General features: G+C 36.9%; 2 pseudogenes; one reads left to right on the top strand and one right to left on the bottom strand.

Moving 5' to 3' along the window:
- Window positions 21,902-22,800, top strand: Gm7561 (predicted gene 7561; annotated as a pseudogene).
- Window positions 29,098-30,189, bottom strand: Gm2975 (predicted gene 2975; annotated as a pseudogene).

Genomic DNA, 72,089 nt, shown 5'->3' with positions numbered 1-72,089 from the left:
AGAAGAATAACTTGAGCAATGCAGTGATTTATTGGAAAGTCTTTTTATCTACAGGGAATTCAAAATTAATTGAGCAACATGACAAATATTTAAATTTCAAGAACAATTAAATTGCATATAGGTCAGAAAGAAGAAGAAGCTATGTCATGAGGCAGTCGATGATTAATAGTTCTAATTGTTACATTAATGATATAACAGCACATAAGTGGTATAATAGTTTGAACAGAGGAAACAGTACTTCAATTTATAGTGCTAAAAAATTGTTCCAGAGAATTTATAGTGGGAAGAAAATTGGAAAATAGATACTTACATGAAACAAATTCTATATATCTTTTGCTGGATTACTCGACAAAAAAAAAAAAAAAAAAAAAAAAAAAACCTTAAAATCAATGCAACTCTAAGATAAACCAGGTTACAATTCAAGATAAAAAATAAAATTAATGTTTTCATTTACTTCTTTTGATTCTTATCTTTTCATCTAAATACATTCAGTAAATTCATATTTATATCATATGTAGAAATATACCCAATATATTTTTCTTCATAAAAGCATTATTTTCTAAGCTATATGTTTCCACAAACAGCATTGATTAAAAATCTAACAATTATCATTTCAGACCTAACCTGCATGCTTATGTAATCAAAAGGATACTTGAAAGGGAGTATCTTCTTCCTCTTATAAAAAGTGAGGCTACCTGACATAATTTACAATTTTTATTTTTCTCTTCAAATGTACCATAAAACCTTCCTCTGGCTATTTGACTGTAGTATAACATTATTTAAGAGCAATATTTTTTCTATCAACAAATAACTGAAATATTGTTGTAAAACTGCAGGTAGTTACTACCTTTCACTGTGCTTCATATCTTGCATTATAAAAATGGATTAATTTAACTGAGTCTAAGTTGTCATGTATACAGCTCACTAATTAGGAAGGACATGTGTACAAGAACACTATAGATAGATACAAGAACTTCCACACAACTCATAGAATACAAAACAATATTAAAGCTTCAAGGATAAATCACGTATCTCATTTTAAAAAATTAAGATGAAAAAATTACTGCTGGGCAGTGGTGGAATACGCCTTTAATCCCAGCGTTTGGGAGGCAGAGGCAGGTAGATTTCTGAGTTCGAGGCCAGACTTGTCTTCAGAGTGAGTTCCAGGACAGCCAGGGCTACACAGAGAAACCCTGTATAGAAAAAAAAATACAAATTAATTAATAGACTGATATTTTCAGGGTTCTAAAGACTCTCGCCCTTATTTCTCCATTATACACTGAAGAATTTTATTAAGTCCTTTTCTTGTACAGTATTTGACTGATAGGAATGTATTGTAATAAATACAATTCACATGATTCCCTGGGTCTTATAAACTCAAGGCTATATTCCCATTTTTCACTCTGTGGTCCTTACATTCCATTTGCTGATCTTTTAATAAGATTTCTACTAAATTTTAAAAGTTGTTCTATTTTTTAATAATGTGTCCAAACGTCTCTGGAAGCCATTCACAAATCAGCCTCCTATATTTGGATAGGTACATCTCTTCTTCTCCAACCTTAGCATAGAGAGATTTTTGTCTTTTTTTGTTGTTGTTGTTGTTTTTATAAACATAGGGTACATTACATAAGTGATAGTATTTCTTCATCAGAAAAATATGTGCAGAAATATAAATTCACTCCCACTGAGGATGAAGTAAGGAAGGACTTACAATCTAGAACAAAATAAAGCAAAGCATTTCCAAGAACTTCTTTTTACTAATCATGTCTGTTAATATTGTGTGACAGCCTTAAATTATGTATGTATGTATGTATGTATGTATAGGCATAGATGTAGATGTAAACATAGACATCATAATCACACACACACACACACACACACACACACACACACACACACACACCAAGGAATCACGAAGACATGGCACCATCAGTACCTCAATGTTTGTTTTATACATTATCATATCAAAGGGTTACTTAGATCGGTTTACTTCTCAGATCTTGGTCTTCTGGTTGGTTGTTCAACATTAGTATGACGTAATGTGGTCATTATAACCTTCTTCTTTTCTCCTCATGTTCATTTTCTGTTAGCAGACTCTTCCGATAATCTTTCAAGGGTTCACATTCCTATTTCTTCCTTACAGTCTTGCATATGGTTTCATAGTTATTTCATTGTTATTTCCTCTTCAGTTTTCTCATACTGAGATACATTACACTGTAAAAATTGTTAGGATGCTTTAGGCACACACGTGAAAGCCGTAATTGGGAAGCATCCCCACTCCTGATGGGAGAAATATGTGGAGATTCTCAGCCTTTGTTATGTCTCCATGATTTCTATGACATATGGGGCAACTCCCTTGTAGTCTCATGGGCTTAAACAATTTGATAATTCCTTTAAATTAGTGTGAATAGCCTAAGATCATCAATAAACCCAATGATCATTTTTTCCCTAAATACATTTTCTAGTATTTCAATACTAGTTTCTCATACTTAGATACTGCTTAGAGTCACGAAAAACATTTGGACTGCCTTCTGAGAGTAATGCAGAGGTCAAAGCTTTGAGTTATGTTCTAGTATGAAAAAGAGTTCTTCTGGTGTTTGAAGAGGGCTTAGGTGGGGACTCGGGAGCACCAGTTTTAATGGTCATATACTAAGAATCTATGTGTGAGGACAAACTCTGAACTAGAGGTCAAGATACAAAATAAATGTGGCAGGTCTAAGGAAAACATGACCAAACTTTGAGTTTGAACAAACATTGGTAGGTAATATTGAGTTATAAGTAAAATTAAGAAAATATCCTGAATGCATAGTGAAAATATATGGTTGAATTATTAAGAAGTAAAGGGAAGAGACATGTATAATACTGAAATGTGCTCAGTAATTTGGGTTAGTGCTTCTGGTAGAGGTGAGATGTCTACTTGACAAGACTGTGCGAAGTGGTGTTCTCCAAAAGACTAGAGCATAAAAGAGGAGAAACACATAATGTTAATATTTAGAAACCTGAGTGTCATGCTAGGAAATCAAGACTGTCACAACTTGTGGTTAAAAAGAATTGAGTTCCCAAATGGATCTGACAGATATCTACAGAACATTTTATCCTAAAACAAAAGGATATACCTTCTTCTCAGCACCTCACGGGACCTTCTCCAAAATTGACCATATAATTGGTCACAAAACAGGCCTCAATAGATACAAAAATATTGAAATTGTCCCATGTATCCTATCAGACCACCATGGCCTAAGACTGATCTTCAATAACAACATAAATAATGGAAAGCCAACATTCACGTGGAAACTGAATAACACTCTTCTCAATGATACCTTGGTCAAGGAAGGAATAAAGAAAGAAATTAAAGACTTTTTAGAGTTTAATGAAAATGAAGCCACAACGTACCCAAACCTATGGGACACAATGAAAGCATTTCTAAGAGGGAAACTCATAGCTCTGAGTGCCTCCAAGAAGAAACGGGAGACAGCACATACTAGCAGCTTGACAACACATCTAAAAGCCCTAGAAAAAAAGGAAGCAAATTCACCCAAGAGGAGTAGACGGCAGGAAATAATCAAACTCAGGGGTGAAATCAACCAAGTGGAAACAAGAAGAACTATTCAAAGAATTAACCAAACGAGGAGTTGGTTCTTTGAGAAAATCAACAAGATAGATAAACCCTTAGCTAGACTCACTAAAGGGCACAGGGACAAAATCCTAATTAACAAAATCAGAAATGAAAAGGGAGACATAACAACAGATCCTGAAGAAATCCAAAACACCATCAGATCCTTCTACAAAAGGCTATACTCAACAAAACTGGAAAACCTGGATGAAATGGACAAATTTCTGGACAGATACCAGGTACCAAAGTTGAATCAGGATCAAGTTGACCATCTAAACAGTCCCATATCACCTAAAGAAATAGAAGCAGTTATTAATAGTCTCCCAACCAAAAAAAGCCCAGGACCAGATGGGTTTAGTGCAGAGTTCTATCAGACCTTCAAAGAAGATCTAATTCCAATTCTGCACAAACTATTTCACAAAATAGAAGTAGAAGGTACTCTACCCAACTCATTTTATGAAGCCACTATTACTCTGATACCTAAACCACAGAAAGATCCAACAAAGATAGAGAACTTCAGACCAATTTCTCTTATGAATATCGATGCATAAATCCTCAATAAAATTCTCGCTAACCGAATCCAAGAACACATTAAAGCAATCATCCATCCTGACCAAGTAGGTTTTATTCCAGGGATGCAAGGATGGTTTAATATACGAAAATCCATCAATGTAATCCATTATATAAACAAACTCAAAGACAAAAACCACATGATCATCTCGTTAGATGCAGAAAAAGCATTTGACAAGATCCAACACCCATTCATGATAAAAGTTTTGGAAAGATCAGGAATTCAAGGCCTATACCTAAACATGATAAAAGCAATCTACAGCAAACCAGTAGCCAACATCAAAGTAAATGGAGAGAAGCTGGAAGCAATCCCACTAAAATCAGGGACTAGACAAGGCTGCCCACTTTCTCCCTACCTTTTCAACATAGTACTTAAAGTATTAGCCAGAGCAATTCGACAACAAAAGGAGATCAAGGGGATACAAATTGGAAAAGAGGAAGTCAAAATATCACTTTTTGCAGATGATATGATAGTATATATAAGTGACCCTAAAAATTCTACCAGAGAACTCCTAAACCTGATAAACAGCTTCGGTGAAGTAGCTGGATATAAAATAAACTCAAACAAGTCAATGGCCTTTCTCTATACAAAGAATAAACAGGCTGAGAAAGAAATTAGGGAAACAACAGCCTTCTCAAAAGTCACAAATAATATAAAATATCTTGGCGTGACTCTAACTAAGGAAGTGAAAGATCTGTATGATAAAAACTTCAAATCTCTGAAGAAAGAAATTAAGGAAGATCTCAGAAGATGGAAAGATCTCCCATGCTCATGGATTGGCAGGATCAACATTGTAAAAATGGCTATCTTGCCAAAAGCAATCTACAGATTCAATGCAATCCCCATTAAAATTCCAACTCAATTCTTCAACGAATTGGAAGGAGCAATTTGCAAATTTGTCTGGAATAACAAAAAACCTAGGATAGCAAAAAGTCTTCTCAAGGATAAAAGAACTTCTGGCGGAATCACCATGCCAGACCTAAAGCTTTACTACAGAGCAATTGTGATAAAAGCTGCATGGTACTGGTATAGAGACAGACAAGTAGACCAATGGAATAGAATTGAAGACCCAGAAATGAACCCACACACCTATAGTTACTTGATCTTCGACAAGGGAGCTAAAACCATCCAGTGGAAGAAAGACAGCATTTTCAACAATTGGTGCTGGCACAACTGGTTGTTATCCTGTAGAAGAATGGGAATCGATCCATACTTATCTCCTTGTACTAAGGTCAAATCTAAGTGGATCAAGGAACTTCACATAAAACCAGAGACACTGAAACTTATAGAGTTGAAAGTGGGGAAAAGCCTTGAAGATATGGGCACAGGGGAAAAATTCCTGAACAGAACAGCAATAGCTTGTGCTGTAAGATCGAGAATTGACAAATGGGACCTAATGAAACTCCAAAGTTTCTGCAAGGCAAAAGACACCGTCAATAAGACAAAAAGACCACCAACAGATTGGGAAAGGATCTTTACCTATCCTAAATCAGATAGGGGACTAATATCCAACATATATAAAGAACTCAAGAAGGTGGACTTCAGAAAATCAAATAACCCCATTAAAAAACGGGGCTCAGAACTGAACAAAGAATTCTCACCTGAGGAATACCGAATGGCAGAGAAGCACTTGAAAAAATGTTCAACATCCTTAATCATCAGGGAAATGCAAATCAAAACAACCCTGAGATTCCACCTCACACCAGTCAGAATGGCTAAGATCAAAAATTCAGGTGACAGCAGATGCTGGCGTGGATGTGGAGAAAGAGGAACACTCCTCCATTGTTGGTGGGAGTGCAGGCTTGTACAACCACTCTGGAAATCAGTCTGGCGGTTCCTCAGAAAACTGGACATAGTACTACCGGAGGATCCAGCAATACCTCTCCTGGGCATATATCCAGAAGATGCCCCAACAGGTAAGAAGGACACATGCTCCACTATGTTCATAGCAGCCTTATTTATAATAGCCAGAAGCTGGAAAGAACCTAGATGCCCCTGAACAGAGGAATAGATACAGAAAATGTGGTACATCTACACAATGGAGTACTACTCAGCTATTAAAAAGAATGAATTTATGAAGTTCCTAGCCAAATGGATGGACCTGGAGGGCATCATCCTGAGTGAGGTAACTCATTCACAAAGAAACTCACACAATATGTATTCACTGATAAGTGGATATTAGCACCAAACCTAGGATACCCAAGATATAAGATATAATTTGTTAAACACATGAAACTCAAGAAGAATGAAGACTGAAGTGTGGACACTATGCCCCTCCTTAGATTTGGGAACAAAACACCCATGGAAGGAGTTACAGAGCCAAAGTTTGGAGCTGAGATGAAAGGATGGACCATGTAGAGACTGCCATATCCAGGGATCCACCCCATAATCAGCATCCAAACGCTGACACCATTGCATACACTAGCAAGATTTTATTGAAAGAACCCAGATGTAGCTGTCTCTTGTGAGACTAGGCCGGGGCCTAGCAAACACAGAAGTGGATGCTCACAGTCAGCTAATGGATGGATCATAGGGCTCCCAATGGAGGAGCTAGAGAAAGTAGCCAAGGAGCTAAAGGGATCTGCAACCCTATAGGTGGAACAACATTATGAACTAACCAGTACCCCGGAGCTCTTGACTCTAGCTACATATATATCAAAAGATGGCCTAGTCGGCCATCACTGGAAAGAGAGGCCCATTGGACTTGCAAACTTTATATGCCCTAGTACAGGGGAACACCAGGGCCAAAAAGGGGGAGTGGGTGGGCAGGGGAGTGGGGGTGGGTGGATATGGGGGACTTTTGGTATAGCATTGGAAATGTAAATGAGTTAAATACCTAATAAAAAATGGAAAAAAAAAGAAATAAGATGGAGTATGAATATTCCACTACATCTGTCCATGTGCTAGTGAGTAGTTTTACTACCTTGTATAGATTATGACTTTCCTGGAGAGCAATGATGCAGTAGAAAGCAATGTTTAGGCACATACATATTAACTTAGATGAAGTGATACCTACCTTCACTGCTCTTTAAATGTGGTTATTCCTAGACTATATATTTTTATTTAATAACAATAGATTGTTTTTCATTCAAATTCTGACTATGTTTTTCCCTCCCCCACTTCTTCAGTTTGTTTCCAGGCTCTTCCCATCAGAATTCACACAATTTCTGTTTCTCCTTAGAAAACACACAGGAATCTAAATAAGAAGAATAAAATAAACCTGATTTAAAAAAAAAAGCAAACCAGAATAGACAAAATAAGCAAACAAACAAACAAAAAAAAAGAATTGAGTTCCCTTTCCCGGGTTCTTCTCCAACAGCAGTGAACATGACAACCATGAGAAAAATATTGAACAAGGTTAAATGGAGGAACATTCTCTCAAATAAAAAAAAAAAAATTTTAGAACTATAACCCCTCACTTATGTGTCTGTAATGACTCCAGTTAAACTTGTCAGTTGACCAAGCTATACTTGGATGCAATCATTTCTTTAATTGTGTCTTTAGTACCTAATCTGGGATAAGTAGAAATAATTGATGTCTTTTTAGAAGTTAACACACATAAGGGAATATGACATCCTTGATGAAATTCTGGAACCGAAAATGGACGTCTATTAGAAGTAATAAAATACCAAAAAAAGTACTGAGAATAGTGAACAATGAGATACTATTTATGGCCTTCTAGTTGTGCTATGTGTGTCTGCAATATAACGTGTTAACCATAGGGAAGCTGTCAGAATTATACTGTTTTACTGTCTTTGTAAGGTTTCTATTGATATAAAAAAAACTTTAATAAATAAATTATCGTGTTTATTTTAAAGAAAATTTCACTATTGATAAGGAAGAAACAGAAACAAATTAGTAATAAAATGTAGAATAGAATAGGCTTTCTGAAGCTAAAAAAATAATGTGTGCCTAAAGCATATTAAAGCATAGCCCCAAAGCTCTCTAAGTCATAATTTTAAAATAAAATCAGTCACTATGCTTTAAGGTATTTTATTTTTAATTTAAAAATAATTGCATGTTCTATCAACTTTTTAATATAATAATGCTTCTCTTGGAAAGAATAAGTGAAATGACATTTTCTTTGTAATAATAAAAGAACAATAACACTAATAATACTGTTAATATAAATAAAAATAAGAACACTGAGAAACATTTTTTTCATTAATGTAAAATGGGGCTTCAGGTAATTTCTTTTTGCTGAATCTTACACTAGACAATGAGACATGGGCTGTTAATGAAACAGACAAAAGCCACTGTCTCTGTGGATGGTGCATTTACATGAAATAATTTTATAATGCTTACTGTATGCTATATTGAGTAATTTAGTTATCATTCAGTTCCTTAAAGGTACCCTTTTTTTTTTCTTAGTTTCACAATTGAAAAAAATAACAAGTTATAGTGAATGTAAGTAATTTAAATCGGGTCAGAAATGATCAGTTATGAGAGCCTAGTACTAAATTTCACTGCAAACAAATTTATGTGTTTAGTTTTTGAGCTAAAATGTTCTCCATCTATTGTTACCTAATGTTGGTGTGTGAGTTGTTATTTAATGGTGAGGACTCTTTAATGATAAGGCCATTCATTTGCACCTCATTGACTCCAGAAGCATATGTAGATACAAGGAATGATGATCAAAATTCAAAAGCTCCTTCTTCATAAGGCTACATCTCACTTGGAAAACCATCATCCTGAGCATACATCAAGCAATAACATAGTAAAAAGACTACTGATTTTTGTTAGATAACTGCCACATATTTTGCTTATCTTCATATTCATTAATATGAATTAAATTACATTCAATGACTAAATATCAGCTTCTATTGGGCTATAAAAATATTGACTAAAATTCAAACATAAGGTGACACAGATGATGGATCATGGGAAAAGAATGCAAGGGAAAGAATGCAACATAACTCTGAAAAGCATGAATTGGGAGTAAAATATAAGATTATTTGAATGAAGATGAGTTAGAACGGCAGTGAGAAAGGTAAATATTTTTACAAATTCAAAATTGTTCTCAAAAGAAAAATATGTGACACAAAAATAATAATGTAACAGTAATATCTGTAAGATTTTCATAGTTCAAAAGTATGAGAAGCTATTTAGAGATATGTTTGGCTTAGATTTTTCTTTTTTTCTTTTTCTTTATTTATTTTTATAATCCAGATTTAATCCTCCCCACAACCCCTCCTGTCCACATCCCTTACCTCCTCCCCTTTCCCCTGTATTCACAAGGATGTCTCTGCACCCATCCCTCCACCCCACCTGATCTCTAAACTCCCTGGGACCTCCAATCTCTTCAGGGTTAGGTGCATCATCCCAGATTGAACCCAGATCTGGCAATCCTCTGCTGTATATGTGCTGGGGACCTCATATCAGCTGCTGTATGCTGTCTGTTTGGTGGTCCAGTGTTTGAGAGATCTTGGGGGTCCAGATTAATTGAGACTGCTGGTCCTCCTTCAGGATTGCTCTTCTCCTCAGCTTCTTTAAGCCTTTCCCTAATTCTACCACAGGGGTCAGCTGCTTCTGTCCTTTGGTTGGGTGCAAATATCTGCATCTGGCTCTTTCAGCTGCTTGTTGGAGTACAATCATGCTATGTCCATTTTTTTGTGAGTGCTCCATAGCCTCAGTAATAGTGTCAGGCCTTGGGACCTCCCCTTTATCTGGAACCCACTTTGGGCTTGTCTTTGGACCTTCTTTTCCTCAGGCTCCTCTCCATTTCCATCCTTGTAGTTCTTTCAGACAGGAACAATTATGAGTGAGACTTTGGACTGTGGGATAGCAACACCCTCCCATTTGATGCCCAATTGTCCTGTTGGAGGTGGGCTCTACAAGTTCCCTTTCCCTACTGTAGTGCATATATAAGGTCCCTCCCTCTGGGTCCTGAGAATCCCTCACCTTCCAGGTCTCTGGTGCATTTGGAGGGTTACCCCAACCTCCTAAGTCCCAAAGTGCATGTTTCAATTCTTTCTGCTTGCCCTCGGGGCTTCAGTCCTTTTTCCTTCACGTGATACCAGATCAGATTTTCCTTCTGCCTCCAACCCCCATCCACTTTTCCTCCTAGGTTTCTTCCTCTGCATTCATGATTGCTTTCTTCTCCCTCCTAAGTGGGATACTTCAACTGTACTTCTAGCCCACCAACCAGAGGTAGTTGAATTAGATGGTTCATAGGACAGAGGGGATGTGGACTTGTTTAGAAATATTTCTTTGGGGTGAGTACAATCTTTGTTGTCCAAATATCAGCAGTCTAGTCCAAAACATCATATACAAAAGAAACGGTAAGGCTCTGACAAATCACAAGTTCTCAGGATCAGCAAGCAGCAGCCAGAACATCACTAGAAGTTCTTTGGTGAATTTGTCTCTAAAGAGTCATGACAGGTGAAAGTCAGAGGATATCAGTAAATCTTTTCAAGGCAAATCAATGCAATTGCAACAGCACCAAAGTGCAGCAAAGCATTCCAAGGAGAACCAAGACAAGAGTGCCGTTCACTGTCTATTGGCTTATATGTATACTCTTTCCAAACATCACATGTCCTCTCAAGTGTCAGCCTCAACAAAACAGCTTCTCACATGTCTGCTTCAGCAAAATATGCCCTCATAAGACAGCTTCCAGAAAAACATGACATAATTGAGTCTCTTAAGAAACCAGAAATTTCTACTCCATATCACTCTGCTTAAAAAATATAAATCTTTCTCTAACATTAACAATCTACACACACAAGACATAAATATTAGAACCATAGAACTAGAAATTTATACCATGTTTTAAATAACCAACTTATGTACAATATAGTAAAAAAAAGAGCCTAACAAAACAATCTTAAATTTCTATCAATAATTCAAATCAAACAGCTTTTTTTAGAGTTCATTTTTTTCTAAATTTTTTGTTAGATATTTTCTTCGTTTACATTTCAAATGCTATCCCCTTTCCTAGTTAACTCTCTGAAAGTCCCGTATATCCTTCCCCCGCCCTGCTCCCCAACCTACCCACTCCCACTTCCTGTCCCTGGCATTCCCTGTACTGGGGCATATAGTCTTTGCAAGACTAAGGGCCTCTCCTCTCATTGATGGCTGACGAGGCCATCAACTTTAACATTTCTATCAATATACATTAATGAACTTCCTTTTATGTCCTCCCTGATCTTAACCAATAACAACCTAGCACCCTATGTGATAACAATCATAGTATATTAATGACCAAAGCCATCCACTCCAACTTAAGGGACCAGGAAAACAGTGTTATTATAATTGCTTCCTGCTGATTTAGTGCAGAGAATTTCTGTTTGGGGCCCAAGAAGAATTAAAAAAATGGTTAGTGTGAAAAAAGCTAGCTGTAGCATTTGTTGTGCAGTCTTTGTGTTTTCCACTGTCTGTGTTATCCAGTCTCAGTGTTGTCTTCCTGGTTTATTTATTGTCCATTCTTTGTGTGATCACACAGTTAGACCAGCCTTTTTAAAGTTGATTTACATGCATATTTTAGAGAAATCAGTAACTGAGATAGTCTATGAGAGTGAATCAACTGGACCATTTGCTTTGTGAAGACATTCATATCTCAGTTGATAAAAGGATTTTCCTGGTCAGATCTAATCTTTATAAGTTTTTATAATTTGTCCTTTAAGTAATGGTAACTGGTGGCACATGCCTTCAATCCCAGCACTCAGGAGGCAGAGGCAGGCAGATTTCTGAGTTCGAGGCCAGACTGGTCTACAAAGTGAGTTCCAGAACAGCCAGGGCTATACAGAGAAACCCTGTCTCGAAAAACCAAAAACACGAAAAACAAAAAACAAACAAACAAAAGACTATATTATCTATGAAACTCTTTCCTCTATGTTGACTAAATGGCCATCATCATAAAATCAAAATTTTTTGTATAATACTGTGCTGATTAGTTTTAACTGACAGCTTGACAAAACCTAGGAATGCCTGAGACTTAGTGGAGAATTATCTAGATCAGCATGACCTATGGTCATGTATGGCCATGTATTCAATTTTCTTGATTATTAAGTGATATATTAATAAATATGTTAATGATTGATTAAATAAAATTAATAAATTGATTAATTTATCAATTAATTATCATGGAAGATCAGCTGAGTTAAGGAAACTGGACCCTTTGGGGCTCCCAGAATCTAAGGCACCAGCCAAAGAATGAGTATGGCCTGTACCTACACACCTCACATCTGTAGCAGAATTGTACCTTGGTTTTCATGTGGGTCCCCCAACCAAATTTGCCTAGGGATCCAGTTCCCCTAAATTGGCTGCTTCGTCTGCCTCAGTGGGAGAGGATCATACTAGTCCTGCAGTAACTGGATGAGGAGAAAGGGGAAGGTGATACTGAGGCTGGGAGCTTCCCCTTACCAAAAGAAGAGGGAAGTAGGGAATTAGTGAAGAATCTCTTTAAGGAGTAAATGGGAGGACAGGGGTTTGATATTGGGCTGTAAAGCAAATAAATACATTAGTTAATTAAAAAGAAGACAATTTAGCCCATTGTAGTTGATACCATTCCCTAGGTTAAAAAAAAAAATCCTGAAATTTAAGAAAGAGAAAAGGTACATTAAACAAGCAAGCAAGCAAGGAAAGCCTCATTTAAGGATTTGTCTTGGCTATGGATGTGACGTGAGTAGCTGCTTGAGACCCTGTCTTGAGTTCTTTGAAAGGATAAGCTAAAACTTGGATTTCTAAGACAAACAAATCCTTTATTCTATGCAACAGAAACACAAGAACAGATAGTAAGTACTGATATATGCACACTTTTTTCATAATTTGAGCATAGTAGTTGAATGTGATGGCTAATAACTTATCAGAAGAAATAATTACACTATGACTATAATAGTTTTAAGCACTACCTATACATACAGATATTCGTTTATTTGGATTAAAAAGTACTAGAAACTTTGTTTTGTTTTAGTTCCTTGAAAAGTTTGACAGCATTCAAACTCATCTAAGACAATCTAAAAGAACACCTAGAGATTATACAGTGCACTGCTGGACATTGTCTCCTCGTCTGTACATAGTGGAACCAGCATGATGGAGTTTAATGATTTATGTTATTAGTTTGGGTGGAGGAGGACGGTAAAATACATTTAAAACAATGGCAATAACCATTCCTTTGTTTGAAAATAAAACAGGATGAAACTTAGGAACTATACAGAGATATCAAGAACCTTACAAGAGGTGTTTACTGCTTCATTTTTCAGAATAAAGGAGAATTTGAAAATGCAGCTATTTATTAACTCATTACAATTGCATAATTGATCACATTTTATTCTAAGAATAGTGTCATGAATGATGCCATGATTAAAAGGAACTTTAAATATAAACGTCTTCGTATTTTCCTAGAAAAAAATTATTTTCAATAGATACTAAATATTTATAAACATTAAGCTAAATATAATTTTAAACTGTGATAGTTTGCTATAGCACATTTTTACCCCTTGGGATTTTAAAACAGTAAGAGAGCTTGCATTTTCTACAAAGATATTTTTGAAATCTCTAAAGGACCATATGTAGCATGATGCAGAGGTTGCCATGGAAACAAGAAATTAAAAACAACAAAACAATAAAGTTATTTCTTATGCATGCATAAGGCTTGCATAATTGCAAGCATATTTTATTTCTATACTGTTAGTAAATGCTACATCCTTTCTTCTCAAAGTTAGCTCAATTGTTTGAATCTTGTGTTATTTTTAACACTAACTGGTTAAAACTAGATCCTTTGCTAATTTTACCCTTTCTAATTATTTGTTCTGTTTCCTTACAATTGATCGAAAAAAAATTACCTATAAAAAGAAATATCTCAGGGCCCAGAAAAATGCAATTACCTCTTTTAAAATTGAATATAAACAAAACATATATCATTTATAACTTTATTACAATATTTACTTGTATATTGCTTCTTTCAACAAAACAAAAATCTTCCATAATTGTTTTCTAGTATCAGAATTTCCCAAGTCATAAAATGGTTTGCAAGTCATTGTATCATCTCAGAGCAGTAGATAACTGTTTGCACGTGGAAGCATTAGAATAATTAACCACATCTCCTTTACTAAGAAAACTATACAGGCTTCTAATTCGACCCACAAATAAGTGTGTGTGAGTATGTGTGTGTGTGTGTGTGTGTGTGTGTGTGAGTAAACATACATGTTACATTTGTGTGTGTGTGTTACCCTGAAAGATACTAATTACATAAAAGCTTTGCTAGGAGGAGAAACAAAGAGAAGTAATGGTGGGGATCCTGTAGAGGAATCTTTGACACTTATAGAACTCCTTGTTGCAAAGGATCCCATAGCATTACATAAATTTCTACTTAAAGCTAGCTTCTTCTGTCAGTTTTCACAATGTATGAAGTATATTCCAAGTGGAGAGTTTAAGTAACTCTATCAATCCTGCAACAGTAATCCCTAAAAGAAATTTGATATATCATCAAATTTAATAATATGTTGTTCCAGCTATTTATATTTTAAAATCCACAAACACTAGTACAGATTACAAGTTATCTCAAAATTTCAGTTGCATTAATAAGCATTCATTTTTCTCAATTAGTCATAATCAAGCATTTCAAAAATTTTACCAAAAAAGTAAGACTTCTTGCTCATATATAGGATATAAAAGCTAGGATAGTTCTTTCCCATCAGAATAAGAAGGATAATATCCAAATTATTCTTAACATGCTAACTCTTTGTGAACTAATAGATTGGGTAGGACAGACAAGTCATCTGAAATTAATGAGTGGGAACTCCCTCTAATGTGTTCAGGGACAACACAGTGCACCCTATATCAGAAAGCAAAAGACCGGGGCTACCCTAAAGAAAGGCAGGAAGAATTCAGAAATATATGTAATGAATTTCTGTATGTGTGAAATGGAGGCAAGAGTCTGAGTAAGAACCCAGAGACCTGCCTATAAACACAAAGGAACTGAGCCCAGAGACCTATAAACACAAAGGGACCAAATTCAGATTCTCTGACCAGCCAGAGAATGTGAACTTTGAGAAAGATAGCAAAGACTTAAGCATTCTTTTTTTTTAATTTTAATATGCTTTTTATTACGTATTTTCCTCAATTACATTTCCAATGCTATCCCAAAAGTCCCCCATTATCCCCCCAATTCCCTACCCACCCATTCCCATTTTTTTGGCCTGACATTCCCCTGTACTGGGGCATATAAAGTTTGCGTGTCCAATGGGTCACTCTTTCCAGTGATGGCCGACTAGGCCATCTTTTGATACATATGCAGCTAGAGTCAGGAGCTCCAGGGTACTGGTTAGTTCATAATGTTGTTCCACCTATAGGGTTGCAGATCCCTTTAGCTCCTTGGGTACTTTCTCTAGCTCCTCCATAGGGAGCCCTGTGATCCATCCAATGGCTGACTGTGAGCATCCACTTCTGTGTTTGCTAGGCCCCAAAATAGTCTTACAAGAGACAGCTATATCTGGGTACTTTCAGCAAAATCTTGCTAGTGTATGCAATGGTGTCAGCGTTTGGAAACTGATTATGGGGTGGATCCCTGCATATGGCAGTCTCTAGATGGTCCATCCTTTCGTCACAGCTGGAAACTTTGTCTCTGTAACTCCTTCCATGGGTGTTTTGTTCCCAATTCTAAAAAGGGGCACAGTGTCCACACTTTGGTCTTCATTTTTCTTGAGTTTCATGCATTTAGCAAATTGTATCTTATATCTTGGGTATCTTTAGTTTTGGGCTAATATCCACTTATCAGTGAGTACATATTGTGTGAGTTCCATTGTGATTGTGTTACCTCACTCAGGATGATGCCCTCCAGGTCCATCCATTTGCCTAAGAATTTCATAAATTCATTCTTTTTAATAGCTGAGTAGTACTCCATTGTGTAAATGTACCACAGTTTCTGTATCCATTCCTCTGAGGAGGGGCACCTTGGTTCTTGCCAGCTTCTGGTTATTATAAATAAGGCTGCTATGAACATAGTGGAGCATGTGTCCTTCTTACCAGTTGGGACACCTTCTGGATATATGCCCAGGACAGGTATTGCTGGATCCTCTGGTAGTACTATGTCCAATTTGCTGAGGAACCGCCAGACTGATTTCCAGAGTGGTTGTACAAGCTTGCAATCCCACCAACAATGGAGGAGTGTTCCTCTTTCTCTACATCCTCGCCAGCATCCGCTGTCACCTGAGTTTTTGATCCTAGCCAATCTGACTGGTGTGAGGTGGACTCTCAGGGTTGTTTTGATTTGCATTTCCCTGATGATTAAGGATGTTGAACATTTTTTCAGGTGCTTCTCTGCCATTCCGTATTCCAAATGGTGAGCATTCTTTGTTCAGTTCTGAGCCCCATGCAACAGAGGCCAAGACACATGTGCAAAAGGACAGACCCAGGAATGTTGCTGTCACATCTTGGGCTGCTAGAGATGACGTCTCCTTGTTGGGTCCCTCAAGAGCAGGGAAAGATGCCTGCTTGTTGTAAAGTCACTTCTAGCTGTCCATGGATGTGCCTGAGTACCAATAGTAAGTATACAGACACTAAAGTACCTAACTGAAAAGATTAAACTATTCTAGATTGGAAATTTGGCTATGAAATGTATCATGACTCAATTGAGGCACTATGCACATTGATATAACATAAATATGATTTTACATAAAATTATATTACTCCTATATTTTTAAAATTGTTGAGAAAGCTATATACATGGTAAGTGGCCATAAAAATTGTTAGAAATGTTAGATTAATGCATTATAATACAAGAACATATATGAAGATATAAAGACAGACATAGAAAATAAGAGTAAATACGTAAGTCCCCTACCATTCAAAGTTAGAATGTTAATAGGTATCTTAAGAGATCCTAGTTATAGACTACCAGTACATGCACACACTCAGACAGTAGGAAGTAAGTACAAAAGTAAACAGGTGTTAGAAGTGAGAGTCATTTCTCTAGAGAGGAATGTGGAATCTGTTCTGAAGGGAAATGTCAAAGACAAACACAGCCATACTTCAAAGTGGAGAGGACAGATTTTAATCTGAAATAGAAGATGACAAGAGAAAGGAATGAATGCATCATGAAATGCTTTTCAACTGACATGTTCAGATGTCACTGGGTATTTTAAAGAGGGAAGAAAGAGTTGGAAGGGAAAAGATAAACAAAAGCAAAACAAATGAATACTAGACAGAGCCCTTCTGTGTTTGCTTCATGCACTTGAGAAGGATGGGCTTCTTCCTACTCTACCAAAAAACCCCAAGAGTGGCCCTCGCTCCTGCACTGACAATCAAAAAGCAGACCCTCTTTTGCAAACCGATATTTTTGTTTGCTTTATTTTTGTTCTAGTTTTCTTTTTCTTTCCATACAAACACCTTGAGAAAAGCTAGCATGAATGTGTGTGTAAAGATTCAATGCTATGCTAGAGTGTGTTCAGTTTTCCTGGGGAAACAAAAAGCTTCCTCAAAAGCCAAGCTCAGGGTGTCTCCTAAATCAGACAAACAGCAACTCTGTTAGAGATATGAAATACATACACTTTATTCATTTGTGCTCATATTTCAACACCATTTGGATTTATAACTGCAAGTGTGCAGTTTTAACAAAGATCAAAATTTAAGAAAGGAGCAAAAGCAATGGGGTTTTATAACTAGCTGATGGAAAACTCTTGTATTAAAATAAAGAGGACAGGTGTTCTTCTCAACTCCCAGTATTGCACATTTGACCTAGCACTTTCTTTAGGCCCAAACAGAGATAACAGGTCATAATTTTAAAAGATCAGAATCTAGTTACTGTTTGGATACTGTTTTACATACCCATAGGCACTGATTGTAAAACTCAGAGTCTGTCCATTGGTTTTATTAGCCTCCACATTTGAGTGTCACAAACATTCAGAAATATCAGACAGAGCTTTTCCCTTAAATCTGACAGACAGCCTTTTTATGTCTTCCCATGTCAATGCCTTAACTTACATTCTCTTTGTAAGTCCAGGTCCTACACAACTGCTAAAGTTTTTGACATATAGTTGAATTTTTTGTTTGCTTGCTTGATTCCTCTTATAAATAATCAAATAAGCCATAATAAGCAACTACTTCTTATGGGCATTGCTGTCTTCTAACAACAATAAAACAAAATTATAAAGAATAAAAGCAGGTTAAGCATGTTCTTGGATACAGCAATATTCTGTCCTAAATATCATAGTGTGTCTACTGTCCTGTAGTGGTACTAGCCTACACAATGGGCCTTTGCCCAGTTTTATTTAGTTATGCTGAGCTGAAAAGATCATTATCAGATAAATAAGTACTCTTTATCCCTGTCGTCTCTTTCTGCAACTCCTCTGCTTTCCTTCCTATCTCCTTCCTTCCTACTTCTCTTTATACTTGAATCTAATAAATATGAAAAATTTTTAGAAATAGTATTTTCCTTCTTAAAATTCAAATGCAGCATTCCTGGCTTAGCAACATAGTCCTGTAATTGTAATCATTCTGGAAGCTAAAGCCAAGGGAATACAAATTCAAGACCAGCCTGGGCTGCAGACTAAGTTCAAAGCTGTCCTATCTAGTTAACTCAGTGAGATGTTGCATTACTTACTATTCTAATGTGGTAAAACACCATGTTCAAGCTCACTTACAGAAAGAAGAGTTTGTTTTGGGATTATAGTTCCAGAGAGATATGGGTGCATGGCTATCAGCGTAAAGAGCTATGGCAACTGGAACAGAAAGCTGAGTATTCACATACTGAACCACAGTATAGTATAGCTTGAAGCAGAGAGAGAAAAATGGGAGTAAAACAAAGAGCCTTGAGGTTGCAATGCCATCCACTATGGTGTAATTCACGAGTAAAGCAGGGCCTTGAGTTTACAATCCACATCCATGACACACTTCCAAGAATAGAAAAGGGCCTTGAGCTTCTAACTCCATCCCTTCTAACACACTTCCTCCAGTAAGGTCATACTTCTTTAATCTGTTTAAGACAATTAACTCTGAACCAGTTTTGCAAATGCCCAAGATCCTGTCACAAAATAAAACATAAACAAACCAAAGATTTATACGTGCAACTTAATCTTAGAAGGCTTTATTGGTACAAAAGAAGTTTTATTCCCTTCTCCAGTACTACAAAATCAATGACTTAAGTAGTTTACAATTGACCACAGTCAGACCCACCCACTATCCCAGTCAGTCTGCCTGGGAAACAGCCTGCAGAGGTGAGTTGTACATGATTCCTGGAGCCTAATTGTCTAGCTCTCCATTTGGTCTTCCATCTGGAGGAGTCTTACAGGACCCCAGAAAATCCTGATTTCCCATGGATACCTTCAGGGCCTAAAGACTAACCAGCTTGGAACCGCTCCACCAATCTCTTCCCTATTAGGTCTGCCCAGAACACAGAGTGCAGAAGTGCGTTGCACAATGCCCACTAAGCTCCATGCTCTCTTTAGTCCTAAAGACCCTTGCTAGACCCCCCAGAGTCTGCTACTACCCCATGAAGACCTCTGAAGACCCCAAGTACTATCATCTTAGGACATTTTTCTACCAATCCCTTGCCAGTAGGTCTGACAGAGGCACAACCAGCAGAGTCAGGGACCATGATCTCCATTGTTTGGCCGCATGGCTCTGCCCACCTTCCCAAGAAGTCCTGCTGCCATTAGGATCATCTAGCTAACACCAGGGAAAAACAGATGCCTAAAGGACAGCATAAAAACTCAATCAGAAAGACCCAGAACAATATGTCACCACCAGAGCCAATCTACAACAAAACCAGGGTTCCTAATGAAACTGAAGCACAAGAAGAAGATCCTCAACCCAATCTTATAAAGACTATAGATGCCTTTTAAAAAGACATGAATAAATCCCTTAAAGAAATTCAGGAAAATACATCCAGATAGGTGGAGGTATTAAAAGAGGAATCAAATAAATATAAAGAAATACAGGAAAATACAATCAAACAGGTGAAGGATATAAATAAAACTGTTCAAGACCGGAAAAAGAAAATTCCAGCAATAAAGAAAACACAAACTAAGGAAATCCTAGAGATGGAAAGTCGAAGAAAGAGAACAGGAATTACAGATATGCAGCACCAAAAGAACACAGGGGATGGAAAAGCATAAAAGATATGACAGAAGAAATCAATATATCATCAAAGAAAATGTAAAATCTAAAAAGCTCATGATACAAATCATCCAGGAAATGTGGGACATTATGAAAAGACCAAAATGAAGAATAATGGGACTAGAAGGAGATTTCCAGCTCAAAGGTCCAGAAAATATCTGTTGGAAGCCAACCCCGCAGCTCACATGGACCGGGTTTCACCTGGGAGGCAAGCTGGGCTGTAAAGAGAGGGGAACTAGGTGGTCAAGAGAAAAATGGAGCTAAGTCAAGGTTCCTGATCAAAGCTCAAATGTTTAATAGATAACTGTGCTTATAAAGGGGTGGAGGCCCATCCCCCGCTAATCCATTCTTGGAGCCTGGAATCAGCTGCAGGTGACAATGTGCAGGATAGGGTGTAGTCTCCGAAATAGTTCAGCAGCCTCTCAGCAGGTAGCAGTGTCTTGAAGAAGAACATTGGCAGTGGCTGAACAGTAGAGTCATCTAGGGAGGAAGGATCCACCCTAGGTAATCTCCTTAGTGGCAGCAAGGTCAAGGTCTGGATCAACCTGCTTCAGACTGGGGGTGGGGGGGGGGTGGGGGTTTACAAACATCTTCAACAAAACTGTAGAAGACAATTTCTCTAACCTAAAGAAAGAGATGTTTATAAAGGTACAAGTAGCTTATAGAACATAGTTGAGCAAGGCCACCAAACAGAAGAACAGACAAGGCTAAACAGACTCAGACCCCAGAGAATCCCAGAATTGAGAATGGCAGGACTGTGGCCAGATCCCTGTCAAATTACCTAATCTGGAACACATAAACATGACACCCCTCTGAGAAGACCATGACAATCAATCACACAACATAAAAACCTGGAGTTCTCCATGCCAAAGAGCTACATAGATAGGCCCAGAGTATCCACCAATTGTTTTTCTTTTCCTGAGCATTCATTCCTGTAAAATATATTTAATCCCTGGTTCACCCAGGAAGGTCTATGCATTCACATCCACCATCAAATATAACAGTTTGGACAAGTAAGGACCATCTGCTCACCAAGGGTCACCATGAGGGAAGCCTTCATCACAAAGAGCCATGCCTGAATCTCCCTAAGAAGGCCTTCTCTCTTCCAACAACTCTGACTCTCAGCACTCACTTCGAACCAAATTGGGTTCTGCTCACATCCCTGGCTCAGCATTTCTCTTCCTGCCTGGCATGAAGATGTCCTAAGAAACTCACACCTTCAGATACCCATTCCCAAACCCCAGCATTACACCTGAGTTGGTTGGCAGGCCCAGCAACAAGGCAAACATGCAGCCTGGCAAACACCTAACAGATTGGACCACAAGAGAAAGTCCTCCCACCATTTAAGAATCAAAACACTAAATATACAGAATAAAGAAAGAATTTTAAAAGCAGCAAGGGAAAGTGGCCAAGTAATATATAAAAGCATACCTGTCAGAATGACACCTAATTTCTCATAAGAAAATATAAAAGCTAGAAGAGCTGGGTAGAGGTCTTACAGACCCTACAAAACCACAGATATCAATCAGTCCAGGAAACTCTATTCAGCAAAACTTTCAATCACCATAGGTGGAGAAATCAAGATAGTCAAAAAAGCTCTAATTCTTCTTCTTCTTCTTCTTCTTCTTCTTCTTCTTCTTCTTCTTCTTCTTCTTCTTCTTCTTCTTCTTCTTCTTCTTCTTCGGGAAAACACCAAATGATGGACGATGTCGGTGCAGCAGGAGGGCCCGGAGGACTGGAGGGGGGGCAGGATTAGGAGGCCGAGGCGGCTTCCTCGGAGGATTCGGCAGTGTTCTTAGGGGCCCCAGTTGTGGCTGAGATCATGGCCATGGCTGTGGCTGAGGCTGTGGGGCTCTTGGAGGTAAAGCTGAAGACAAGGAGTGGATCCCTGTCACCAAGTTGGACCGCCTGGTTAAGGACATGAAGATCAAGTCCTTGGAGGAGATCTACCTGTTCTCCCTGCCTATTAAGGAGTCTGAGATCATTGACTTCTTCCTGGGTGCATCCCTAAAGGATGAGGTTCTGAAAATCATGCCAGTGCAGTAGCAGACTCAGGCTGGCCAGCGGACCAGGTTCAAGGCTTTCGTCGCTATTGGGGACTATAATGGTCACGTTGGTCTTGGTGTTAAGTGCTCCAAGGAGGTTGCCACTGCCATCCGAGAGGCCATCATTTTGGCCAAGCTTTCCATCGTCCCTGTGCAGAGAGGCTATCGGGGGAACAAGATTGTTAAGCCCCACACTGTTCCATGCAAGGTGACAGGCCACTGTGGCTCTGTGCTGGTGCATCTCATCCCTGCCCCCAGAGGCACTGGCATTGTCTCTGCTCCTGTGCCCAAGAAGCTCCTGATGATGGCCGGTATAGATGACTGCTACACTTCAGCCAGAGGCTGCACTGCCACCCTGGGCAACTTTGCAAAGGCCACCTTTGATGCCATCTCCAAGACTTACAGCTACCTGACCCCCAACCTCTGGAAAGAGACTGTCTTCACCAAGTCTCTTTATCAGGAATTCACGGCTTATCTTGTGAAAACCCACACCAGAGTCTCTGTTCAGAGGACCCAGGTCTTACTTCAAAAGCCTACAATCAACAAAATTAGAAAATCTAAGTGAAATGGATGATTTTCTAGACAGATACCAATTACCAAAGCTAAATCAAGATCAGGTAAACTAAATAGTCCTATAGCCCCTCAGGGAATATATCCAACCGTTACATCTCCAAACAACAACAAAAAATCACCATGGGCAAATTGTTTTAGGTCAGAATTCTACCAGATTTTTAAAGAAGACTTAATATCACAAACTACTCCAAAATATAAACAGAAGAAACACTGCCAAACTCATTCTATAAGGACACAGTCACACTGATAACGAAACCACATAAATACTCAAAATAGAAAGAGAACTTCAGACCAATTTCCTTTATGAAACATTAAAGTAAAAATATCCAATAAAACACTGGCAAACAAAATCCAAGAACAGATCAAAGATATCATCTACCACAATCAAATAGGCTTCATTCCAGGGATGTATGGATGGTTCAATATATGAAAATCCATCTGTGTATTCCAATATAAACAAACTGAAAGAGAAAATCCACATGATTATCTCATTAGATATCAAAAAAGCATTTGACAGAATCCAACATCCCTTCATGTTAAAAGTATTTGAGAGAGCAGGGTTGCTTACTTAAAAACAATAAAGGCAGTATAAAGCAAGCCAGTAGCTAACAGCAAATCAAATGGAGAGAAACTTAAAGTAATTTCCCCCAAATCAGGAACAAGACAAGCTGTCCATTCTTCCCCTATCTCTTTAGGATGCTACTTGAATTTCTAGCTATATCTGTAAGACAACTAAAGGAAATCAATTGGACACAAATTGGAAAGGAAGAAATCAAAATATCAGTCTTCACAGACCCACAAAATTCTACAAAGTTAGTGAAACAACACCATTCACAATGGCCACAAATAATATAAAATACCTTAGTATAACTCTAACCAAGCAAGTGAAAGACCTGTATAACAAGAACTTCATGTTTCTGAAGAATGAAATTGAAGAAGTTATCAGAAGATGAAAAGATCTCCCATGCTTATGGATGAGTAGGATTAACATAGTGGAAATGGACATCTTATCAAAAGCAATCTACAGACTCAATGCAATCCCCATAAAAATCCCAGTACAATTCTTTACAGATCTTGAAAGAACAATTCACAACTTGATATGGAAAAACAGATACCCAAGGATAGTTGAAACAATCCTCTACAGTAAAATAATGTCTGGAGGTGTCATCACCCTAGGCTTCAAGTTGTACTATGGAGCAATAGTAATAAAAACTGCAAGTATTGAAATGTAACTCCCGAATTAACTGATACTAGAGAGACTTCAGTGTTGTGCAGTTTGCCTCTGCGTTCCTGCAAGAAGCTCCTCCACGCTGTCCCACAAGGAAACAGGATATGCAGACAGCTGTTTTCTGTGTTGTGCTGTAACCTCCTGCAGCAGCCCCTCCCCTAACATAAGAATGACATTACCCATAAAGGTCCCCTTAATAAGGAGACATCCTCAACACCTCTTTCAAAAAAAAAAAAAACAAAAACAAAAACAAAAAACAACCCAACACTCCTGCTTCTTGCGCACACCCTGACTTGCCAGCAAGAACAATGCTGCAACAGGATCCTTCTGCACATGTTTATTGGGAGAGCTTGATTGCAGAGGCTAAGAGACCCCAAGCCCAGAACTGGTACTGCTTATATAGGCCTAGGAGAGGCGTGTCTCACACCCAGATTGGTTGTGCTTAGGTTATGCTTACCACCTCATTTGCATGCCTACATCTGATTGGTTAGCTTCTCTCTCATATGATTGGTTAACTTCTCTCTCATCTGATTGGTTAACTTCTCTCTCATCTGATTGGTTAACTTCTCTCTCATCTGATTGGTTGATTCTCAAAACCTCATTGTGGCAAAAAAAAACTTTACTGCCTATGTATGTGTGGTGGCCAGCAGTAGCCAGCGCCACCCTGCAACGGAACATGTGGCTTCCCACATCTCCCCCTTTTTGTTTTAATAAAATGAGGCTGGACTAGGCCTGTGCAATTATGTCCATCTGCGGCGACTCCTGTTTTAGGTCATTCCTCTAATGTCACAGCCTTACCCGTCATAGGGTAACCCTATCACCACCAGGCCCTGTGTCTTAGGTTTGTCTGTGCATGAGGAAATTTGCCTGTCTCTGGATACCGCAGTGCTGTGTGACAGTAACTGCTAAATGACCTAAGGCAAACTCTACAAAAGAGGGCAGCCAACAAAATGAATTAATGAGGAAATCATGATCACCCTATCACATGCAATGAGGAAACCTCAGTGATGTGCAAGGGCTGATCAATGATTGTCGAGTCTCTCTCATCCCAGTGCAATGGATCTATAAATCCGTGGGGTGCAAGAGCAGAGAACTCAGATGTCGACTAATTCTTGAGCATAGATAACCAAACTTCAGGGGAGGCACCGTTTTCAATAGCTAAAAGTGCCTGAGTTATAATCACCTTGTCACGTTTTTGTTGGGTTCTGAATTTGCATACCAACCAGAGCATGAACGCCAGTCCACAGCATATGGCAGCACCAAACAAAATCACTCCCACCCATTCCTTAAAGTAAGAAAATGCAGAGGTAATCCAAGAGGTAAAATTGCCAACAATGATGGGTTCTATTCGAGTTCCATTAAGGCTTAAAAGCTGGCATTAGATGTAAAGAATTGAGGAAATACCCAAATGCATCAACGGCATGGTTTCAGGAACACAGAGCTCTTCAGTTCTCACTAGCGGGAGCACCCCCAGCCACAGGAACATCCACGTCCTCATAGCTCTGCTTGTTTTGAATTGCTTTAGTCAGCCATTCTGGGACCCACAGCTGTTATCGATGATCCTGGGGAAACAAACAAACAGACCCTCTTGCCCACATCAACACCATCAACACCGGTGGGCAATGATTTCCACGCCCTTATGGCAATCTGATTCACCTGCTCAAACACCTGCACTGGATATCCTGTCTGTTGTTGTGCAAAGCGACCTTGACCAAGCAGCATATCCTTATCCCATTCTGGATTTCCTGAGCCGCTGCCTGTTCATTTGCAAATTCAATAAGGAAGGCTTTCCAGTCTAAATACTGCCCAGGTGAAAGGCATGCCTTCACCAAGACTGCCCAATCGGACAGCATCATGCAGTGTCTATTCAAGGCCTCTACTTGAGCCACAGTATAGGAGGCAGTTAAGCCGTATGTCCGCACAGACTCAGCCAAATTCCTGATTACTTTGAAATCTAGAGGCTCATGATATCTCTGCCCTGCTTGGTCAGTAAATAGGACATCCCAGCAAGGAGAATCTAACCTCTCTCCAAACCTCTGGACAGAAGGTACCCCTATAGGTGGCTGCCGAGGAGGCATAGGGAGGGGGCGCAGAAGCTAATTCGCCTTCCTCCTTCGCCTCAGCTCTTTTATTTTGTCCTTTCTGTCCACCTGATAACACTGTGTCTCCTTTCTTTTTCTTTTTTCTTTTTAAGCCCTTCTCCTCTTCCGACATACTCTCTTGTTGCTCTACATGTAAGGACTTTCTGACCTCTCTTGACTGCCTCTACACACAGTTTCAAACAGTAACAGAGTCCATATATCATAACAAACAAGACTAAAACTATCAGACCTACCCACAAAGGGTCAATGGGAGAAAAAAGCATAACTCATGAACCTTAACTTGTCCCAAAGCCGGGAACCTTATCATCTCAATCCTTTCTTTCCTTCTCTTCTCTCTTTCCCTTCTCTCCTTTCTTTCTTTCCTTTCCTTTCTTTCCTTTCCTTTCCTTTCCTTTCCTTTCCTTTCCCTTTTCCTTTTCTTCACTATTTCCTTTTCTTTATCACTGGTTCCTTTTTTTTTTCCTCCCTTTTCTTTTCCTTTTTCTTAAAAAACATATCCCCCTTTAACCCAGGGATCAATTTGGGAGACTTACCGGTACCACCGTTCCTCAGCTGAAGAGTTCTGAATCCATGCTGGATCCTTCTCAGCAGTCTGTTTTACAGGAACACTTTATTAACCACTTTTCCCCGCGATGCAGTTCTGAATCCTCCCTGTAGCAGGGGGTCTTCTCTCGTGCTTGAAGATGTTTCTTTTCCTGTGTTTTGGCACCACTTCTTGCATGCGCCCTGACTCACCAGCAAGAACAACGCTGCAACAGGATCCTTCTGCACATGTTTATTGGGAGAGCTTGATTGCAGAGGCGAAGAGACCCCAAGCCCAGAACTGGTGCTGCTTATATAGGCCTAGGAGAGGCGTGTCTCACATCTGGATTGGTTGTGCTTGGGTTATGCTTACCACCTCATTTGCATGCCTATATCTGATTGGTTAACTTCTCTCTCATCTGATTGGTTAATTTTGGTTAATTCTCAAAACCTCATCTTGGCAAAAAAAACTTTACTGCCTATGTATGCGTGGTGGCCAGCGGTAGCCAGTGCCACCCTGCAATGGCACATGTGGCTTCCCACACCTGCTGATAAGCAGCAAAACTCCAGATGCCTGTCTTTGAGACCTTAGAGAAATAACAAGCTCAAGGGAGGCAATGGAAAGAAGGTAAACAGAGGTCAGATCAGGTCACAGACAGTTAAGACTGGCCATAAAACTAGTCCTTGATCAGACACCCATTAACACCCGACCCCCACCCTGCTTCAGTACAATTCCACCTTTTTCTCCCCTTTTCTGTGAATATTTACACCATCCCTGTACTGTATATCAACCTAATGTTTTCTGAACTCAGGGTCACTTGCCACCATTCACACAGTGAGTGCTAGGTGGGTCAACTTGAAACAATAAAAGTTCGAACTTGAAACAATAAAAGACTCCTTTGCGAGTTACAGGGGACTTCACAATTCTTGAGCTCCTCTGGGTTTCCCTCAGACTCAGGGCACAACAGAAACAGACAGGTTGATCAATGAACTTGATTTGAAGATCCTTAAATAAACCCAAATAGCCATTGATACTTGATTTTAAAAAGAAGCCAAAACTATATGAGGGAAAAAAATAAAGCATCTTCAACAGATGCTGCTAGTCTAACTGAATATCTGCATGTGGAAGAATGCAAGTAAGTCCATATTCATCACCCTGCATAAAACTCACTCCAAATGGATGAAAGACCTCAAAGTACAACCAGATATACTAAATCTAATAGAACAGAAATTAGAGCATAGCCTTGAACTTGTTGGTACAAGAGACAACTTCCTGAACAGAGCACCAATGGCTCAGACACTAAGGGCAACAATTCCTAAATGGGACTTCATGAAACTAAAAAGCATCTCTGGCAAAGAACACTGTCAATAGGACAAAATGACAGCCTACAGATTGAGAAAATATCTTCACCAACCCTATATCTGACTGAGGACTAATATCCAAAATATAGAAATAGCTCAAGAAGTGGACACTTAACAATCTAAATAACCCAATTTAAAAATAGGGTACAGGACCCTATTTTCCTTTTCCTTTCTTTCTTTCTTTCTTTCTTTCTTTCTTTCTTTCTTTCTTTCTTTTTATGGCATCAGCAATTTTGTGTGTGTGTGTGTGTCTATTTAAACAGTTCTCAAAAAAACATTTGAGTGAACTGGGCCTACTTTGGTAAGCAAAGGACCTGAAAGTCATATTTTAAAAACGAACAGTCAGTCATTATCCATGATGCAGATGTGGTGACCCCTTGTCTCCTTCCATACTTTGAAGCCCCCAGTATTTTCATATAGTCTAAAGGCTAGAAGGACAAGAGTCCATCTGTGGTGGAACGTATTATCACTTGCTGATAATTAGTTGAAATACCATTATCTCCTTGTAACACAGCCTTAAGAAACAGCCTTTTAAAGGCATGTATCTGAAGCTCTTATTCCCTGCTATATATAATACAGATTACATAAAGGCTGACACATCCACATTAATGTAAGCATTAAGCATTTTCTGTATGGAAAGATTTTTGTTCTAATACTAGCAGTACAGAGTTACAGTGTATTTTTTTTAACGCGTAAGCCCAGGTATATTGAATATGGCAAGTTCGTGGATTCCTGAAAGAAAATAATTTTTATTTATTTATTTTTATTTTTTTTTTTTACTGATAACTTACGAATGGTTCTGATTAAGCATTGATATTTAGAAAGAGAAGTCAGAAATCAAACTTGTTTATTATTGCTTTTTGCCATTTGGTATCATTTTACATACAGGCTTTGATCTTCAGAATACCGTGGATTCAGTAGAAAAATCTTTTAAATGAAGTTTTATACAACAGAAACTGCTCAGCAGTCAAAATTTGGACTGTAAAAAAATACATGCAAAACATACTTTTCTGAAAACACTTAACTGAACAAAGCACTGAAATACACAAATGTAGAATGAAAAGAGCATTTCAACTGCACCAAAAGTAGTCATCATAAAAGGTGTAAAAGTCTCCTATCTTCACCAGGCACTGTTCACTTTTTAAACAAGAGACAATAGAAAATATTGTCCATAAACAATATCCCAGCTCTATGGCAGGTTTCAGAATGTCTTCAACTTCATACTTTAATAGTGACGAAGTGAGTAGGATCACGATCGAGAACATGACCCGTATCCTCCACCACTGTAGTATGTATGGAGAAGGTGACCATCTTGTGTAAATCTGATCCGTCTTGAGTTGCTCTCCATCCACCTCCTCTTCTACCTCCTCCTCCGCTGTATGATCTGCTGTAACAGTCCCGGCCAGCATATCTCCTATCATGTCCTCTGTCATAATAGTCTCGGTGGCGTGAACTGTCATAAGTGGGTCTCCCCATATAAATTCCTGGTGTTGGTGTACGAGGTCTTTTGTTATAGAGAAATCGACCCTAATTCGTCTCTCATCAAGCTCCAATCCATTGGCACGTTCTTTAGCCTCATTGGTATCATCTGCATTTTCAAAATATACAAAGGCAAATCCTCTTGAGCGTCTAGACTGCTGGTCATATACAAAAGACACATCAGCAAATAGGGTTATATTTAGAGAACACTTCTCTTAGATAACTTTCTGTGGTGTATAAGCTTAACCCAAATACTCCAAGACAACAGTTGGGGTCTGGATTTGCCCAGTTTCCAACATGAGACTTGACAGTAGACATGGGAGAATGATGTGGCTGTGGCACCTGCGATAATCTCGGCTGTAAGACCTGCTCTGGGATCCTGTACACGCGAGCAAGATTGTGATCATGACCTTGTATAATGCCTTCTAGAACTTCTTCTGGATCTAGAGCTAGATTCAGATCTGGACCTTGACTTTGATCTAGAACACCCTGAATCTTCCTTAGAGTGAGAGCGAGACCTTGCAGGTGTATGCCATGCAGATTTCCCTGTGAGCACTTCCACTTCGGGAAGCAAATATTAGGCTCCCTGCTTTCTGCTTTCTCCTCATGACTCAGGGTTACTATCACTGCTACTGGCCTTTTTTTTTTTTTTTTTTTTAGATATTTTCTTTATTTACATTCCAAATGTTATCCCCTTTCCTGGTTTCCCCTCAGAAAGCCCCCTTCCCACCTCCCCCTGCTCACCAACCTACCCACTCCTTCTTCCTAGCCCTGCTGTTCCCCTCTACTGGTGGGGCCTTTACCGGCCTTTACTGAAGCTGTCAGGCTCCCGCCTTCCTTACAGAGCCTCCACTGCAGCCTAGCTGAAAGCTGACAGGTTCCACGCCACTTCCACAGAATAGTTCTACGTGACGAATCAGCTCTACCACTCCTGGGCATATACTCATAAAATGTTCCACCATTCAACAGGAACACTTGCCCACTTATGTTCATAGCAGCTTTAATCGTAATAACCAGAAACTGGAAGCAATCTAAGTGTCCCTCCACTGAAGAATGGATAAAGGAAATGTTGTTTCTTAAAAACAAGAGCATCATGAATTTTGCAGACAAATGGATGGAACTAGAAAATATCCTGTGTGAGGTAAGGACACATATGACAGGAAGGTAAAGGGTCCAGCAGCCAATGGGAAAAGAAGCAAAGACTCACAGCCAAACATTAGAACATTAGATGGAGCTCAGGAAGTCTTTTATGCTTGTTTGTTTTTGTTTTTGTTTTTCTTTGAGACAGGGTTTCTCTGTGTAGCCCTGGCTGTCCTGGAACTCACTTTGTAGACCAGGCTGGCCGCGAACTCAGAAATCTGCCTGCCTTTGCCTCCCAAGTGCTGGGATTAAGAGCGTGCGCCACCACCGCCCAGAGGAGCTCAGGAAGTCTTAAGGAGTCGATGGAAGAACTGAGGGACCTGAAGCAGACAGGGACTCCACAGAAATATCTACAGAGTCAACTCACCTGAACCCGTGGAGACTCTCACAAACTGAATGTCAACCAAAGAGCCAGCCTGGTCTGGTCCTAGGTCCCCTGCACATATGTAGCAGGCGAGTAGTTTTGTCTTTCTTATAACAATATTAATGCATGAGTTTTTTTTTCTTAAATAAAAAAAAATAGGTAAATATGCTAAATGTATAACTAGGGTAAGTAAAGCCCAGAAGAAGCTATAACATAAAATACTGCTCAGTTATGGTGTATTTACTCAAGTGTCTACAGAGGGTGACTAGGAAAATGTGAATCCTAACTTCTAAGAATCACAGGGAGATGCGCACATACAGGATGTCTGCGGTGACATTTCAGTCATGGTGCTTGTGGAGACTTTCTTATCTTTACCTCAGAACGAATTCAGTATTAGATATGTCACTGAAAGGAGAAATGTGCATAAAATTAACATACAGTAACAGCATGGTTTGGCACACAGAAATCTTCATTACAATTACTTTTGAAAACAAAGTTTGTAAAGAAGCAGAAAATACTTTTCATCCAAAAATCAATAAATTTGCATTCATATACTCTTAAAGTGAGAAATAATTATTTAAACTAATATTTGATTTTAACGAGGCTTTTGGAATTCACATTAAATTGTAAAATAAATTGTGCTTCTAGTGACATCATGTAAAATTATACAATTAAATTAATAAAAGTAGCATCTTTATAGCATCCAAAAAGCAAAAAAAAAAACAAAAACAAAAAAACAAAAAAAAAAAAACAAAACAAAAACAAAAAACAAAGAAAACCAAGAGAAAAGTTACAACACTATAAGGAAATTGAGTATACTAAGATAAAGAAAAACTAAACAAACAGGGAGATAGTGAAGGCTATGAATCCGAAAACTAAATGTTACTGAGTTAATAATTATACAGCTCAATACAGAGTGCATGAGTTTCTATGCAAAATCCCAGCATATTTTTATTTTGTAAAAAGAAACAAACTTTTGTTCAAACAGATAAGATGATGAAGATCCTGAAATAGCCCTACAACTGTGACAATGAGGAGTGGTGCTGGCGTACTTCCAGTACGTGATTTCAAGATTCACCGTACCTCTACAACAATTAAGACAATGTGCTATTGGTGAAAGTGTAGACAAACAGATCAATAGAACAAAATAAAGAGGTTAGAAAAAAATGGACCCACACTTACATAGCCAATTGAAATTTAACAATGCTGCCAAGGTAATTCAAAAGAGAATTGAAGTCTTTAACAAATGTTTCTTGGAAAACTCCACATGCAAAAACAAAATTGTGAACCCTTATCTTATACAATGCAGAGAAATGTGTTTAATATGGATAAGAGACTGAAATGAAAAAGCAATCCATCCTTAGTGCCATTAATCTTTTGCTTTACAATAATAGCTCTTGAAATTGCTATAGTCTTGAGTTAGGCTCCATAACTCTACCCCTATTCTCCTCCAATGCCAAATCCCCTGAGAGTTAGCATTCACCTTTTTTGTTTTCCTGGACAACTGACACTAGTAATACTTCAGGTGCACTCAGCTTACGGGCCAACTGTGTAAAATTTGCTGTAAAGTTTTATTTCAGTGGCTTCTTCTTGCCCCTAAACCAAAGTTGTATATGAATCCATTCTTCCTTTCATCTCATTACTTTCATCACTTATTCTGGCTTTCTTGAAGCTAATCTTGTAAAACATCTTTGAGAACATACTTTCAATCTCCTGTCTTCCCTCACATCTTCCTAATGTCATGACCCAAATGTAGCACTTATTTGTTTTAAAGATTTAATTTTATTTATATGACTACACTGCAGTTGTCTTCAGACACACCAGACGCTGGCACTGGATCTCACTACAACTGGTTGTGAGCTACCATGTGGTTGCTGGGAGTTGAACTCAGGACCTCTGAAAGAACAGTAGTTCTCTCTCTCTCTCTCTTTCTCTCTCTCTCTCTCTCTCTCTCTCTCTCTTTATTAGATACTTTCTGCATTTACATTTCAAATGCTATCCTGAAAGTCCCCTATACCCTCCCCCTGCCCTGCTCCTCAACCCATCCACTCCTGATTCCTGGCACTCCCTTGTACTGGGGCATATGATCTTCCCAAAACCAAGGTCCGTCCTCTCCTCCCATTGATGGCCTACTAGGCTGTCCTCTGGTAGATGTTCCAACTTGTAATAAGGACACATGCTCCACTATGTTCATAGCAGCTTTATTTGTAATAGCCAGAAGCTGGAAAGAACCCAGACGTACCTCAATAAAGGAATGGATACAGAAAATGTGATATGTTTACACAATGGAGTACTACTCACCTATTAAAAACAATGAATTTATGAAATTCTTAGGCAAATGGATTAATCTGGAGGATATCATCCGGAGTGAGATAACCCAATCACAAATGAACACACATGATATGCACTCACTGATAAGTAGATATTAGCCCAGAAACTTAGAATACCCAAGATACAACTTACAAAATACATGAAACTCAAGAAGAAGGAAAACAAAGTGTGGATACTTCGTTGCTTCTTAGAAGGGGAAACAAAATATTCATGTAAGGAGTTACAGAGACAAAGTGTGGAGCTGAGAAAGAAGGATCATCCAGAGACTGCCCCCCCTCCCCCGATCCATCCCATAATCAACCACCAAACCCAGACACTATTGCATATGCCAGCAAGATTTTGCTGCAAGGTTTTCATATAAATGTCATGGTCAGAACCAAATAGTAAAGTTATCGTAACAGAATGGATGTCTTAGGTTGCCTTCGGGCCCTCTGTTCTCACTTTTCCCACCTGCATTTTGTTGGTTTGTTTTGGATTCCGCAACCCCGTCTTTGTTGAGATACCTTTGTAAACTGGGTTTTTTTTTTTTTTTTAAGACAGACAGTATTTGAAAACTATCCTCCTATTTTCAGCTTTGGGGAAAGAAATTAGTCACCAATGGTTTTCCTCAACAGGCTTATCCCTGTTGTCCTGAAGTGAGGTTATCTGTCTACCCTGCTCATTTACAGTAGATTTCTCTACTTTCCACAGACATATGAAAGGGTTTGGTGGTTTCTGTTGTAGGGTTTCTTTTGGTTTTGTTTTGTTTTTAATTCAGGGCATATTTGTCTAGAAAATAAAAAACCTTAGAGATGTAATCAATTATCTCCTTCTGGTGCAATATATTCATGAGAAAATAGCTCAGATTTGTACTTAACATCAGAGAACTCCATGTAAGTTTTCCAAGCTGCTCTTTCCACCAGACAATGAGAAATGCCAACTATAGGCATAGAATCTTTACAGGATTTATGTCTATTTTATTGAAAACAACGAATACTCTGTGACAGTTTCAATTCTCTCAGAGATTGTGCATATATTTTTATTTCATAAGTGTTTTAAGTTGTAGTTATATTCAATGGTCCTCCAATTTACAGTGTTTGTATTGAGTAACTGTCAAAGAGGTATTCCGAATCTTCAAGGTAAGGAGCTGAGAATTCAAATAACCATGGCAAAAGTTTAAATACCAATTTGGCAAAAGTTGAAGTTAATGGGTTCAAAGAATATATGATTTCGTTGAGACTTCTGTGCATGGACACTGTCTTAACAGAATCGTTGGGGTGGTGGTAGATGTCTCCAGCTATGTTATTTTAAGTTTTCCTTTAGACACATAAGGCAAGTTCAGGCAAGATTTCTTTTCTCATCTGCCATGTATATGAACTTGTCAGTGGCGTAAATAAAATGAGACTGTTGTTGTTTTTAATTCTTCATAAACATTTTTTTCTACTCCTACTTGGGTTAGCACATTTCTCATTAAATTTTTAATTAGCACATAATACAATGAGGTTGATGGTTGCATTCCCAGGCCCATATATTATCATACCTTATTCTCATATATCCACCCCATTACTTTCTGCTGTCTCTCTTGCACTTCCCACCTAATCCCCCTCTCACCCTCTGTGTAATCTACCTACCTCTGCTTTCAGGTTTCAGAAGCCTTGTCGACCATGCTCCTGTACCAGCCATGACATTAGTGAACAACCAAAACTGTGCAAGTGCACTGCCAATCCTTTCCTCTTCCTCTCCTCTCTCCTTCTCCCCAACCCTGCTCTTTTCCTTTTTGTCCTGACTATAGACATCACACAGGTTAAGTAGGTAGATAATATCCCGAGGGGCAGGGCTGACAGACAAGAATCTTATAGAAAAGTTATCAGGGTTCCTCTCTTCTGCTGGAACCACTTTGTACTGTTTTCTACATTGTAAGACTCTCCAGAGGGGTTGGGTGGTTATAACCAAGAGAGATCATAGATCTTGAAAAACACACTTAATTCATTTATTTACTTTTCCTCACTATCTTAGTGTTTCTTTTGGTGTGAAGAGAGACACCATGACCAAGGCAACTCTTATAAGGACAAAATTTACTTGGGGCTGGCTTATAGATTCAGAGGTCCATTCCAATATCATCAAGGCAGGAGCATGGTGATATCCAGGCAAGTATGATGCAGACGTAGCTGAGAGTTTGACATCTTGATCAGAAGGCCACTAGGAGAAGCCTAACTTCCAGGAAGCTAGGTTGAGGGTTTCGAAGCCCACCCCTACAGTGACACCATCACTCCAACAAGGCAACACTTAATAGTGACATTCTCTGGGCCAAGCTTATTCAAACCACCACACTCATAATTTCGCTTCTTCCCTGCTTGTCTTTGGCTCCATCCAAGTTATTGACTCCATGAAAGCTCCAACCAAATTAGCACATGGTTCTGAAATAAACTAAGAAACAAACAAACCATCAAATAACCAGTAATGTGAATCCAGAGCTAATTGTTAAGTTAAGAGAAAAACAATTTAATATCTACTTCTTGATTTCATAATGGAGAATTTACTAGAAGATAACAGCAAGGTCTTATGCAATGTACTTTATATATCAAATAAGAATAAAATATAGTGGTTAAATATGTCAGGATTAGAATGGAAACTGCACTTTTTCTTAGATTCTGTCATATCATTTATATGTGACTAAAATGTTTTGTTTCTGTACTTAGTATTTCAAATAGAATGTTTCCCTGTTTTCTAACTTGGTCTTAATATGATACAAAATTTCAAAAACCGGAAAATATATTTGTGATTATTCAGTCGAAGGTAACAAATTAAAATAAGTTCAGACATGTAAACATTTCTAGAAGTGGAATCAGAAATAATGTTGCACATAAATTCCAACTTTTTCTCTCTGATCCAGGTTTTTAATGTGTTTATATATGAACCATAGGCAATATCCTCCTTGATTAAAGCCAGCATTAGCTTCCTTATGTGTTTCTATACTACCCATGTATCATCCTCCTCAATTAAACCATGTATTAGATGAAGCCAAATCCAATGTAAGAAAATAATATCTGGATAAGAAGGAGATATAACCAACTTGCTTCAATTTGAGGAACACTTGAATATGATGACATTTGAAAGCTATTAAAACATTATTACATAAGAATGAAATACAGATTGAATATTTGGAATTCTTCAGATCTCTACTGATTTGAGGTGATAACCTAGAAACAGATAGGCAGTAAAAGAATAGGAAGCACATGGTCTCAGATCTTCTGCTTTTTTGGGGGGAGGGGGTGGAATACTAAATTTATTCTTTTTTTTGTATTTACATACATAATTTTTTATTAGATATTTTATTTATTTAATTTTCAAATGTTATCCCCTTTTCTAGTTTTCCCTCTGAAAATCCTCTATCCCCTCCTTCCTCCTCCTGCTCCCAAACCCACCCACTCCCATTCCTGGTCCTGGCATTCCCTATACTGGGACATAGAACATTCACAGGACCAAGAGCTTCTCCTCTCATTGATGACCGACTAGGCCTTCATCTGCTACATATATAGCTAGAACCACAAGTTCCACCATGTGTTTTCTTTGATTGGTGGTATAGTTCCAAGGAGCTCTGGGGGTACTGGTTAATTCATATTGATGTTCCTCCTATAGGGCTTCAGTCCCCTTCAGCTCCCTGGGTATTCTCTGGCTCCTTCATTGGGGACCTTGTGCTCTGTCCAATGGATGACTGTGAGCAACCACTTCTGTATCTGCCAGGCACTGGCATAGCCTCACAGGAGACAGCCATATCATGGTCCTGTCAGCAGGCTCTTGTTGGCATCTGCCAAGTGACTGGGTTTGGTGGTTGTTTAAGGGGCAGTCTCTGGATGGTTGTTACTTCAGGCTCTGCTCCAAACTTTGTCTCTGTAACTCCTTCCATGGGTAATTTGTTCCCCATTCTAAGAAGGAATGAATTATTCACAATTTGGTCTTCCTTCTCAAGTGAGTTTCATGTGTTTTGTAAATTTTATCTTGGGTATTCTAAGTTTCTGGGTTAATATCCACTTATCATTAAGTTTATATCATGTGTACTCTTTTGTGTTTGGGTTACACCACTCAGGATGATATCCTCCAGTTCCATCCATTTGCCTAAGAATTTCATAAATTCATTGTTTTTAATAGCTGAGTAGAACTCCATTGTAATCTTCTGCTTTTTAAGCTTTGACTGAACAGACAATTGATTGGTCCTCTTCTAACCATTACTTCTCATTTTTTAACATAAACCATATGAAAAGACTATACAAAATAATTGAAATAATGCTTTCCAGTAACTAAGGAGATTGGTGTTTCACACATGTCACTACTTTATATACAAAATGTATCAGAAATATAGTGAAGCGATTGTGTCTCATATCACCTAAAAGAGAATGTCAAAACTGATAGGGAAAAAATCAGACTACTCACATTTTATTTTAATTACTAATTTTAGTTATTTGTGTGTGTGTGTGTCTGTGTGTATGTGTGTGTGTCAATGTCAAAGTAAAACTTACAGGAGTAATTCCTTTTACAATGTAGATATCAGTGATTAAACTCAAGACATCAGGGTTGGCTGCAAGAGCCTTTAGAACTATGACTTCTAGCCATCCCAAGCCTATGTTTATTGTCAGCAGTGACAGATAAGATATTTAGTGAATATAAAGTGCACTCCAGAATTTAAACATTGAAACAGATATTCACAAATGTCTACTAATATTGTCAACATCATCTGCAACCTTTACCTTCAACCTTTAAAAATAACTAAACTGATTTCAAAGGAATCGAGGGGGTCAAACTTTATAATCTATTATGTGAAGAAACCAAATTTTCACATTTATAAATCTTTATTTATACATCCTTCTATCTTTCAATGAATAATGCCTTTATATATTTAGTAGCTGTATATACAATATCAATTCATTTCTCAGTACCTCATAAGCTGGAAAATACAAGAGGTTGAATAATTCTGTATCTTATGAAAAGTTCACTTACTCACTAAAGAAAATTTCTGATGCCCTAACAGATTATACAGGGCAGTTCTTTGAGGCTGCTTGAGAGTAAAAAATCTCATCTGTGTTGGATGCAACTTCAGGATCTCATCACTTCTTGAAGACACCACTCATTAACATATGGGTATAAACTTGGAATTGTGTTTAGCCATATGATTCTAGGGTAGGGGAAATAGCTTTCTGACCATAGAAAAGAAGCTCATTTTAATTTTCTTGAGACATTTATTTTCTGTTAGCCCTCCAGCCTCTTAGTTTATAGGAGATTCAGTAATTTTATTTAAAGTACGAAACACATTGTAGGGTAACTTTCAGGTTTCTGGTTTGGCTTCTCAGGCAGAAGCAGTATCATTGACAATATGTAGAATATGGATCTTGAGAGAAGTGCTCTGCTCTCGATTTTCACATTTTAAAGATGAGATGTATTTGAAGATAGCCAGTCCAAAATGCAGTTATTTGAAAAAAATTCAAGCTCTAGAGCAATTTTTACCCATCCTGTGTGACATAAGTAGAATGTTGGTGCTTTAAACTCCTAGTAAGACCTTTTGGTATGTCATACATCACCATACAAATTTCTGGGGGAAACCGGGCTAAAATAACTGGAAATGTAGTCAGGTAGATCCTATTCACCTTCGGAACTAAGACTGTATCAAACAGAGCCAATTTGCACATGTGAGACAGAGCTCAGTATTTGCTTCTTTCTTTTCTGTGAACCATGAGAACAGTTAAAAACATTACACTCCTGCCTGCTTTCCCCTCTTTGGAATGATGCTACTTAAGACATAGATTTCACAACCACCATTTTGTTCTTTACCACATGCATACATTTCCTTTACATATAGTGAAGGTAATGAGGGCAATCTCAGGTGTATCTTTTGAAGGGTTATACAGATATGTAGTTTTCACCACCAAAATTCAGCTTTATGTTGTAGATGAGCAATATTTTTCTTAAAACCTCTCTTTAAACAGAATTGCCATCAACATATATTAGCTCACTTGGTAGCCTGTTTAAAGTAGCAATGGAGACTGCACACATGAGCAATATGATAGCAAATTTAACAGCAAGGCATGGTGTTCATGGTCTGTGAGTTCCCATAAAATTATACAATAATTGCACATTCTCCTGTTGCTTCAAAGATGCACATATATTTCTTAGAGCCAATAAATATGTTATGCCACTCACACTGTTTCCTTGGAAATCAGACAGTTGTATTGCTACTGAAAAAGTGTTGAGTAATATATTAAATACTTAGTAGTATAGGAAAGTGAATCAATTCAAGAATAGTATTTACAGCTGGGAAGATGACTCAGTGGATAAAGCATTTGCCCTGTGAACATAAATGGTCAGATCTGCCACAGTTAATGTTTTCTTAGCAAGCTAAATGTAAGTTATATGTATCTAAAGCTTCCACGGACTGAGTCACATTGTTATTGCTTGTGAAAACACCTGATATTTATCAATGAGTTCAATTGGGACTAAAATTCCTGCACAACATCACATAGTAAAGTAGTAGAGGTACTGATGGAAGTAGTTGTCCACAGATATTTTTGAATTTTCCTACACCAGAAAAATTTGCTTGCATGAGAACATGTTATCTGGAAATGAGTCATGAAAACAAACTCACTGCATTTGCACCAAATGGTGTCTTTCATGATTTCACTCAATAAGATCATAATCTGTTATCATTTTCATAAGATTTACTGTGACAACCCAACCCTCAAAATTAGGTTTTCATTAATTAACTAAACATCCAAAAGTGGACATGCTTTTTTGCTGCCTAAATAGAAAGAAGAGGTTAGTCTTCCCTCCATTCACTAATTTCTCAGCAGGTATTAACATATAAAATCTCATTTCTATCTTTCTATATTCAGAAGTATATTCCTAATGTGAATTTCATGGGAGCATGCCATATAAATTCAAGGACTTTATTTTCATACTGCAGTTTCTAATGGTAAGAAAGGCATCGTTTACTCACCTCCAATGTGGGCTTTGCTATCACAAAGGGAAAATTAAAGTACCGCCTGTAGGGTGCCATTTACACATAGTCAGAATACAAAGGGGAAAACGGAGAACTATTACAAAGCTGAAAAGAGAAAGTAATGTCTTCGTTGTAATGGCTTTTTGATTGCCGTTTGCAATATTCTTGCTTTACATTTTTCTTTTAATGCAAGTGCTACTTTCTCAATGGGACACACACATAACTGTGAGCAATAGCAGTAATGTTATATCCAATAATTGCCTGACGCAAGCTCCCTGACTAGCTGAATTGAATTTCAGTTTCTAATATAACTAATGTATGCTAATATGATTTAAATTGCAGGGAACTGAAAAACACTTGATTTTATTACACTGGAAAAACCATTGGTCTTAATTTCACCAAATGAATTATTCTCATATTTTAAAAAAAACTTATTCTGTAAGTCTCTCCATGCATAATAGGTTTTGTTTAAGGAATAACTATATAAATATACATTTTCAAGTTGCTATTTTAAAACATATTTGCTGTATCCATAAAATATAATTGCTCATATTTTGCTGATTTAGTATTTCAAGTGAGAAGTTGGGAACTTAATTCTATAAAAAAAAACAAAAAAAAAAAAACAAATCAGTTACCTCATGTCTTTCTAGACATAGCTGACTATTCCATTTTTAAATATTAACTTTCAAAAGAATTAATGCTTATTAAATACTTATTTAAAAGCTATCCTGTTTATCACTTAAAAACAATTCCCCTGAGTCACATCAATAAGAAAATGACATTGTTCTATAGTAGGTGCCATGTCAGTTTCAGAGTCCACTGAGAGCACAACTCATGATCTGATGTCTTATTCACAATTTTATCTGTGATATGGATAAATATTCTGAGCTTCTACCCATAGGCAACTGCATTTGGTCACCTTGAATAGAGACTGAGATAGGTGGACATCAGTGTTCTTAACATAATCTTAGAGTACTTGAATTTCTTTGCTAAGTGTCCACTTTAAATAACTGATAGAAATGTAGGTGCAAGATCCAACTCAAGCCAGGGACTTGCAGCGATATATTTGTTTAATTTTTTAAAAGTGTTTCCTCCATCTCCTGAAATAAAGCAAGAATACATGCTCTCCTTTCTTAAAGAAATTAAGTAAGGAGATTTGATATAATCTGTATTCTGAATAGGAGGGAATTACATTACTACATACATAGACCAACTCTGTATGTGTGTGTGTGTGTATAAATTAATACTGCATTTACATTTTTGCATATAAGGCAAAGAAAAAAGTTTGTTCATGAAATATCAGTCAAATGCTTCCTGCTTTCAAGAAATGTTTCATTGGTAACAAGAACTACCTTCACACTTGGGTAAAATGAACAGATGTTTAAAATGTATGATTTATTACCAGTTACATTCCAAATGGTAGTAGAGTAGTACTCTAATATCATTAGAGAACGTGTTTGTTCTTCTAGCTTCACAAACCTCATAATTATTAATAATTATAATTGCAGTCTTTAAAGGACAAACTTTAAACCTCTAAACAAACCCATCTCAAATCACTGGATGTGCTAAAGACCTTTATGTGATTAGATGCAAATAAGCAATTAAGTCATCATTCATTAGTACTAATGAGCATGTTATTCAGGACTGTTTCTCAAGTGAAACAAAATGGGACTGATCTGTGAGAAAATGTTACTGTGTGAATAAAATCATAATCATAATCTCCAGTGTTAGCGGAACATCTCAATGTGTGAGCAACGTATCAAAGTTTCTAAAAACTGTCAGTGACCACAGTACATCCATCAAAACCACTTTACACACTCCTGAATTCAGATAGGAAAAAGAACTCTTGAGATTTAAGTTTTAATGTTTCTAAGATGCCACATTCTTCATTACAAAGTCTCCACTATCTTCTTGTTTCCATTAGGATAATGTTGCATAAAACCATGGCTAGTCAATTAGCTGATGAATGAGGATTCATGTTACTGTTTTCAGTTTATAGAATACCACTGTGTGTTGTTCATACATATTTTATATTGCCACATGACTCTGCTAATACTCATTATGTATTATAATTATATATTATATTATTTGTATATATTTAATTATATATTACAAGGAAATGTGTAGCAAAGGGGCTTTGATATATTATGCAATACTCAGTTGTGGGAACCTAGAACCCACTGGTAATATTTGTATTTCACTTGAATTTTTGTGGGAAACTCTAGGAAGCTATGTTTAGAAGCCATTGGAAATGAAGATTCTCAAAGTATGGTAAGGTCTGATTTACAATTTTCAAAGCTTCATGTTTCATAATAAACATCTTTATGTCTCATGCAGAGCAGCATATTTTCTATACTTACACTTGCACTACTTATGACTGGAAAAGAGATCCTCCAGGAGAGTATTCCTATCTTTTTAGAAACCTTGGCTTTTTCTTCATAATGAAAACATCAACCATTTTCTAGTTCAATAAAAGAGACACAAAGTTACTGCCCCCACATGGTTAACAAGAATATTCTTTAGTTATTCAGTTAAGTGTGAGAATGGATGTTAGCAGACACCTCACATGACTCTCAAGACCAAGCTGGTTTTAAGTGTCATACTTGAGAGTCACCTGAGTATGATTCGTTGGGTAAGACCTGTGTTCAGGTTTTCAAAGCCAGAAGTCCATCACAGATTTCAAGATTCCTTTATCCTACATATCTGTAGCTCTATTTGAAAAGCAATGGATCCTGTGCTGCTCAAGTTATAAGCAAATTCCAGAGCTCAGAGTACCTAGGAAACTAAGCAGTACCTTTTCAGACGTATTTTTTTTCAGATAATTATGACATCTGAATTGTAAATAAACTGTGTCTTTTCCTTCATCTGAAAAGATACCCATGCATTTCTTTAAGGAGCTTTCTGGAATTAATAGATTACTACACTTTGGGTTTATGTTCCTTTAAAATCAAGATTATTTACACACTCACATTATTTACAAGATCCTGTACAAGCTAACATCCTCCATTTCCAGTGTCTCAGAAATGCTGCATGTCAGTGCTCACTCTCAGTCTCATTGGGCCCTCCCTCTATTTACTATGAAATATTGTATCTGATGTGTTCATATTTACTCATGAATTTCATAAGGTGAAATGCCTATTTTAAAATTGATGCATATTTGACATTTTATTGACCTCTTGCTTTCTCATATGCAAGACCATGTTTTCTTTCTATGAGAAAATTGTTTTCTATCTCTCTGGACTCTAGGCAGAATAATAGCCTTTGAAATATTTGGAGAAAATCCTGCGAGACTCACAATGTTCACAAATACAACAGAAAATAAATTTCACTGTTTGTATAGCCGAATTAATACAAGCATAATATTAACTTGTATAGTAGCCACTACTTTTACATTATTTACATACGAAACACAAATTATGTAAATATCTGCACAGTATCGCTTTTTATATTTTCATATTTTAAAGCTTCATTCTATCCATATATCGCAGGCTAATTAGTCCAACTAGCTTTGATACTTTAACTTTAGGATCATTTGATTACCATGATTTCCAAAGATTTTTTTCTTTTATTAACAACTAAAGCAACACCATGAGATGAATTTAAGTTGAGATTGTAATTATAAGTTGGACATTATAATTTTGTTAAATAGTAAAATATAGTTGAATATATATGATAAAGACTTGAAAGAGTTATGATTTTTTTTAACTTTCTCAGGTAAATAAACCCAATATTATCAAAATTTTATATAACAAATACTTTATACCGTGAAGAAACTAAAAAATATTGGCTGTGTTTATTAATTGAACTTTAAATGAAAACTGAGCCATAGCTTTTCTATTTAGAATATTTTTGAATATATAATCATTCTGAGACATTGAAAAAATAGTTCGCTAAGTAATCATATTTGGCAAGATAATTCACATCAAAGTCATGAAATGCTTCAGTGTAGAATTTTTTATTTCTTTTGCAAATAGGCATCATGTTATTGAACTTATCTACATCATAATTTCTTATCAGAGGGCATTGGTATCTGTATTTGTGATATATTATGTGTCTGGTAACTGTAAAGAAATGAAATTGCTACCAGCCAAACTTATATTTCATATTCTAAGCTAAAGCCCATGGAATGAATTTTGGAATGTTTTCTACTAAATTTTGATTCATAAGCAATCAAAAAAGAAAATAACTAAATATCTTATTAAAGAAGTTGGCATACTACCAAGTATCCACGGATGCGTACTTGTTGCCAGTTTTTGTGTAGAGCCAACAAGAACAATACTGTTATGGGGACAACCTCCACTATCCTGATTGTATTTTTAAGCCTGCTCCACAATAGAAAATCCAGGTCTAAACTTCAAACTTGGTAAAAAAAAATCTATGGCTGGGATTTCATAGGTCATATAAGTGAGACTACTACTATTGATTTGCTCTATGGATATTATATCAAACACTGCCTTCCAAATATTTATATTTATACTCATAAATTAGCACTTTGGTCACAGAGACTTCCTTTTGCTGTTGTGGACAACAGTCAATGCAGATACTCATTACCAAGCCAAGTGCTGAGAATAACTCACTTTAAGTGAATAGCCCTAAGTAAGATAATGACATTAAAATCTCTCTCCTACCTAGACACAGGGAACATTTCAAATAAGAGAAAAGAAGGCATGTAAGAGCCAGAAGATGGGAAACAATGATATATTGCTTTATTCTGGATTAGACATGGTTGTTGTACTTACAAATTCAGTAGCTATTGTTAACTTCATGAAACATGGATGACAGCAACCTATTCAACATTTAGCATGGATATGAAAATAATTTGTGAGTCATCTTTCCTAATTGAAGAATGATTTAGCAGTTGATGACTGCTGGGGAGGAAAGATTATTTTGGGGAGTAGTGTAGCCACTGGTAGGTTGCCTATGTTCCAAAGCGTAGTCTCAGGACACACAATAAACATGTGGACAGCACTAATCAAAGCAAGTGAGACATTAAAAAAAAATGAAAGAAAAGAACATGAAGTTCCAAGGGGATGGAATCTGAAAAATATTTAAGAGGGAAATAGGAGGATGAATATATGTGTGTGAAAATATTAAGAACTAAAAATATTTAAAAGTGTCCTTATTGTGACATTAATCTATAATTGTTTTTAAATAATTCAATTTTAAGATTTTATGCTGACATTTAGATTGAGTCATGAATCTGTACCCTCTCTGTGTCTCTGTCTTACTGTACCTGTCTCTCTCCCTCTCATTTTCTTTATGTTTCTATTTAGTGTATTTAGTGCTTCCAGTCTAGAGAATATATATATATATATATATATGTATATATATGTTTATTTAGGTATGTGCACAGTACATGTGTGCCACCACCATGTATACAGGTCAGAAGTCGATGAGAAGTGCCTTTCAGGATCACTCTACCTTTTAATTTTTGACCCAGCTCTCTCAGTGGTCCTAGAGATCACTAGGCTGATGGTCTCCAGGGATCTTCCTGTCTCTACTTACCTCTCACACTTGCAGTTAGAGACACAGTCTACTGTATCTAGCTCTTTCTTGAGTGAAGTTGATGCTTATGAGAGGCATTTCAAATTCTCATTGGTATAGAAATTCATCTTGATGGCATTTTGCTGTTGTCTTAAAGATTTAAATCTTAGTTTTGATGGATGCATATTTGTAAATATTTGAGTTAATATATGATATTTTGAGTCACACACACATATATATATATAATAGGTTGTGAATAAATTAAGATAACTAGCACATCTATCAGATTAAAGTCAAATTATGATAATTAGCATACTAACCCCTATTAGATTATTATAATTTGCTTCCAGTGAATAGATTTAAAAACAGTTCTGGAAATATAGAGAGATTATTGTCCATTCATTTTCACGTGTTGTGTAACAGAATGACAGACATTTCTATTAAAGTATAGCATTTTACCCATATAAGGAAATAAAATTCTATTTAAAATTATGGTTTAGGATATTATCTTTATGTGTAAATTCAGTACATATGCTATCAGAAGGAGGACAGATATAATAATTTTGGATATAATTATATTGTTTTAAGATAAATTTTCTTTATAGATTCCATAAGTATGATACACTGATTTTTTTAGGTGTGGTAAATTTATATATTTACATATTTTACATAATTTGTTGTTTTTGTTTTGAGACAGTGTCTCTCTGTGTAGCCCTGGCTGTCCTGGAACTCACTCTGTAGACCAGGCTGGCCTCGAACTCAGAAATCCACCTGCCTCTACCTCCCGAGTGCTGGGATTAAAGGTGTGTGCCAATATTGTAAAGGTAATTTTTATGGTTAAGTTTAAACGTTGCAGAAACAAAATGGCAGGTGTTGTGATCCATGCCTACAATCCCAGCATTTGTTTGGAAGATCGATGCAGGAAGATCTTCATTTGCAGGACATCATCAGTTACACTGGAATTCAAGAGCAGTCTGTTCTATGATATCTAAGACCTTGGGGGATGGGGAGAGGGAGAGAGAGAGAGAGAGAGGGAGAGAGAGAGAGAGGGAGAGAGAGAGAGAGAAAGTTAGTTGTGTTTATATCTTCTTAGGCACAATTTAGAAAGTTATTGTGGGGAACTGCCTTTATAAATCTAACTTGATTTTATGTTAAAAACACTTTGTCATTTCATTTCTAAAACCAATATGCCTGAGTGTAGCTCATTATAGCCCTCTGAGGATTAACTGCTACTGTAGTATCCAACTGTGGGTGTTGACTGGAAGTGTCATGTCTAAAAGTATAAAGATGCTATAACATGGTTCTATGGATACGACACAGACTCATTGCCATGTCATTCAGCTGCAATGTACATATATTCTCTCCAAATTCTTGTTTCATTTTTTTATTAACTGCGATACTTTGCACATACCAGCTTATGAGTGGGTCCTACTGATGATGCACCTCAAGTGTTCAGAGTGTCTCACCATTCATACTTACAGTGCTTCCAGTCTAGAGAATATTATGACTGAAAATGTCTTTAAAAGGTTCGTACTTCCTTTTAAAGGAAATGCTGTTCCTTTAATGCTATATCTTTTTTATCATAGACTACATGGCATGGTATGACATGCAGACCAAAACTTCAGTATTTCATCCTAAAACAAGAAAACAAATAAGCTGTGCTTGTGAGTGTCATATCCACTAGAAGACTCCACAATGTACCACTCCCTTGTATAACTTTATGTCTTATGTATCATCTTCATAAACTTTTTTATTATTTTTTGTTCTCTATCCTCCAACCAGAACTGGTCTGTCTTCTACATCACTTTAGTTTCCCCATCTAAAATTATGAGTAAAATAACAAAGAGACAAATCAACACACATGAATACAAACAATGTAAAACTCTTCCATTTTTGCATCAGTGTTGCTATTTTAAAGAACACTGTGTAGCAGAGATCAAGTATAATGTGAGAACAGAAATATTAGTATGAAACTCTGTGAATACTTTTTTTAAGTACACCAGGTTTAAATAACACAGAGTACAAGACTCTTGCTGTGACCATGACTTTAGAATGTTAATAATAATATATTTGATTTGGCTGAATATTCTAGCTAAGAGTCACCCACTCAATTTGAAGAAAAAAAAATACAAAGTACAGAACCCATAAAAAAAAAAAACAATTAGACACTACTGCTGTTTCTTATTACTTTAAGTCACAAAGTTTCTTTAAAGTTGTCCCATGGAGCAAAATGCATGTTTTCAAACACAAAAAGAAATTTCAAAGCATCTCCTTTCCATCTCTACTAGCAACAAAGTATATTTAATTTCACTTAAAAAGTCACAGGGTCAGTTTTAAGCTTAATAATAGTATTTAGGTTACAAAGACATGCACTCCTGTTAGAGGATGCTTAAAATACTCAACAGAAGCCCTATATCCATTAACATTTCATGGATAACACGAAAGAGTAAGAGCAGCTGACAGAACAAATTATTAATCTAGTCACTGTGGTCATCATGTCAATATAGTTAACAGGGCTTAGACACAGGACATTGTCCCAAAAACATGCTATGTCTAAAGTATTGTTAGGCTGTTCTCTTTCTGTAAGAAAATTCCCAGATTGAACTCTAATTTGACAAAGTAAAAATCCAGGCAAATTATATGTTAGAACTTCAGCTCATGGTACAGAAAGGAGACCAGATCCTGAAGACTATTTCAGTTCAGAACTGCATTTGTTCCCAGGACCAGGAAGCACAGGATTAGAAGGTAATTCTACTTGACTGAAACATCTAAAGACCCTAGAGAGTCTTTAGATAAGCAATACTGATCAGGAAGGCTTTATCTAATTGTTTTACTAAGAATATATATCATGAAGGACCAGCCTAGTTGGTGGCTGAAACTCCAGTTATTCATTGCATATCTTCACATAGCTAATGCGATGATGTCACTGATTTGAGAACAGAGGTCTATAAATATAGATGGAATCAGTGTGCTAATGGCTTGTTATAAATGACTTGGGATTCTGTTAAAAAGCCTTCTCCGTGTTTTAGGATTTTGGAGCTTTTTTACTGACTCTATCTACCTATGACACATCTTTTAGCTGCATAATGCCTCAGAGTCTTATTTCCTTTCTTTCATTTTACATAAACTGAAATGAAAACAAACTCCCAAATGAGTGTCTGAATGAAACACATTTCATCACTATACACCCCACCTGTGAATAGATGCTCATCTGCATACTATGTAATAAATAAGGAAGGTAATGTCTGCATGTGGAAACTTCTGAAATAGATATCAAAGCTGAATATATCAGGCTTCAGAGTGTCATTATTGTAGCTGTTTCTACAAAGATCCTTCATCAAATCTAATACCTTCTTACTTTCAAATGCAATATTATAAAGTTATAAGTGAAGTATGGTGGACAATGACAGCATAATTTCATAATTGTTTAATTCAAAAACCAAACTGCTGATTAGTAACTATGAAATGCCTAGGATTAAGAACATCTGGGGAAGTCAGCACTACCATCCCATGTTGTGCCTAAGATGCTGATGCTATCCACAAACCCAAAATTAAAACAAAACAAAAAATGCCTATTGTTATGTAGAGTACAAATCTTGTTATCGTTATCCCCTAGAAGGACATATAAAAGTTATGAAATGAGTAGTACAAGGGATAATGGAACAAATCAAAAGATCTAATCACTTGTAATATGATAATCAAAGCAAAACACATGGGTACTATTTTAAGTCAGTATTTTTTTTCTGTAACATGATGTTTCTCAAGCTGTGTGTATGTATGCCTTATCATCTAATCTTTGTGGTCTTACATGGAGAATAATTTTTGTTCTTACTTATGACATTGAAGCAAACAGCCTCCTCTGTAACCAGGGAAACTTGTAGACAAACTGCAGTTCTTTACCTCTTTTTCCACTCACAGAAATCCAGTCCTGACAATCAACCCCAGCTCTGTAGCAAACCACCTGGCTTGTCCTCACCTTTCTCTCTGAACAAATTATTGGATGACAGTGATCCTCATCTTCAAATTTCCTTCTCCCCACTCATCTACCATCCCAGATCCCAGATCCAGCACACATGTCCTTAGTACCAAGTAAGCAAGCAAAGCAGGTAGATCAACTACAGACTTTCACTTTCTCTCCACTCCACCATGTACAGTCTCACTGTCTTTTCTCACACTGTAGCAGAACACTTGATGTGGCCTCTCCTCACTCTCTACCTCTGTTGCCAGTGTGCTAAGCAGATGCTAGGCAAATACAAGGCTTTCCTCTCTCCAATGGACCCCCTCAGCCTCCTCTTTCTAATTGATCTCATTTCCAAGCTCCCAATACCTAAAAACAAATTTAACCACAAACCTGTAAGAGTCACAATTAGCAGGTTCCCAGAAGCATTCCCTCCCTGGAAGCACAGAGCCAACACACTGTTCTAAGAGACAGAGGATGACAACAACAACAACAACAACAACAACAACAACAACAACAACAACGGAAAAGAATACCTAACAAACAAAGGCAGTATAAGATCAGCACCTAAAATTATAATCTTCAAAAACCAGATGACTAGATGGTAGCATAACAACACAGTAAAAACCAGGACAATATGCCTCCACTAGTGCCCAGCAATGCTACCAAAGTAGAGCCTGAGAATTGCAACCTAGTAGAGGCAAAAGACAAAGAACTTAAAATAGTCTTTACAGATATAGTAGCATATTTTAGGAAAAATTAATAGATATTTTAGAGATATGGATAATTGCAACCTAGTAGAGGCAAAAGACAAAGAACTTAAAATAGTCTTTACAGATATAGTAGCATATTTTAGGAAAAATTAATAGATATTTTAGAGATATGGATATTTAAACAATCAAAAAATCAATAAAAGAGGGTAAAATGGAAATAGAATCAATAAATTAAATCCAAACGAAGGCAAATTTGGAAATGGAAAGTTTAGGGACTTGAACAGGAACCACAGAAGCAAGGCATACCCACAGAATTTAAGGGATGGAAGTATCTTGTAAAACCAAAAGTATGTGTGTGTATGTGAGAGAGAGAGAGAGAGAGGGAGAGAGAGAGAGAGAGAGAGAGAGAGAGAGAGAGAGAGAGAGAGAGAGAGAGAGAGAGAGATGGAAGCAATAATCTCAGGATCCAGGAAATCGGGGTACTATAGAAAGACAAAATATAAGAATGAATGTATAAAGAGAACACACCCAGATCAAAATCTAACACCTAGAAAATACTTTGAACAAAATCAATAAGGAAAATTTCCCTGACCTAAAGAAGAAGATTCCTATTAAGGTATAAGAACCATAGAGAACCCCAAATAGACTGGAGCATAAAGTCCCTTCAGTACATGATAATGAAAGGATTAAAAACAAAACAAGTCATTTTAAAAGCTGCACAAGCAAAATACCAAGTAACTTATAAAAGCAGGGCCATTAGAATAACACCTGACTTCTCTAAAGGACACTGATGGACAGAAAGGCCTAAATTGATGTGCTGCAGAGTCTAAGAAACAACAGAAACCAGCCAAGACTACTGTCCCCAGGAAAAAAAACAATCAAAATGTAAAGATAATATAATATATTCCATAATAAAATTAAATTAAATTGAAACTATAACTATCTGCAAATCTAGCACTGCAGAAGAAAAAAATTCCAACCTAAAGAGGGTAAGCACACCCAAGCAAACACACAGAATAAATAATCTCAGAAAAGCAAATCAGCTAATCAGTAGAGGGAAAACACACACACACACAAACACAGAAACTCACACACATCAAAATAACAAACTAATAAGAATTAACATACACTGTTCATTTACATATCTCAAAAAAATCAAAAATCAACAACAACAAAAACAAAGACACTGAATAACAGACCGAAGGTGAAAACAGGATTCATCCTTTTGTTGCATCCAAGAAACACACTTTATTTTGGGTGTTCTGTTTCTGGGCTAATACCCACTTATCAGTGAGTGCATATCTAATGACTTCTTTTGTGAATGGGTTACCTCACTAAGGATGATATCCTCAAGATACATCCATTTGTCCAAGAATTTCATAAATCCATTGTTTTTAATAGCTGAATAGTACTCCGTTGTGTAAATGTACCACATTTTCTGTATCCATTCTTCTGTTGAGGGACATCTGGGTTCTTTCCAGCTTCTGGCTATTATAAATAAGGCTGCTATGAACATGGTAGAGCATGTGTTCTTATTACCAGTTGGAACTTCTTCTGGGTATATGCCCAGGAGAGGTATTGCGGGATCTTCCGGGAGTATTATGTCCAGTTTTCTGAGGAACCTCCAGACTGACTTCCAAAGTAGTTGTACAAGCTTGCAATCCCACCAGCAGTGGAGGAGTGTTCCTCTTTCTCCACATCCTCGCCAGCATCTGCTGTCACCTGAGTTTTTGATCTTAGCCATTCTTACTGGTGTCTGCAAAACACAAGAAAATGAAGAAGGGAGAAGACCAATGAGTGGATACTTCATTCCTTCTTAGAATAGGGGACAAAATACCCAGGAAAGGAGTTACAGAGACAAAGCTTGGCGCTGGGATGAAAGGATGGACTATCCAGAGACTACCCCACCAGGGAATCCATCCCATAATCAGCCACCAAACCCAGACACTACTGCATATGCCTGAAAGATTTTGATGAAGGGACCCTGGTATAGCTGTCTCATATGAGGTTATGCCAGTGCCTGGCAAATATAAAAGTGGATGCTCATGGTCATCTATAAGATGGAACACAGGGCCCCCAATGGAGAAGCTAGAGAAAGTACACACGGAGCTGAAGGGGTCTGCAACCCTATAGGTGGAACAACAATATGAACTAACCAGTACCCCCAGAGCCCATATCTCTAGCTGCATATGTAGCAGAAGATGGCCTAGTCGGCCATCATTGAGAAGAGAGGCCCATTGGTATTGCAAACTTTATATGCCCCAGTACAGGGGAATGCCAGGGCCAGAAGTGGGAGTGGGTGGGTAGGGGAGCAGGGCAGAGGGAGGGTATAGGGAACTTTTGGGATAGCATTTGAAATGTATATAAAGAAAATATCTAATAAAAAAAAAAAAGAAACACACCTTAACATCAAGGATTAACATCACATGCAGGTAACAGGATAAACAAACTCATATTTCCATTTTAAAATCTGAAAAACAAAACAAAACAAAACACCCCAAAAATCCAAACCAAAACTAATCAGAACACTATATACTGATCAAAGGAAAAGTCCATCAAGTAGACATTGCGAGTTCTAACATGTATGCACTAAATGAAAGGTCAACCGTGTTCATAAAAGAACTACTACTCCATCTTAAATCAAATATTGACCCTTACACACAAATAGTAGAAGACTTCACTTCCCCACTCTCACAAGTAATAGGTCATCCTCACAAACCCATACAGATGATTGGAAGAGCTAACTAATATTAAAAGCCAAATGGACCTATCTGATATGTAGGGAATATTTTACCACCACCACCTGCACAAAAATGAGAAAATATGCTTTCTTCTCATAACCCCATGGAACTTTCTCCAAAACTGACCATATATTCAGAAGCAAAGAAAGTGTTATCAACTTCAAGAAAACTGAAAAAGCACCCTGGATTCTCTCTAAACATCATAGGATAAACCTGGATATCTACTACAAAAACAAGATAAAGTGCAAATTCATGGACAATTCATGGAAGCAAACAACTCACTACTGAATGATAACTAGCCAAAGACAGAAACTTAAAAAGAGTTTCTATAATTGAGTGAAAGTGAATATACAACATACCCTTATGGGAAACAAAGAAAAAGATTTTTAAGAGGCAATTTTATAGCACTAAGTGCCTACATTAAAAAAAAAAAAAAACCACAAAACACAAAAAGTTAGAATAGCAAAAATAGTCCTAAATAATCAATGAACTCTTAGAAGTATAACCATCTCCAAACTCAAATTGTATATTCAGCTATATATTAATAAAAACAAGATGGTATTGGCACCAAAAAGGTATGTTGACCAACGGAATTAAAGTTCCAAACATAAATCGTTATACTTATGATATTTTAAAAATGAAGTCAGAAATATATACCGAAAAAATAAAGCTTGTTTAACAATTTTTTTTTTGGTTAAACTGAATGGCTGGATATAAAAACATTCACTAATTCCATACTTAACTTATTTTTATCATTTTATTATACAAGTCTTTCATGCAAGATGGGAATAAATATACCTCAAGATCCAGCTATACTATTGGGCATATGATCAGAACTGGAGACAACCTAGATGGTCCTCAATAAAACAATGGATAAAGAAAATGAGGTACATTTACATCATAGAATATTATTCAGCTGTTTAAAAATATTGAAATCATGTAATTCACAAGTAAGTGGACTAAATGTGAAAAAAATATCATTCTGAGTATCGTATCCCAGACTCAGAAAGATAAATACTATATACAGTATATATTTGCTTATATGTGGACATTATCATTTTAGTCAATGATAAACAAGCTAAAATCCACAGAAGTACAGAGCTTAGGTATAAAGTAAGGGATTGAGGAGGGGGTGATAGTTCTCCTTTGGAAAGGGAAATAGGGATAATTATGGATGGAGGTCAGGAAGACTGTATCAGGAGAACAGAGTAGGGAAAATTAGGGAAGACAGGAAGAGGGAGAGAATATGGGACAGAGAGCTGAGATTGTTTACTTTGAGCAGTAGTATGACAAACTAATACAGTAAAAGCTTGTAAAATATATTCAACTAGGAAGCCAATCTTGATGAAATAGACAAATAATGGGGAAAACAGATGCCTGCAGGGTATCCGTTGTCATCAAATGAAGTTTCCGGTACCAGGATTGGATTAATTGTTAGCCAAAGAGAGCCCTAACAACCCATGCTGTTGTTAAGACATGGGTTGATCTCCTCAAGCTGAAGGCAGAGGCCCATTGAAAGACAAAACCTTAGAACTCATTGAACATGGAGAAGTTGAGTTGGTACTCCTCCATATCTATGTGCAAACATTTTTAGTATAGGAAGGTAATTTGTGCTCTACCACAGGAGATATGTAAAGATGAACCAGAAAAACAATTGAACAAAACAAAACAAAACCAATGATGATCTACAATGGTGTCGTGGCTGCAAGATATACTAGTGAAATAGTTGCACAAAGATTGTGGGAGTAACCAATCTATATCTGATTTGACCTAAGGTCTAAGAACCTGATGACCAAGAACCTGAGACTAGTACCCTAGAGACCTATGGTCAAAGGAATTTAAACACACATATACACACACACACATACACACACACACATACACACACACACACTCACGCACACCAGATGACTCCCAATGGCATTCTGTTATACTCATAGATCAGTGCCTTACTCAGCCATCATCAGAGAAGCTTCCCACTTCAGCAAATGGAAGCAAACAACAAAGACTACAGAGACCCACAGCCAGACATTATGCAGACAGTTAGAGACCTTGGAACACTTAGCCTTAAGTGGGATGATTCCATTAAATCACTCTCCTCAAGGCTCAAGGAAGCATGTGGAAGAAGAGATGCAAAGAATGTAAGAGCCTCAAGTCTCTACAGGTTTATGCACATCCTCTCCCACTGAGGCCAGCCAAGGTCATTCTCTGCTACATATGTGCCAGGAGCAACCTCTCAGAGCCAAAGGGGAGTGGGTAAGGTGTGAGAAACTCTGGGAGGAGGGATTGGGGAGGGGGCAACATTTGGAATATATGTAAATAAAATAATTTAATAATAATTTAAAAGAAAGTGTATGAGAGCCAGAGGAGATTGAGACATCAAGAAAACAAAACTCTAAATCAACAGGATGGATCAACATGAGCTCACAGAGACTAAGCCTGCATGCACAAACACTGCGTGAGTCTCCGCCAGATACGTTCTGAGAGCTCGTATACATGTGGTCCTACTCTGTACCCAGATACTAACTCTATTGATAATTACTTGCAAATGAATGTTTAATTGCCTGTAAAGGAGTCTCTTTGGGGAAAGAAACTGCTCTTACATACTTGCCGCATGCCTAGTAGTAGGTGGCCGACAGAAAACGAACTCACTGGTGTCTTTGAAAGTTTCTTGTCTCATAATGCCATGTCAGTGCTTTTCAAAAACATATCTTGTTTTTTATTAGATATTTTCTTTATTTATATTTCAAATGCTATCCCGAAAGTCCCCTAGACCCAATCCCTGCAGGTGTCTGCATCTATATTTGTTTCTTATTGGTTTCTTCTCTTTGTTTTATCCTCTTCTGATATATTCACTTTTTCTAAACTTCTTTTATTTTATTTTACTACAATTCTTAGAAGCATGCTTGGTTTCTAGTGAGAGACAGAAATGAGGTGGATCCAGATGTGAGGAAAGATGGGGGGCGGAGGGCAAAGTAGGGGGCCTGGGAGGACCAGAGCGATGGGAAGGCATAATCAGGATACAACATGTGAGAATAAAATTTACTTTTAGTATTTTGTTTTTTAAAGGAAAGACTCTTAGAGAGTCTTGTTACCATAGAATCCAGTTTGCCATAGAATTTGTCAATGAGGAATGTAGACTTCTTCCACACCCCTTTCACGTCATAAGTAAGGGTCTTTGTTCTTCCCTGAGTATATGTTTAAATGCCTGATAAACTTGCCTTAATTTACTTGGCGATGGAGAGAGAAACAGAAGTTGCTCTGTACACTTTCCCTCATTGCTGGAGTATGTGTGGAGGTAATTATTATGTTTCCTTGGGGACATGAGTGATTTTCTCATATTTATCTATAAATCTTAATCTACTAGAAGGATCCATATGATTACCTTTTCTGTGGATGGGTCAGCTTGCCTGACTTACTTGGACAACTTAACTGCCTAGGTCTTCACCCTCTACGGAGCCTATGATGTCTACTGCTCTCTCAGATTTCTCCAGGCTTTCTTACTGCTGTCTTAGATAATGTGAGTCTGTGGCTGGATTATCTCCTTACTGGGTTCTATAAAATCAATGTTTATTTTGTATAACTAACATAGTACTTCAGAAGATTTAAGGTAAATCAATATTTAGGATTCATTCTATGCAAGTGATTAGATGCCCTCCAGCTTGCAGGAACAGCACAATTGAAAATGGTGTGGTGTTCAAATCCTATGAGCAGTCACTGAGCCTTCTCTAGTACCTTCTTTAAGTGCAAATATGTTCATTTTATTCATTATTGCCTCAATTCTACCAGTGCAGAGAAATGAACTAATAAAGATATCCAAGTTTTTAACTTGTATTGTTTAGTTTTACTCTAGATGATTGAAAAATAACAGAATACTATTGAGATCATCAATATAAATTTATTAGACTTTACATATCCAGAGTAATGTCAAAAGTTTGTCAAGATTGATCTGTGAAATATATGTGAATGTTTAAGTTCCTCTCAAATAGAATGACTACAGTATTATTTGCTAACCCTATGCTATGTCAAAAAAATCAAAGGAAATTCATATGTTTTAAGAAGTAATTTTGAGAACATTTCATACTCCATAAAAATTATTAGCTCAAATTTGAGAAAAAAATCACTTAAGCAATTGGAGCTCTGGCATGAACAAAATACAATAATGATATATCTCTGCTTCAGACTCTTACAGGAGAGTGTCAGCTGCCAGCTTTGAAGAGCTGCAGCCCAAACTTTTATCGACATGTAGTTTGGAAATTGATTCCAAATATCACCTTTGCTTTTATTTCACTGTTATTCCGCCATGGCAGATTTGGTCTTAGATGACGTCAGAAACAGAGGACAGTTACACAGAACTAAACATGCTCCTACCCTCATCACTTTCAATTCCTCTGAGATAATTTTTAAAGGTCCACATGTGAATAAGATCATCAGTACTTGTTTTCCAGCATTTAGCCTATATCACTTAGCTTAATGATCACTGATTTTTAGGAATGTTCCCATGATTGTTGGAATTCCATTGTTCTTTTGTGAATGAGTACTAGTTCACTGAGTAAATCTACCACATTTTTTTCGCTCATCAATTCATAAACAATTTAGGTTTTTTCTGTTTCTTGGATACTATGAATGATGCTGGAATAAATGTTGGAAGGCAAGTGTCCTGTCTATGTGCTGATTTTATAGCCTTTGCACACATCCACTCAAACCTAACCCCACATCCACCCAAACCTCCACCCCACATCTCTACTCTGTGTGTGTGTGTGTGTTTCTCATATGATAAAGATAGCACTTATTTTTTGCATTTAGCTCATATCATTTAGCTTAGTGAGCACTAATATCATGCATGTTCCTGTGAATGATAAAATCCAATTCTTCTTTTGTGAATGGATATTATTCTACTGTGTAAATGAACACACACACACACAAACACACACACACAAATATATTGGACCAGCTGGTCATTCCACAGTGAGGATGTTCATATGAATCCTTCCAGTTAATTAAAAATAATTACCAAATATGGGAAAATCACTCATGTCCTCAAGAAACCATAATTACTTGCAAGCATTCTCTGGCTATAAGGGAACTGGAGGGACAATCTTTTGTTACTTGCTATTCCCTAATGACACTAGACAATTTCTCATATAGTCATACCTATTCACCATTAGTATAGCTTTGTATGAGAAATTTCATTTAGTGCTATTGCTTATTTATTAGTTGTATTTTCTACTATCTATTGAGGGTTCTTTTTAGTGTGGAAGACTTAAGGACTTATTCTTCTCCATTTATTTTAGGGAAATATAATAAGAGGTTCAATAGTGTAAGAAATTCTATGTGTTACATACAGTACAATGAGGAGAGATAATGACAATGCCCTGGCCATTTGGAAGCCCTGGGAGAAAAAATCTGGGAGGTTTTCACCGTGAAGAATTTGTTTAGGAGTACTGTGTAGCTGTCTTCAGACACATTAGAAAAGGGCACTAGATCCCATAACAGATGGTTGTGAGCCAGCATGTAGTTGCTGGGAATTGAACTCAGGACCTTAGGAAGAGTGGGCAGTGTTTTTAACTGCTGAGCCATCTCTCTAGCCTCTATGAAGAATTTTTAAATGCTTACAAAGTTAGGTATCTTTAATCTGATTTTATAATTGTGTGTATGTAAATTTCTTAGTGTAATGCTCTATAGATATTTTTATATTTTATGTACCTATCAATAATAAATTTAACTTGGCTTATCCCTAAATGTACTTTACCATAAAGTAAGCCCAGTTGGACTAATGGCAATCTTCTCAATTTTACCTAACAATAATCAGCTGTGAAATTACTGTGCTCCACGAGATGTGGGATATGAAACTGGAACTCCAAAGTAAATAAGGAATATCAAACAATAGTGTAAACAAACTTTTAAAAAGGAATCAGAATCTGGGTCTTCTGCCGGAGGAGAAAACAGTGTTTTACGTACTGAGCCATCCCGTAAAGTATTTATATCTCATACATTATTAACTTTTTAAAGTCACAAGTAACATGAACAAAGTGAACATGGAATTGGAATCCAGAAGCTGGAATAGAGGAAATGAGTTCACTACATGAATATGCTGAGAATTGTTAGAGATCATTAGAATAGCTGTGAGCGAGTTCGTGTAAAGAACATGAACAAGGTCTGTTTTCTTTTCTTTTTTTTTCTCAAGGTCTATTTTTAAAAGTTTTCAAAGGCTAAGAACATACAGAAGTGTAAGAATATTTTCAGTACATGTATAAGCAATCAGACAATAAGCCAAGGAATAGAGATTTACTGAGTGGAAATAGAAAAAAAAGAATATAAAGTGGCCAAATTTATACACATAATAGCATATGTGCAGACTGATGCTATAAAACCACTCCATGTGTGTGATGTGTGTGTCTATTATCCAGAAGAAACTCATTGATAAATTGAATCTCAAGATATATGGAGGCACAGGGAGTATGAAAAATAAGAAAGAATATTTCACACCCAGGAGAAGAGAGGAATCATAGTCCATCATTTTCTATATTACCAAACAACTTTTTCTGATTAGCACGAAAGAACTTTAAATTTCCTTGGGATTATTGAGAAAACGATTGTGATGTAATTCAATTGGTCTTTTACATTTTTATATATAAAATTAATGCTTAATTTAAATCCAGTGGGGAAAAGATATATATTTATCTAGTAAAACAAATAGGAGAAAGGAATGACTAAAAAAGAAAGGTTCAAAACAGTCATGTTAGAGAATTTATTCAAAACTTATATCCTAAAAGGTAAAAAAATATGTTTTAAAATCTTTTTTTTTTTTAGACAGGGTTTCTCTGTATAGCCCTGGTTGTCCTGGAACTCACTCTGTAGACCAGACTGGCCTCTAACTCAGAAATCTGCCTGACTCTGCCTCCCGGGTGCTAGGATTAAAGGTATGCGCCACCATGCCTGGCATTATTTTTTTAAATCTTACATATTTTGATTAAAATTATGAGTTTGGAAGTTGATATCAAGTTCCTTTTACCAGACAATAAAGGGTTTTAAATTACAGAAAAACATTATAGAAGTTTTACTCGCCAATATTCATAGTTTTATGAGGAAAGACATTGCAGTGATGAGCCTGCAGTAATACTGCAGATGGTGTCTGAAGTGGCTCTTGCCAAATAGCAGTTATAGAACAAGAATCTAAGAATTGCCGGCCTTTGTTAAAAAACACCATAGAAATTAAGTTTTGAGATTGTAAAATCTCTTTATATGTTTTCCTATATATAGCATTATAATGTACAATAAACAATTATATATGAATAAATCATTTTATTTCAAAGTTAAATTTCTGCATATACTGAGATACTTATTACAGTTAACTTGCAAAGAAAACTGTAAAATTATAGTTTTAGATTTTTAACTTACTAAACTTAAAAACTATAGAAGATGCAAGGAGAATGCCTAAAAAAATGTTCGTAAGAAAGAGCATAAAACTAAAGTTTCTGTGTAAGTTACATCAACATTTTTTATTGTTCTCTCTTTCTTCTGTGATGCCTTCTTATTGAAGACATCCATGTTAAAATTCTTCACAGGTGTGACTATGGTGTAGAACAGTTGTCCATTGAGTGTGAATTCCAAAATTTCAGTATTAACATAATAAAGTCTCTGAATTATACCTCAATAACTTTAAAAAGAAAATAAAATTAATTCAACTTTTATGATAAAAAAATTTTACTATGCTAAAAATATCAGACATCAAAACAATATTGAAAATAACGGAACACAATCTAACAGTGGTTTTGCTATATAGTAGAGTGTGATAAATGAACCTTTGATACACAGGATTTGTTAAATTACTTTCCAATAGGCATGAATTTCCATTTCCATGGTTTAGTTCAATAAAGGGAGTGAGTATACCAACAATGTAAATCAAATCTTAATATCTACGCTGCATTAACTGGGAGTGCATGACATTTAAACTTCTCTGCTTTTATTCCATCCAATAATTATTATATAAATAAGATCAAACTTTCTTTTTTTCTTTACTTTTTTTTTCTTTTTTTTTTTATTTTATTTTTATTATTATTTTTTTTTTTGAGACAGGATTTGGCTGTCCTGGAACTCACTTTGTAGACCAGGCTGGCCTCGAACTCAGAAATCCGCATGTCTCTGCCTCCCAAGTGCTGGGATTAAAGGCATGTGCCACCACCTCCACCCAGCAAGATCAATCCCCAATTAACAAAATTTCTTTGAGAGGCTGCTGCTGAGTGGTCTTGACACATAGCTATTCAGTTCACATACACATATCAAACCAAAGAAATGCCTAGCTTCTTCAGCTCCCATCACTAATTCATTTAACAGCCTTCAACATTGGGTAGTTGATTTCATCTTGGAAAGTTCCATTCTCCCTAATGAAGTCTCTGTAGCCTTTGGCTATCATCCTGCTACAGGATCTAGAAAGAATCATTTTTCCCTATAAGTTGTGTTCCTTAGATTCTGTGGCTATGGCACAATATCTGGTATTCATGTCCTTTTGTTGGGCCTTTTCTCTTATCATCATGTCCTCCAGTTCCATCTATGCTGTTACAAACCAAAGAATTTCTTCCTTATTTGAAACTATACTATTGCTTTGTGTGCATACACTATGTTTCCCTTTATTTGTCTCTTGATTGATACTTAGTTGAAAGGAAATTAAGCAACAAAATAAAATTATACAAAGGAAATAGAAAGTGAGTGATGGAAATTAAAGTCATTAAAAAATATACAAGTATGCAAATCAAAACAACCCTGAGATTCCACCTCACACCAGTCAGAATGGCTAAGATAAAAATTTCAGGTGACAGCAGATGCTGGCGAGGATGTGGAGAAAGAGGAACACTCCTCCACTGCTGGTGGGATTGCAAGCTTGTACAACCCCTCTGGAAATCAGTCTGGCAGTTCCTCAGAAAATTGGACATAGTACTACCAGAGGATCCCGCAATACCTCTCCTGGGCATATATCCAGAAGATGTTCCAACCGGTAAGAAGGACACATGCTCCACTATGTTTATAGCAGCCTTATTTATAATAGCCAGAAGCTGGAAAGAACTCAGATGTTCCTCATAAGAGGAATGGATACAGAAAATGTGGTACATTTACACAATGGAGTACTACTAAGCTATTAAAAAGAATGAATTTATGAAGTTCCTACCTGGAGGGCATAATCCTGAGTGATGTAACCAATCACAAAAGAACTCACATGAATGATATGTACTCACTGAGAAGTGGATATTAGCCCAGAAACTTAGAACATCCAAGATACAAGATATAATTTGCAAAACACATTAAACTCAAGAAGAACGAAGACCAAGGTGTGGACACTTTGCCCCTTCTTAGAATTGAGAAAAAAACACCCATGGAAGGAGTTACAGAGACAAAGTTTGGAGCTGAGATGAAAGGATGGACCATCTAGAGACTGCCGTATCCGGGGATCCATCCCATAATCCGCCTTCAAACGCTGACACCATTGCATACACCAGCAAAATTTTGCTGAAAGAACCCTGATATAGCTGTCTCTTGTGAGGCTATGCCGGGGCCTGGCAAACTCAGAAGCAGATGCTCACAGTCATCTATTGGATGGAACACAGGGCCCCCAAAGGAGGATCTAGAGAAAGTACCCAAAGAGCTGAAGGGATCTGCAACCGTATAGGTGGAACAACAATATGTACTAACCAGTATCCCCGGAGCTTGTGTCTCTAGCTGCATATGTATCAGAAGATGGCCTAGTTGGCCATCAGTGGAAAGAGAGGCCTGTTGGTCTTGCAAACTTTATATGCCTCAGTATGGGGGAACGCCAGGGCCAAGAAGTGGAAGTTGGTGGGTAGATAGCATTTGAAATTTAAATGAAGAAAATACCTAATTAAAAATTTTAAAAGTGCTAATATATATATATATATATATATAAACATTCAGAAGAAGTTGCTGACTGCAGGAAAGACAAATACTCTTGACACTGGAGACACTCAAAATATGCAAGTACAGAGAAATTTATTATGGAATTATGTAGTTGTGATACAAAAAGCTGAATGAAGATGTGCCAGGGGAGTGGATGCCAGCAAAATCATTAACCTTAGGAAGTCTTGTCTGTGTTTTAAAGCAAGGAAATTATACCATTTTGTGTTCATTTTGTTCAATATTTAAAAAGTTACAATAATTCATCAATTTTTGCAGAGAGTTTACTCAATATTTTAAGTTGCATGGGAAGAAAGGAATAATGTTCAACTCCTTATGACACACTTAATAAGGAAGCAATTGAACATACTAGTATGCAGTAGTTAATGTGTTTTAAATTATAGATGTTCTATTAGCTTTTTTTCTTTTAGTTTTTCAAATAAAATTAAGAAAAGTTTAAATATTGATGAATATTTGTATAGAACAATTCCAGGTCTTATCTATTGATTGCTAAGAATATGTTTTATATATATATATATATGTATATATATATATATATACATATATGTATATACATATACATATATATACATAACATATTCTTGTCCCTTGCTACTGCACAAAGTGAGGTCTTTCTGCTCTCATTCTCCAAAGTTTAATATATTCAATATGTAATTTAATATATTCTAATGATACTATATTAAATTACTAATATGTTTTGGTGTATAAATATATTATTTCATAGGTTAAAAGATAAATTTAAAGAGTTATTTCAAAATTTTAAATCACAGCTCAATGTTGAGTTTTTAACTAGACATCTGGCTTTCATAGAATTACTTAAGAAAAATATTCCAACTAAAAATCTTTCTTATGAAGATATTATGTCTTTCTGAAAGTTATTTTGTCTAAATATAGGAATTAAGGTAAAGTTTCTACTTAGATTATTACATAAAACATTTATTGTGCTTTAAACATTGCCAAATGCCTTAAACATTTGCATATACTAAAAATTTCATTTTTAGCCATCCAATGCTAAAGCATATAGAGTGATGTAGAATCCCATAAAGTGCAAAATGCTGCTTCATGGAAACTTATTTTCTCTGGAACTCCAGATATTTCACATTGATTCATGGAAAAAGACACAAATATGCTTTTGAATTAGACAGGAAAGATGTAGATTTTTTCATCTTGTAAACCCTGATGAGGAAATCTTGTTGAGCAAATCCTGCTAGAAATCCTGCTAATCATTCAGCAAGTCCACTGAACTACAGACAGACCTAGGTCATGAAGCACACTCTACACGGGCTGTATACTCAGCAGCCTGAGACTTTTATCTTTGTCACTCCTCTTTGTCCTGTGTTCCTATGTCCCTGTCCTGTGTCATCAGCAAGAAGAATCATTCATGTAGGCTTTGGTTCCATTTCTCCCATGGGACCCAACAGCTATACTATGGAGAATCTCTTTCCGCTGTTCTCCATTGCCACATGGACCTGCATTGAATGTACCTCTCTGACTAAGTATCACTGCATATAGTGACACTCAATCTGTGTTCAGCTGTCACTGTTCTAGTGAGGCATTTCTCTTTTCCTCCTCCTCCTCCTCCTCCCCCTCCCCCTTCTCCTCCTTCTTTCATTTTGTTTATGAAGTATTAGATAAATGTTTTTAAGTTTAAATTTATTTTTATTAATTTATTTATTTACACTCCAGATGTTGTCTCCCTTCCTGCCCCCCACCCCCCATCCCCGCTGCCAAGTTCTACACCCCATTCTCCCAAGATGCTTTGATAATGAAAGCTTCCAGAACAGAAATGGGATCTTCAAATACCAGGTACAACACCATGAAACATGATTGGCCTTAGTTCTCTATAGATAAGAAGAAAAATGCCATGTCTGGCAACCCATTTCAGTTCTGGTAGCTTTCTTTATCAAGGAATGTTATATAGTCCTCCTTTTTCTTACTGAGCTGACAAGAAAAGTATGGGAAGGTGCCTGGAAATTTAAAAAGGATTCTATTTGCTTTTACATTTACACAAACACACACACACACACAAATATAAATACAAACATGGTACTTCAAGAGGTTAAATGTGCCAGCTTACCAAATAAAGTCTGCCTGCCTTCAGTTCCACTACATTTTGGATTTCTGTCTAATACTAGAAGATCATCAATTTCTTTGACAGAGTGAGTGGGTACCCTGAGAGCAGGAAAACTCCTGATTAACAAATGTTTCATGCTGGTCCTTTATAATGCTGTTCATTCTTTCTCTCCTAGTTCTCCTGTCACCTGGCTGAGACTCTTAAAGTGTTCTGTAGGGAAGGCCGGACTGCCTACACCTCAGTCCAGGTAAGAGGAATGGTTTGCCAAGACACAAACTGCACAGAGCCAAATCTTCCCTAAGCAATTTAAAGCCACAAGAGAACCAATTCTTCACACACACAGTAAGGGTTTGTCAACCAACCAAGAGGAAAAATCAATGACTAAATACTTCTATGCCATGAAGGAAACAAATGTGCCTAAACCAAGTGCCTTCTGAGCAAGCCATAGCTACAAGATACCAAGAAGGCATTTGTTTCTCTGAGAATACACACAGGGGAACCCACTTTCTAGAAAACTGAAAAACACTGTGGTTCTAGGGACTTCACCAGTTGTCAGATGTAATGAATTTTACTGTACAGAAGTTTTCAAAATAACTTATAATTTATCAAAAACATGATTAATTAATTAATGTTGGAAGATGTGATATGGTGATATGATTATAAAAATCTCTTTGTGCCTTCATATCTATCAGATTCATTTTTATTTACATTCCTGTTTGAAATATGAAGCAGCGTTGAAGTTTCTGTGTATTGTACTTTCTAGGAATAAAATATCATGGCAAAATCATCACTAGCAACAAAACTAGTATTCCAGCAATGGTTATAAAAGCAAATTGAGGACAGGATTTCATTTTATAACTGTCATCTGTCTAAACTAGCTTATAAAAAATTGTCTTTGAACCAGAAGAAAATTTCACAAATGCCCAAGAAATGTCTGTTTGTTTTCAACAATAAAGGATAGAATTATTCAACTTATTTTAAATGTCTTAAATCAATATACTCATTATTATTTTGAACATTGACCATGGATATAATTGAAACTACAGTATTTCTAAAGGCAATTTACCTTGATGGAAAATGTAGAAAAAAAAACAAACTCATTGGAAGCAAATTCAAATTATGTCAATAATAAAAAATATCATAACATTCTATATTTATGGAATTTAACAATGAGTTAATCACAGTATGAAAAATAAAACATATAAATTAAGCAGTTACATTTTAATAATCTATAACTATAATTTGAGGAGATATCATTTATTTCTGGGAGAGATATTTCATTTATAGTTAAAATTTCAAAAACATTTAGAGCTATAAATATATGAAATATCTTTAAAGTTCTTGTGTTTATTTTAGAGTACCTAAGAACAGATGACAGTTTGATACATGGACTGTGAAAATAACTGCAATTTTCCTCTATGGTACAAAGGATGAAGGCAAATGTCTACTGAAATGTTTCAGTACAGAATAGTTTTTAAATGTGCTTTGAAATATAATCATTTTTCCACATGAATTAAACACAAAATTTTTAATTCACTTTTTCTCTTCTTAAAGTTTTGTTTTAGATGAGAAATCCAAAACATCTTTTAAAATCTAAATGTTTGCCTTAGCCTTCCTGATATAATTAAATCAATGGGTATCATCCTGTGAATTTGAAATTCCTATGAATTAATATTTACAATAGTATTACTGTTTATAAAGTATGCAAGTGGAGATGGTTTTAACTGAATACAATGAAGCATATTTTCAACTATATTTCTATACTTATACACATAGAGATACACAGACACACATTCACATGTGCGTGTATGTATGTGTATGTGGTCTTTTATTTCTGCTATTGTGACAAATATCTGACAAGAAACGAGGAAGAAAGGATTTATTTGGCTTAAAACTTTGTGTTACAATCCGTTATTGGAGGGTAGGGGAGTCAGAACAGGAACTTAAAGCATCACAACTACAGTCAAGAGCAAAGAGTAAATATATGGACCCTTGATTGGTGTGTGTGTGTGTGTGTGTGTGTGTGTGTGTGTGTTTTCTCTAGTTTTGCTTTGCAATATAGTTCCAAGTCCGGCATAGGGAGTGGTGCTACCCAGACTGGGCTAGGTAAGCATTAAGACAACCCCCCACACATATGCCAGTCTGATTCAGATAATTACTCATTAAAACTCTCTTCCACGGGGCAATTCTTTGATGTGAGAATTTGGCTCATTTATGTGTATAAAACTGGGTTTATTGAAAATGCTTACAGGAGCATGATGACTCAGAAAGAACTGTATCACCAAAATGCCCATCTGTGCCATCTGTGGTATGGGAAATGATGCATGAAGTTCCAGGCTTTGAGCTCCCTGAACAACTTACTGGTGATTTCTATCTATCATCCATGATTCAAAGCTTATATAAATTTGGGGAGGAGGCTTTTGTACCATGAATCCGTGTGACTTTCCAAAATCTTGTAAGACTCATGAGATTCTTGAGCCTAGTAAATATTTCATTACCTTCCTAAATCTCATGAACTTCCTCCCTCTTTTAAGGGACTTTTATTTTTTTCAGAATGGTGGAGATAGCTACACAGCAGTTATTTTTCTCAGTATTTTATCACACTAGCAAAAATATTACTCACATGCTGTGAAAATAGTTTAAAACTGTTACAGAATAATAATAGGATAATTTCCATCTAGGAAGGTTGCTAACTGCTGATGTATGAGGACCTGAGTTCAAATCCCCAGGGAACATGTAACACTGGGTGTTGTTATATATATTTGTAATTCAGTATTCCTAGGACAAAAGAAAAACTAAAGAATTTTCCTATTTGGTTTCTTACATGCCCAGGCTGGCTACCCTGGTTACCCAGTGATCAACAAAAAGAGGACTCAAACAAGGTAGAAGGTGAAAACTAAGAGCTGAAGGTGTCCTCAGACCTCAATACACACACACACACACACACCACACACACACAATCATATGTACATCAATGCACACATAAATACAATACAAAGAACATAATAGTTGAGCATAAACACTATGGAAAATAAATGGTATAATTAAGGAGAAGACCTGGTGCAGCTCTATGAAGGCCTGTGTATAACTGCTTCAGTCTTTACAATCCATATAAGTTTTCACTGTGTTAATTTAGTCGGTCTTAATGTTATGCCCTCCATCCATCCTGGCTCTGAGATTCTTTCTGCCTCCTCTTCTAAAAGACTCCAAGAACACTAAGTGAGAGATTGAATGGAGACATGTCTTTAGGCCTCAGCGTTCCAAGGTCACCTAGTCTGCATAATATCTGGCTATGAGTCGCTTTTGTTGTTTGTATTCTTGTTCTTGTTGTTACTGTTACTGTTTTTAAGCAGTAGTATTTGGTTTTATCCTAGATATCCTACGTTATCTAATCTTAAGTTCTTGGTGTCCAACCAATGTCAGTTATGGGTCTAACATGTGGCATGTGCATTAAGTCAAATCACATATTGCTTGGTTACTCCCATAAACATTTTGACACCATTGGCCTAGTACAGCAAACTAAACTGTATTTATGATTCTCTTTTGGGAAATTTCAGAGTACCTTTCTGTATCAAAGTTGCTAGGCATAAGAATGAAAGATTTATACAGGCACCAACTCAACTTTTCTGTGTTCAATGGGTCCTGTATGTGCTGTCTTCAGCAATGGAACCTTGACATCAGATAGTAAAGAACAACCAATAGTTTTGGTAACAGCCTAGGTTATAATGAGGATTCTCTCCCATTTCACAAACAACTCAATTCTATATATAACTTATTCCCAGTATGTAGAGTGTCATTTGATGAAAAGAGATGGCAAGTTTGGACTCTGTTTCCCTGATTATTTGGCCCTGACCATTTAGATTGCCTTCCTGTATATACATATTTTAGAAGGTTCTACTGTCATAGGCTTCCATAATTTTACAAATGGCTATTAATTTATCTCTCCCAATATCCCACTTCTTGCCTCTATTCCCCTCCCAATCCTGTTTGACCTTCTTGTTCCAATCCCCTCACACATTTATATCTAGCTATTCTATTTCTATTTCCTAATGAGATCTCTGTGCCCCTTACTTTACACATAACCTCATTTTAAAAAACTAAGTAACATTCTATTATGTAAATATACCACTATTTATCTTTATCCATTATTTTATTTAGGATTATTTTGGTTGTTTTCTATATACTTATTATAAATAAAGCTAAAATAAACAATGCTGAGCAAATGTCTCTGTGGTAAAAATCATATACTTTGGGGGTATACATCTAAGAGTGGTATAGCAGCTCGATCTTAGGCTAAATCAATTCCATTTTTCTCAGGAACTACCTCGCTGATTTTCATGGTGTCCACAAAAGTTTGTACTTCCAGTAGCAATCAGTAAGTGTTCCCTTATTCTACATCCTTGACAACACGAGCTGTCATTTGTTTTATTGACCACAGCAAATTTGATAGGTATAGCATAAAAAATCTAAAAATAGAATTGATTTGCATTTCCCTGATAAATCAGTATGTTGAACATTTTCTTTTTTTCTTTCTTTCTTTTTCTTTGTTCTTTTTCATTACATATTTTCTTTATTTACATTTCAAATGTTATCTCTTTTCCTGGTTTCCCCTATGAAAACCTCCTACCCCCTACCCCTGCTCACCAACCCACCCACTCCTGATTCCTGGCCCTTATACTGGGGCATAGAACCTTCACATGACCAAGGGCTACTCCTCCCACTGAAGACCGACTAAGCCATCCTCTGCTACATATGCAGGTAGTCTTGAGTCCCACTGCGTGTTTTCTTTGGTTGGTGTTTTAGTCTCTGGGAGCTCTGGGGGTGCTGGTTAGTTCATATTGTTGTTCCTCCTATGGGACTGCAAATCCCTTCAGCTCCTTGGGTATTTTCTCCAGCTCCTTCACTGGGGACTCTGTGCTCTGTCCAATGGATGGCTGTGAGCATCCACTTCTATATTTGTCAGGCACTGGCAGAGCCTCTCAGGAGACAGCTATATCAGGCTCCTGTCCGCAAGCTCTTGTTCACATCCACAATAGTGTCTGGGTTTGGTGGTTGTATATGGGATGGATCCCCAGGTGCAGCAGTCTCTGGATGGCCGTTCCTTCAGACTGCTCCACACTTTGCCTCTGTAACTCCTTCCATGGGTATTTTGTTTCCCCTTCTAAGAAGGATCGAATTATCCACACTTTGGTCTTCCTTCTTCTTGAGTTTCATGTGTTTTGCAAATTGTATCTTGGCTATTCTAAGTTTCCGGGATTAATACCCACTTATCTGTGAGTGCATACCACATGTGTTCTTTTGTGGTTGGGTTACCTCACTCAAGATGATATCCTCCAGATCCATTTGCCTAAGAATTTCATAAATTCTTAAGTGTTCCTTGGCCATTCTAATTTCCTCTTCTGGATATTCTCTTTAAATCTTTACCCCATTTTAAAATTTGATTATTTATTTTCTTTATATCTTGTTCTTTTGAGTTCTTTAAGTATTTTGACCATTAGCCATTATTTGATGGGCAGTTGGTAAAAGTCTTTTTATATTCTCTAGGCTGCTACTTTGTCAAAATATTAGTGACCTTTGCTGTGCAGAAGCTTTGAAGTTTCAACACCCCCTCTCTTAATTGTTGCCTTTGCTAATTGTGTTCTGATCAGAATGTCTCTTCCTGTGCCAATGAGTTCAAAGCTATTTCCAATTTTTTTTTTGTATCTGTCTTTATGTTGAGGCCCTTGATCCATTTGGAAGTCAGTTTTGTGAAAGGAGTCTTAGTGTTTTACTGCTGTTGAAGAGACATCATGACCAGAGAAATAGTTTGATGACAAACATTTAAATAGGGCTTGCTTATAATTTCCAAGATTTAGTCCATTATCAGTATTGCAGAATCCCTGATGTCAAACAGGCAGACATGGTGCTAGAGAAAGAGTTGAGAGATCTACTTCTGGATCTGAACACTGCAGGAAAAGAGAGCCACTGGGCCTTGCTTGGACTTTTGAAACCTCAAAGCCCACCACCTCTTAATCCTTTCAAATAATGTCTTATTGTGTCTTCAATTCCTGAGATTCTCACCTTCATCTCTTGTTCATTATGTTGGTGATGTTTGCCCCTGAGGTTCCTGTTCAAGTTCCCACATTCTTTATATCCATATCCTCAAGTTTTGTTTTGTTTTAGTTTGGTTTTTTATTGATTCTATTTCCACTTTCAAGTCTTAAACTGTTTTATTCATTTCCTTTCACAGTTGGTTTTTGCATTCATAGATTTCTTTAAGGGGTTTATCTGTCTCCTCTTTAAGGACCTTTATCATTTTCATAAAGGCTATTTAAAGGAAGGACTTCGTCTTATGCTTCAGCTGTGTGGCAGCACTCAGGGCCTGCTGTGATAGAGTTGCTGGGCTCTAATGGAGATATATAGCCATTATTGATTGTTCTTAAATTGTTGTCTAGGCTTCTAGCGTGGAGACTATTTTAATTGTAGGTGCTGAAACCTGTCTTGTCTTTATAAGGAGTGTATATTGTTCCTTGGCTTCTGGTGCCCTCTCCAGTTAGTAGTTAGGAGAGTATTGTTGTTGTTTGTTACCTTGCCCAAACTCTTCTGGGATCATGATAGATGCAGTGACTTGGAGGTACAGGTCAAATATGTTTAAAAATTCTAGAAGTTGACACTTAGGAATGGATAAAGAGGAGTTCCACGTGAGGGAGGAAAGCAGGGTGATTCCCCCAAATCTGCTTAGTCCCATAGGAATTGAGGCAGACAATGAGGAAAGGACACCGCAAAAGGACTGGTACAGAGCCCGAGGATGAGACTGAGGGTTTAGATTTGGAGGAGGAACTGAGGGAGAGGTGAAGATCTGT

This window comes from Mus musculus, chromosome 8 (assembly GCF_000001635.26).
Source record: "Mus musculus strain C57BL/6J chromosome 8, GRCm38.p6 C57BL/6J".
Classification (NCBI taxonomy): Eukaryota; Metazoa; Chordata; class Mammalia; order Rodentia; family Muridae; genus Mus; species Mus musculus.
This window is presented reverse-complemented; position numbering and strand designations above follow the sequence as displayed.